General features: G+C 33.1%; 3 protein-coding genes and 3 long non-coding RNA genes across 7 annotated transcripts in view; 5 read left to right on the top strand and 1 right to left on the bottom strand.

The window, feature by feature from the left end:
- The first annotated feature begins 15,785 nt into the window (after positions 1-15,785).
- LOC117606852 (uncharacterized) lies at positions 15,786-21,218 on the top strand. Its single transcript, XM_034329815.2, has 6 exons — positions 15,786-16,214; positions 16,838-17,141; positions 17,644-17,872; positions 18,335-18,930; positions 19,225-19,627; positions 20,237-21,218. Exons 1-6 carry the CDS (start codon positions 16,026-16,028, stop codon positions 20,859-20,861), a joined length of 2,346 nt encoding a protein of 781 aa, XP_034185706.2. The 5' UTR covers positions 15,786-16,025; the 3' UTR covers positions 20,862-21,218.
- Positions 21,219-21,784: 566 nt separating this feature from the next.
- On the bottom strand, positions 21,785-46,084 carry wdp (Leucine rich repeat protein windpipe). 2 transcript variants are annotated; one of them, XM_034329816.2, is made up of 3 exons: positions 45,642-46,082; positions 28,427-28,477; positions 21,785-26,170 (listed from the first exon to the last, which is right to left on the bottom strand). In XM_034329816.2, exon 3 carries the CDS (start codon positions 26,151-26,153, stop codon positions 24,129-24,131), a length of 2,025 nt encoding a protein of 674 aa, XP_034185707.2. In that variant the 5' UTR covers positions 26,154-26,170; positions 28,427-28,477; positions 45,642-46,082; the 3' UTR covers positions 21,785-24,128. The 2 variants fall into 2 exon arrangements, with proteins under 2 accessions (XP_034185707.2, XP_034185708.2); XM_034329817.2 differs by lacking the exon at positions 28,427-28,477 and having other exon boundaries at positions 45,642-46,084.
- Positions 37,906-40,553, top strand: LOC117606854 (uncharacterized). The gene is made up of 2 exons (XM_034329819.2): positions 37,906-39,453; positions 39,534-40,553. Exons 1-2 carry the CDS (start codon positions 38,805-38,807, stop codon positions 39,566-39,568), a joined length of 684 nt encoding a protein of 227 aa, XP_034185710.2. The 5' UTR covers positions 37,906-38,804; the 3' UTR covers positions 39,569-40,553.
- Positions 46,085-50,946: 4,862 nt separating the features above from the next.
- On the top strand, positions 50,947-53,283 carry LOC117606941 (uncharacterized). The gene is made up of 4 exons (XR_004582097.2): positions 50,947-51,443; positions 51,514-51,618; positions 51,930-52,404; positions 52,462-53,283. It is a non-coding gene; the product is annotated as an uncharacterized LOC117606941 (long non-coding RNA).
- A 10,967-nt stretch (positions 53,284-64,250) lies between these two features.
- LOC143306037 (uncharacterized) lies at positions 64,251-65,932 on the top strand. The gene is made up of 3 exons (XR_013063355.1): positions 64,251-64,413; positions 65,496-65,671; positions 65,904-65,932. It is a non-coding gene; the product is annotated as an uncharacterized LOC143306037 (long non-coding RNA).
- Positions 65,933-67,449: 1,517 nt separating this feature from the next.
- Positions 67,450-68,237, top strand: part of LOC117606972 (uncharacterized) — a 1,000-nt gene continuing 212 nt past the window's right edge. The window contains exons 1-2 of the long non-coding RNA XR_004582109.2: positions 67,450-67,934; positions 68,127-68,192. This is a non-coding gene — a long non-coding RNA (uncharacterized LOC117606972). The remainder of the gene's footprint in view (positions 67,935-68,126; positions 68,193-68,237) is intronic.

Below are 68,237 nucleotides of genomic sequence, written 5' to 3'. Positions count from 1 at the left end.
GGGTGGCAAGGATTTAGGGTGGTTTCTCGGAAAATTGGGACTCTTTTGTTAATACCAGATGAATTAATACCAGCATCTCGAGACTTTGAAACTTATTTTTCATTCGATTCTAACTTTTTGACTGCTCATAATGGTACCAACAGTATTTTGTCATGTTTCTAAAATTAAACATTTGCATTGTTAAAAATAAAAGAACATTACTTCCTGAGTATTTTAAAAGGTATTGTATCGTCTGTTAATTGGTATTGCTTCACTTGTAACAATGATGTAAATTATTTAATAGCACTGTGTTGCATTTTGTAAATAATAATTCTGTCTTCCACTAATCGGATTTTGATGCTTTGAAATAAGGAATTGAAAGATGACAGACTTTAGTTTTACTTCTATCTTAAAGAGATATCAGAAATATAATTGAAGACATCATTAAAATTGATGGGATGTCAAATTTAATTATTTGACAAATTTACTTTAATTCAAACGTATATCGATAATAGAACAAATATTCTAAAATCCAAGTAAATTTAAAGATACTTAATTAGTTGTTTCTGTAAATATACAAAATTCGTGTTACAGTGTAAGATAATACTATAATCGTTGCAATTATAACTGTGAATCACAGGATGATACGGGCTACATTTAAAGAAAGTTTGATTTTAAAATAGAGTTAGGAATATCAAGTTAGTCTGACGGATAAGAAAATTGGGGTCGAAGGGTATGGAAAGAAGAGGGAAACGTAAGAAGTCGGTGGGGTGGCAGTCCGATGCCTTACGAAAATCTAAAAGTCAGCAGCTCTGAGGATCATCCCTCTATCTGATCTTAATTTGTCAGCCAGCATGGGAACAATTTAGACCACACCCTCGATAGTAAATCGTTATGAGAAACGTCACCTCCACCGAAGGTCTATCCCCTTTTCATCGTATTTCAACATTCAACATTATAGTAATTCAATAATTTACATTAAACTTCACAAATGGATAACAAGAATTTCCAATTTCAAAACATAGACTTCTAGTGCATGAATTTAAAGCTTAAAGCTTGAGAAGAATAGCTACGTATACATTTTATTATTATTCTTAAAACTAAGTAAATGGTTCTTCGCTGAAGCAAACAGTGGATGAACCAATTACTAAAAAAACTAATGTATGCTCCAAAATTACTAATTTTTAAATTATATTTACCACCTAATAAAAATAAATAAAAATTTACTTATTTATACCTAGGTATATAGAATCAGGTAAATATAAAATTTTGATAAATACAATGAAAGTAAAAATTTACTTATCAAAATTACAAATATATGGCGTTAGTCGTCGAAATGTTAAGATCCATTTATACCGTACCATTACCTTTCCGAAAGGACCTTTATCGATTAAACCTGTAACTTTTTGTTTCCTCTATAATCAAACGGTTAATCGATAGAACCGAGAGACCGAACGAACAGATCTACCTAAACAAACAGAATTTAGGGTTCCAAAGTGTGGGTCTACTCATTACGTAGTAAACTGTAGCCTCCGAGTGACGATTGTACGTACGTACATGTATGTACACGAGGAAAGTAACCGCGAGACGTGGGTATATGTCGTTCCAAAGGAGCATTGTGCACGCTTCGGCATTCAGAGGACGTTCTTATCTTCCTATCCGGAGAGCTGTCAGCAAAGTTCCTGAATAATAACGGTGAACAAGACAGAGGAGGCCGAGAGAAAGAGAAAACGGAGGAGAGCCACGATGTTCTCCTATCAGCCGCGGTTAGGATATGCCTAACTATTCTGTTTCCATGCAGCTGCCGGACGTTTCGTTATACATCATGCTGTCCGGGATGACTAGATCGTTGGATGCGATCAGTACAAGCAATAAAAGCGTCCTAATATTGTTATCTAACCATGCAACAGTGTAAGAAGTTCCGTGGAAACGTAACGGTTTAGAACAGAGATGGGCCGAGGTTTTATTGTTAGTTGCCCTTGGGCAGGACGTTGGGCAATACTCAAACGATAAAAGACATTAATAGGGGTGAGCGGGTACCCGAAGTTACGGCCTCGGAAAAATTTTAATGGATTCGAAAAAAAATAGAAGAAGCTCGGAAAAATTTGTGAGAGCTCTTCTTGCGAGGGGACTTCTTCCGGTCGAATCCGGATATATCGGGCTACCCGAGCCCACCTAAATTTTGTCGATGCGACCCGACTTTTCGGGTACCCGCACCCCTCTAGCCATTAACTCTTTCGATATGGTGTAATTAAAATTTTCGAAAAATATTTCTAAAAAAATTTATTTATGATAAGAAAAATTGCAATTTGATGTGAAATGTGAGGAAAATTTAAATTCGATTTTAGCCTTATTTAAATTGCATTACCAACATTTTTTTTTAATTGACCCAGTACCCATCATTCAATTCAACTACTACTAACTCGATCGTATCTCAGATGCAGCGCGTAAAAGCGGAAAGACAAAAAGAACAACGATGAAACGGCTGAAAGGGCGGTTAAGACGAAGTCACAGAATACTAAAGGGAGAATTCGAGAGCTCGCAAATTAGCCGCAGGATTGGTCTTATAATCCTTAAGGGATGGTAAGGTCGGCCACGCTATACTCTTTCTCTCTCAGCTGGTTATCCCCTATCTTACGGTTCTCTTTTTGGCTCGATGAAGTCGTATAAACGAAGTCTGACCCTCCTCCTCTCTTCTTCCTTATTCTTTAATCGCACCCCAACCTCATCAGTGGCTATGGTAAAAATTACGAGCTACGGGGAAAGGTTGAAGAGCAACGATTGAAAGTAATGAGCCGTGGAAGGAAGATCATCGAGAATGGTAGGCTGTATCCTCGACTCCATTTAATCCGAGGGTCGGATAATTAATCCCATTAATTTATCGCCACTCGCTCCACGCCTTGACCAGGAGTTACGGAAACAGCACAGATTTCTTAGAAACTTTTGCGGATGGAAGACATTTTTCTGACGTGTGTATAACATTTGTGGTTGAATTATAAATAAGTATGTGTAATATATCTGCTGATAAAATCGGAGAGTTATGAGTAAATTGTGGATGTTTATGCATTTATGTAAGATAGTCATTCGTGGTACTCTTTTGATAGAATTAATATATATGTATATAGAATTTTTCTTATCTTAGCAAAAAATAATATACGTTTTGACCAAGGCCGAATCAAGGGGATGTCTAAGGGAGGCTATAGCTCTGGACCTCATTTTCCAGGGAACCCTGTTCTAAGCCTTCTTTTCTTTAAAATTAAGTGTTATTTAATTTTAATCAGGATAAATTTGAATTTTTGACCTAAGTTGATCAATCAAGAAGGCTCGAGTCCCAGAAACCTTAATCCGGTTCTGATTTTAACAAAGATGACTTAAAAAAATAAAATACAATTGTAATGAGTATTATTAAATTAATTTTCATTATAATTTACTTTAAATTTAATTTAATATACCAAAAATGTTTTAATCTATGAATTTACATGCAACCATTAATGAATAACCATTGCCTACTGTATTTTCCATCAGAGACACATACCTAAATATTTAATAGAAACAAACAAGTGTGGCTGTCATTTAGGTACAAATTTTCAGTTCCTTGCGATATCTTGTTTGTACTCGAACAATTGTGTATAAAGGTAGACTAAGCTTAAGTAAGGTAATACCTCCTCTTAATTGATCTATAGTCGAATATTACACGATTGGACAGAGCATTAAGCCTCTAAAAGTGGCCGCTTAGTCGGCCATTGGCCAAGATCTATCGTAGAAGTAGAGTTACGAGGAGAGAAGATCATACCACTTAGCTCGGCCGGCAAAGAAGCTCTTTTCGCGATCGTAAATAAAAGAAATCCTTGTAATGGCTTTCGGCGGAGATCTTACTGGCCTCCCTTTCTCTCCCTCCCCCGCCCCGGTTCAACGTTTCACTTGCCCCTCACACAGGCTATTAAGTTCGTGGAAGCACCCTTGCACCGAGTCATATCAGAACCCTGTAGGCCCGCAACAGTCCAGCCAAGCAGCCACGGTTAATTCCTTAACCCTTATAGACTTGGAGAAAATTTAGGGACGCCGCGGAAGGGGGTGGTACTGCAGGAACGTATAAACTGCTATGGAGAAGGAGGGCTAAAGAAGGAGGCGGAGGAAGTCTTGGAGAAACCATGAGCCGAAGTAGGAATACCAGGTGCTCCTGGGATCTCGGAGGCATCTTACGCCCGGACGATACATAATTTATGTTGCGCTCTGGTAGGCTTAAGACAGTATTAAGATCGACCGAACACCAACATCCTACTCCTTACACCTCCTCTCTTTTCTCGCCACCCGCTCACCTGTCTATGTACCTATCGCCTCTCTTCCTCCTCCCCTTAGAGATAAATAACTGGTCAATACCTCGTATCATAAACGAAATAAAATTTTAATTTACTTATCCAGGTGTAATAAATCCTTTTCAAGATTTAAGAAGCTGTCTGATGATTTAACACCTGAGTAATTAGAGTCATGTGTTTCTAAGTTTAGATTTATAGATAATATAACAATTAGTAATTGCAATTCACAAATTAATAATTAATATTCTAATAATAAAACTAGGCTTGGTTACTTCTGTTGTAATTGAAATTCTATTTTGAAATAAAAATAAAAAAATGTTATATCAATAGATAAAATTATTTCTCATATTATTAACAAAATTTAACGATATAGTATAAAGAAAGGAATCAACATTCATTATGTTTTCAGTAAATTTAAGAAGGCTAATTAGTTCTTCTTTTATAAAGGATCAACGAGAATTCCATACAGCTTAGGTTCCACTCTACTAGAAGATCAGGATTCAACAGAGGGGTTGTTGATACGATACCAATGGCTTTTAGCCCTTTTATGATTGGCCAAACAGAATCTTTCCTCTCCTGCTTTACGAGCGTGTCCTCTTGATCCGATACACGTATCCTTGCCAGGAAGACCGAAACCAACAACGTAATCACGAACAAGCCACAGAAGGATCAAAATATCGTGAGCATATTTTCCCTACAGTTGGATAATGACAATTTTTCTTTTCCTCCATATTTATTCAATAATAAAAAAATGTCATAACTGATCGCTAAGCATTCGTTTGTAGATATTTCTTAAATAGGCAAACGGACAAGATAATCGACGGTCAAGAGCAGCTTGATCCCCCCTGGGACAGAACCGCAAGAAAGGAGAGAGGAGCCGGGGATCGATGGAAGGAGGAACGGAGAAAATAATTGAAAATTTTCGGATGGTCAGACCCGGTGGGTTGGGTAGAACGGCAACGATGTCTTGGCTGGGCGACTCGCGATAAAGCAAAGAGCCTGTGCTAAATACTTACATAAATCTGTATTGCCTCGCGCAGCACGGGAGAAGCTTATACTACTCCTACAGGGCTACGATCACGCGTACAGACTCACGTAAGCGAACGTAGAAACGCACAAGCGCTCTTGCAACACACAGACCAATCAGTAACTATCCAATAAATCCACGTTCATTCTGTGGAAACTATACACTGAATCATAAAAGTATTTGTTGATCTTTCGAATTTATATTTATATAAAAGGAAATTCATCTTTATGTGGATATATGTAGGTATATAGAGGGGTGCATAATTCTAACACCTTGATTTACCATTTAATGGCCCAGGTGCACTATTCTTTGTTCCATGGTCCATATGCACAACAATAAGAAAATAAAAATAAAATAAATAAAACAATTTGTATTATCCTAAGGAGACATTTTACAGTAAGGGGTTAACACCACCTATATACTCAGATGATTGAAATTTTTATGGTTGATTCACCATAGATCGTGGCTGATCTAAGGTAAGAAAGCGACTAAGAGAAACGTTTACATAGACTGTAAATCGAAAACCGTATACGTATAATGCCAAATATATAACGACAGTGGTAGCTTCGAAGCTCGCGTGTAATATACAGAGAGCCATAAATATCGAAATATAGACCCGTCGACGGCCTCTGCCAAGAAGCCAAATCTTGGAAGGGGTAGTTGTTAGGGTAGTTTCAGAAGAGAGACTCGACTGATAAACGAATAAAAGCGGAACCAGGCGGTTTCGTTTAGATAACAGAGCTAGTGGATCGTCTTTTATAATTAACCTAATTATCAATTATTTAAAAATTGTTCTTACTTGATGATTTAAATATTATTAGAATTTTCATAGAAATGCATAGAAAATTCTTTCATTTAAAATTATAAACAATAAAAATAACGAAATATTGTAAAAATACAATGTTGCTGAGGTTTTATAAAAAGTAGGTTGTGACTCATTCTGAATAATTAAAGAAGATATTAGTCTACAATTGTATCTATATTGAAGATTTACTTGTTGCAATCAAAGAAATATAAGAGTAAGAAAATCTAACCCCAGAAGAGAAGAGAAACGAAACAGTAGTATAGAACGAAAAGGAGAATGGAGGTGGAGGTGGTTGGTTTCAGGGCTTCGCTGAATCCACGGGTGTCGGAGCAATAAATCTGGCGAGTATATCTCAGCTCATGAATGTTATTAAGATACAACCCCCCGCGAGCTGAGCGGAGCATAGAGCGCGGGGTGTATACGTACCGTCGTAGGGAGATATAGGCAGAGCCGAAGAAGGAAAGGCGCTTTCGGTAGATCGCGAGACCGACCAAGAGAGGGCCAGTCAAACCTGCTGGAAACGACGAAGAAGAGAAAAGAGAAGCAACCCGGAGAAACGGTTATGAAGAAATACCGCCACCGGTAATCCTACCATAGATCACTAACGGCCGCCTCTGTATCTTCTCCTTCCTTCTTTCTATTCTTCCTCGACTTCTCTTCCTTCTTCTTCATCATCTTCCTCGTTCTTGGTCTTTGCAGTTTAATACCGTTGATTTAACCCATCCTTTAGTTTTCTGGTCAGCAAATGGCGTTCGATTTGACTGTAAGATTATGAAAACTTTTTAGTGATTAGAAAGTGAACGTCAGAATTCTTCTTTTAATAATCTATGTGCTATTAAAATTTATTTTTCTTACATTATTTATGTAAGTTAATAAATTTCAAAATGCATAAAAATTATATTCTTTATATAATATTGATAAATATGGAAAAAAAATCAGAGGTGAATCTAAAAATCTTGATTAAGAAGGGTGAAATGTGTCTTTCTATGCATCACTTAACATTTATGGTTTGCTTAAAAAAGACAATTTATATATTTAATATTACATAGTATCATTAAAAAATGAAAGAAATGCAAATACGTGTAATTTGAAAATTAAAGAGTTTTTCTTTTTTTTCTTTTTGTAAAATTGACAAAGTGAAATAAATAAAAATATGTTTTGTAAGAATGTAGATAATCGCGTATACGAAAGCACATGACTTAGGACAGTCTTGGAACTGTCGGACGTGCAAGTTCAGCCCTCTTCATCGGCGGATAATTAATTGGGCTTTCCAGTATGAAATGGACGGTGTTGTCGACATCAAAGTGAAGCTTTCGGTCTTCCGTTAGCCCCGAACTGTCTATCAAAGTGGCCTGCTTGCCAATTAATACCAGTCCCAGATATTTGTCCGTCGGTCTGCGACATGTTTTATCTAGTAATAATAAGTAAATAGAGAAATCTCTGAGATCACGAGGGTCCAGAAACTAGTAAATCCTTAACATCTATATTGTAACATCCCTTCTCAAAGTACACCATTATTTTATATTTTCCAAACGTATTAATTAAATAATAGATTTGCTATTAGTAATTTTTTCATTTGCCTCCAATGTAAAATGGTTTCTACTTCTTTCAAATTAATTTTTTAACACAATGCCTCAATTTTCTGTTTTACATCATTAGTGTAATTGTAACAAAATTCATAATTTTTTAATAATTTGCATAAACAAAATATCAGTTTCCAGAGCTTATCGTATTTTGTTAGGCATAAAATAGTTTACTATTCAAAAATGATATTCCCCCAAGGGTGAGCGTTGCAGAAAGTGTGCCGCGACCGAGGAGATAATGCAAAAGAAGAGAAGACCGGGCAACGAATGGGGAGATTTAAGACGGCGTGACGCCACGGTAAACAAAAGCCACGATAAATTTTATAAGTCGCCGAATTAATAAAAGATTACAGCACGGTTACTGCGGGTAGCTGTTAGATAAGAAGACACTCGGCGCGAGTACTCACGACGGAACGGCCTCGAGATCGTAGCTAAATCATCGGATATCTTGCCCCCGCGATACATAAACCACCCTTCAGGCTTACACGTATACATTCCCCACGTTCTATCTTCGCGAGAACAAGGATGCTGTCCTTAGCGATGCCTGAAAAAAGAGGATTCGGATGTCAGACTCGCAAGAAGATTTCAACCCTCTCTTGACCAACAGGACAAAGGGGATGATTGGAACCCTTCGTACAGTTCTTGGAATTTTGCTTGCCAATCTGTTTTAAATGCTTTTACTTTTACAAAATTATAAGTTCATTTCATTTTTAGCCATTTTACTTCGTTATTATGCTAATATGAATTAAAACCACCCAGTCCATTTAAACTGAATTTCTTTTTAACCCTCAAGGTAATTTAAATTATTAATTCAAAATGAAATTAAACAAGTATTTTGTTATATCTTTGTCCACCTCACAAATAAAATTTCCTGTAAAAAAATAATAATTCGTTGTTTATTTCAAAATTTCAACTTGAACAACTTTAATTTAAGTATAAAATATAAAACATTGATATTATCTGTAAAGGTATGTCAGATAAAAATCACAAGATGATCCTATCCCTTTTATCTCGTTTGAAATATAAAGGATTAGACGTATTTCGGAGGCGGTAGTTATTTTCAATTACCCTTCGACCCCCTTCAGTTGCATGCCCGTTCCGTTCGAGTATAACCGGCCCGCTCAGGGGCGTATAATGTATGCGAGATAAAGGCCGAAGAGGCGCCGTCGTAGACTAAGATATTACAGAGAAATGGTATAAGGTGTGGAAGGTGGTGGGTCGGTGGAGTTGGTTGTAGGGTGGTTGGGGCACAGTGGTGCGGGGAAAGGGGTACCCATAACTTATCGCAGATTTAAGGCTCTTAGACTTAAGGGACTCTAATAATAATATAGCGCCATTCCGCCACTGTTATATGGAATTCTGGTATATACCAGTACATAGACAGAATTTCTGTATACCTTAAAAAGTGTTTTCTATGTTTTAGGGTGACTGAATAAGAAAATGGTCAATGTTTAAATCAATAGCAGCCATATTTTTTGAAAACAAATAATTTGTTTACAATTTAACTGATATTTTCTGGGTTTTAAGTATTTTTTATATAAATTTCAAACCAAAAAAAAGTTAACATTAATATAAATATTTATTTTCAAAAAATTGTCTCATATATAAGGAGGTAAATATTAATCAAATTTCTAATGCAATATCTTTAGAGATCAATCTGTTATACCTAAAGTTGATGTAATTGCTTCATTTGCAAAATTTAGGTTCCAAGAAGATTGATGCAAACTAATACATAGTAGCACGGTTTCCGTTAAATGACAGGCAAAGTTGTTTACCTTATCTAGGGAAAAAGTTAGGCTCCTGCAAGAAGGTTTATAGGCAGAAGTGGATCAAAGTTTCCAACTTTTGAAGAACTGTCGAGCTTCTCTGTAACTTAAGTTTTGCGCCACTATGAACTTAATCGGTAAACGTCCTGATTGACTGGTTGTGATAAAGCATAATGTAAACGCATTTTATGCAATTTTGCATCAGACTAAACGAAATACTTTCCAAGATAAACTATAATACTCAATAAATTAATATTTCATTATGTTAACCTCTATGTTTGATTTAAATTCTTTTAAAGATGATTATAATGAATAAAATGTCATCATGTGACTTGTATTAAAAATTTACAAACATTTATTAAAAATATTTAAAAAAAAATAAAAATAAAATTATTGTAAGAATTCAGAGATTTTTTGAATTAACCCCTTAATTTTTTTTAAAAGTACACTTTTTTCCCCTGGTATCTCGAAGGAGGTATTTTCATTTCTGTCAAATCTAGAAGAGATTTACACTTAGTTGCCGGTACGTGTTAGATGGCGTAGAGGAGTGGAAACGTCCATTAAGGAGCGACACAGAAGTAAAGATTACATTCGTAACGTTTCATCGGATGTTTCCTTGTTAGGGGTGTGAGGAACAGACAGGATAGCCGCTTATCGTCGCAATAAAAAGCATCGAGAAAGATTGGCATGTTGCCTGCCGTTAGACCAGGCAATCTTTTCGACTCTTTAGGCATATTCGGATGTACACCGTTCTCAGATAGGGCTATGAAATATGCTCATCCTGCAGAAATATTACAGCGTAGCTGTTTCTTAATAAAAATCCAAACCGAGGAGAAATAGATTCAAAGAAATAATGAGAACTTGTGTCATTAAGAAAATCAACCCCCTGCTGAACGTTAATTCACTTCTTCTCCCCTTTAATCGTCATCCACGTGGAGACGAGTGTGTTTCAGGGTTACATCTTCGAATTTTCATCGTCTGAAAGCGAAGAGAAGACCTGGACAAAGATTAGACAATGCTCTGGAAACATCGTGGATGCTGAGGTTTCGTGAGTCCTCGTTACTCGACCTTCCTCTTTCTCCCGAGTTTGGGAGCATCAACAGATGTGCACGGTATCATGGACAGAATACGTATCCCCGTGAACGTGTACGTGCAACTGAACACTCGAACACACTGGTGTCTTCTAGTGTACGTTGCACCTCATCCTCACGAGGGTTCCGCGCCTCAATGTCTCTGATCTTGTTAAGGACGCAGTGAACCACAAATAGCCGGCATCCATTCAAATATCAGCGGGAAATCTATCTACTTAAGCGAGCTACTTGTACGGCAATAACACGTTAGGCAGTGGATAACGTGGAAATAAGAATTTTATGTGGAAAATTTTATGCATTTAATATTAATATATTATGGTAATTAACTCTTGAATATTTAGATTTCTAAATAAAAGACTTTTATATACTGGAAAAACAAAATTGCAAACTTAGGAAATCATTAAAGTCACATTATCACTATTTCAACAAATCTGAGAGTTAAGTATCCTATGAATGTCATTTTTTCATAATTTTAATAGCAGTGGAAATAGTTTAAATGCTGAATTTAAAATTAACATTCTGATTAATCTACAAGTAGTATAGGAATACTAAGCAACTCTGTCTACAGATACGCAGTAAGGTTATCTACTTTCAGGCGTACGTCTGATCATAATCAGAACATACTACTGAATTGATAAAGATACTTATGTATTGGGCACCCGTAATTTCCAACACGTAAAAGTTAGATTAAAAACCACTTTTGTTATTAAAACGTAAAAAATTGAAAATTTAATTAATAATTTCATCTCATCGTCAGATTCCCATCGAGGTATAAAACAAAGTACTATTATACCAAGCTGCAATTATTTCAACATAGTGGAAAACGAGGATATTGTGTACAATCCTCAAGGGAATGATAAAGAAAGAATATTTTCTGGAATAGTAAAGGAAAAGAAATCAGTGCAGAGAAAATAAAGATTTAACTTTAGAAAGGTGAAGCTTCCTAGGTGACCAATTAATTCTAATTTTAATTCCATTTTTTTTTTGCGATAATTTTTTTACCAGAATTAATTTCTTTAGAACTAATCTTAAAAATATAAGCGAAAATATACAATTTTTTGAAAATTTTCTAGATGACTGAAAAAACAATTTTCAATGTTTTCTAATTGGTGAGCTCGACAAGCATCCTTTAGTATTTCTGAGATTATTATTAACTCATTTTTGGACAAAAATATCTGTACTGAAACTATATTACACAAATAAACAAATTCACAATTCACCATTGGAATTTCACATTTCAATTGTGTATAACAGTGTATGTTCAACCAAAGCAAATGAATTGTCTGATAAAGCGAGATTCAGAATACTATATTGTAGATCAGTGCTTGCAACGGATATTCGACGATGCGGAAAGACCGCGACAAACCACTGGATTTAATTCAGATACATGCCACAGCAATTACGGGTGCACGTTCCGAAAGACGTCTTCTTTCACGCGACCCCTTACAAGGCATAAAAGGTGGTAGAAGGGTCGACCGGAGGAACAGAGTTTGGCTTTGTACAGAATCGCGGTGGCGTTGAAGCCGACAAAAGATAAGCTGTTATTTATAACCAAGCTTAGGCCACTGTTAGGCGGGGGTAACTTTAGGGAAAATAAAATCACATTGAAATCTCACAACTCGACTGTATAAACCTCCGAACAAACATCTCGTTCCGTTTCTAATACAAGTGATGATGATGAAGTAACTTACGAAAGTTCCTTCTAAAAAGATTAACGTTTTATGTGATTTTATGAAAGGAAGTGCTGGTTTATAGAACTGTAAGAAGTTTGTGATAAATTGCTTATGTTAATTATGAGATAATGAGCAACATAGTTATATGATAGATTTGTAGTTTATAAAGGAACAAAATATGAATTTCATTTTAATATATTACTTGTTATAATTACTCATGTTCTATTAAGAATATTAATATTGTTTGCGCATTTTTGTGAAACTTTTATGTCATGAAATCATGTCAGGATCCCCTCTGGAAATAGATTATAATTTCACTACACGCAATCTATTACTTGTTATAACTAAAAACAAACCATTTTGTGTTACAAATATTCATGAAACATTTGCATGATCATTTTCATTAAATTTCAACCTTCAAACTAATACTATCCAGGTATCATTTCACTATACTTTTATGTCATGAAATCATGCCAGACTTTTACTGCTACCAAATCATCATTTGATATGCAGAAAGCAAATATCTAATTAAGTAGCCAACGAAATATCTCTGGCAAATCCTGGAACGTTTTCTTAAAGGAAGACGGAAGAAGCGTACAAGCGACACCGATTGCAAACTCGTCCTCGTTTTATTTCCGAACAGCCTACTGGAGCGTAACCCGAAGATTCGAGCGGAGACGACGGAGATATCTAAAGATTCGTCTTCGATGGCTCGGTAGCCGGGTCGTAAGGGGGATGAAGGGGTGGGTTAGGGATGGGAGGCGGATGGGGGCGTCACGAGCGGCGCCGATACTCGTCGGTGAAGGTAAAATGGAGGGGGTAGGTGCAGGGGTCGAAGCTTCCAGTCTGCACCCCCACCCTCCAAAGGGTGGGTGGTACCGAGTCCTCGAACTGATCAATACCTGAAACACCGCGAGGTATCGTCCCGCTATTTCCGGTATCCCAGCGTGGCCGGAAATGAAGGCGTTAAAAATATATATACAGAGCGAGAGAGATGTACATGGGTAGACGTCCAACAACGGGAGTCTACCTTCTGCAGATAGTGGAAGCATTATATCTGTTACTCGAGCTATTTAGTACAGCTGGCCTCAATAGCGAGTTTATACGATGAATGTTCCTCCTTCGATAGACAATATCTTTATGAGAATGATTTTGATGGTTTTACGGTATTAAAGTACGTGTCCATTTGGAGGTACAATTATCGTATAGTTGAGTGTCATTGGAGTAAATAGGATTTTCGTTAAGAGTAGTTCAAGTTCTATATATTTATTAAAACTTTGATTGTCATGTAAAAATTGTTGAAAGTTTCATTAGATAATATTTGTATTTTTAATAAATATTACTTATTCATAATTCATTTTCTCATTTTCTACGTTTATTTATTCTGTGGCAATAAAGACCAAATTAAGTTAATATAAATAAACATAAGATCATTTTTCATCAGACTAATAAATTAATAACCACAAACTAAGAATTTTTCAATTCCATTAAAAGTGAACAATTTACGCAAATTACCCTTCAGTTCGTTGTTAAATATTATTTTATTCCTAAAACCGCTGTAACCTTTTATTCCACAAAATATATAACACGATTGACTTTTAATCATAACAACTCTCTACATTACCCACTGACTACGACTTAAAATCAACAATGGAAAATCGATACAGAGTTGTAATTAAACCCACGGAGAAACCTTTGAATAACCAGTAGCTCGATACCGTTCGCTCGAAAACCAGATATTTAAATTCTGTTTCTTAGTAATTCTATAACTAATAAAAATCTGTCTTGAATTTAATAGAATTAAGTGAACTTGATGCGATAAGAACTGTGAGTACAGGGCGTGACCATGCATTTGTTACGGAACATCGAATTTACAAAATCTCGTCGAAGGGGTTGGTTTAATATCAACAGGTAGAAGCAACGCGTCCTTGTCCCTACTGGATAAGCCGTTGGCTAAGCGCCGGCGCTAGCTAAACCGCTCGCACCCTCCCGAGGGTGTGACCTATCATCCCCATTGGCCCAACCGGACGTGTAAAAAAGAGAGAGAGACACAGTCCTGCGCGGATAAGGCTTTTTTAAATCTATTCTCAGGAAGGGAGGAGTTCTTATCAATTTCCACATCACACTTATGAGAAAATATTGATAAACCGTCGTTTTGATTAACTCATATGCATTGACGTAGAGTGGACTTGGGTTCCCCATAAATGTAAAGAGGCTCCCTCACTATTCTAAGATTCTCAAATTTTGATACTTAACAATTTTTTAATTTCTAAGAGACCTGGCCTACCCCCGAAAAAAATTTTAATTACACCATTACTTATATGTAGTACAGTGTACATTTGCGTGCAACGTAAGCTCCTTTTGGTCAAACCTAATTTATAAAACCTGTTAATGAATAACTTGAACTCCTTGATAACAGATTCATAATATAAAAATTATATAGATCATGTAACTATTTTATAGTATTCATTAATATCGAGGTTTTAAGAATCGTAAATATAATTCTGGTTTACAATAAATGTTCCATCCTATGGGAGAGCTTCGACAGCGACCTGGTGGATTTAGAAGACGATAAAAAAGGTTGTAATACAACGATAGTAATGGGGGAAAGGGGAAATATCCGCATGGGTCAGCCAAGAGCGACTTAAAACGAGGAGATGGCCGCCTCAATATCGGCTTTTCGGATACTTCACGTACTTATCTAATGTCTTATATTTTCCACTGGACTGCACCATTCAAATTTTAGTCGCCAGCATTTCGCATGGAAAACTGTATTTTCCCTACATGTTGCAAATGATTTCTTCAAATAAATAAAAGATTAAAAAAAGAATTACAAATATTATATCTTACTTTAGAATTTATAAATAATAAAAGAGTATAGAATGAATTATTTAAGATATCATATTCATGCTATAAAACATAAAATGTATACAAAAAGTCAGGATTGGATTAAGATTTCTGAGGCCTCGGGCTAACAAACTTTCCAAGGCCCCCTTGGAAGATAAACTTAATTCAAAAATTGAAATTATTTCCAAATAAAATTAAATAACACATAATTGTAAAGAAATAATAAAAAAACTTAATTCAATACTATTTGACATAATAAGGGGATGGTTTACCACAAAACTCCCAGGAAAGTGGGGCCTTGGTTTGGAACCTTCTTAGACCTCCCCTCAATGCAGCGCTGCAAAAAGTTGTTTATGCCTTTTCACATTTTCTATAAACTTACGGAGCAACTGAAAATATAGAAACTTTATTAAAAATAAAATTAATAATTTTTACTTTCGTAAAACAAATTTAAATAGATTTCATAAAACATATCAGCTCTAAAGATTTCTAATTTTATCCTTGTTGTATTTTCTCAGATATTTCATGAAATGAAACACCTGAATACAAATGGTGGTGCCAGTTTCTCGGCCACAGGTACAATTCTCGGCAGGTTTATTCAGTTTTTTTCATCTATCGCAGAGAATAATACCCTCACCTCATCGTACGCTCGACTTATCTTGCAGAGATATCATACGGCATATCCCACGTTACTTATCAAAGATAAGTACTCAGTAGTTTTCAGGACGGTTCGGTGTACTGTTGAGCCACTCATCGATCCACGAGTACCATATTTTTCTACAAATTGTCTTCCCTATAAAAAAGCACACAAAATGAATAAACAAAAATGTATTAAAAAAAGTACACAGTGGTTCTGTTGAGATTGATACTCATCTCTCTGCGTGGTAAAAATGTGATTTCTGTGGAATTCAACGCAATCACGTACGACATTTAAGATCATGAAATACCGGGTTATCACGCTTCGTGGTTCGCTATCATTCTTGACTTTATACTTGGGAATCATCTCCATTGCATTATGCCAAAATAATTGTCCTACAAGATGCTTGTGTTACCTCAGCCAATTACCAAGGAGTATAGTGTGTTCGAGGCAAGGCTTGGAAGTGTTTCCTGAAAATATCAGTGACGTGGTTAGTAAATGTATTCTATAGGACCCATTAATGATTACCGTCTGATAATAGTAATTTTCACAAGTTTGAACGTTCTTAGAGCTAACATTGTCTCTGCTTTATCACGTTGCTCGTTGAAAACGTAGCTAGGAATGAATCACCTGTATAAATGAACCGGTATTACGAAAAAAATGAAACGTATAACAGATATCTTAGACAATGTTATATTTATTTAGTACTCCTCAACAATGTGTAATTTTGTGTAATGAGCAATTTTAGAATAATTATTATCATTTTATATATTAATTGAGAAAGTTGCGTTTCTTCTTCTGTATTATTATCATCACTTATTTAGTATTATATATATTAAAAATAAATATTTATAATATTATAAGTGAAAAAGGAAAGAATCGGTCCCCCTGTGCTGCAAAGTTTAATAAGTGTTAATGACCCAGCACACGATATCGAAAAAGCGGAATTAATTATTTGTTTGTACATGTTTTGTTGATAATAGAAAAGTATTGTACTATCATGGAAATAATATATTTTCGATCTCCAAGAATTAGACATTTCATGATATTAATTTTATATTCATTTGTTTGTTATTTTGTTAAATAAATCATCTTTCTTATTTTTTTTTTTAGGTGGAGCAGTTAAACTTATCAAATAATTTGTTGACGAATGTCAGCAGTGACGTTAATCGACTGACAGAGTTGCAATATTTAAATTTAGCAAGGAATAAATTAAGTTCGTTACCTGATGATTTGAGTTCCTTAAGAAATTTACGGAGATTGGATTTAAGTGGCAATGAAATACACAGGATTCTTGATATTAGTTCTATAGAACAATTACCATCTTTAATGGTGGCATATTTGTCGAAAAATCCATTGTCTAGTTTGGAAGGTCTTAGAAGTAGTAGCCTTGAAGCTTTAGACGCTAGTCAGTGTGGTATGATGATAATATTTTACTAAAATTAATATTTTCATAATTTATAGGTGTTTCTTACTCCTTTCGCTTATTTATCACATTAAAATATTTATTATCCTAGTATTTTCTTAAAATTTTCAACAGTAGCTGCTATCCCTATAGCAAAAATACATTTCTTTAACATCTTAATCCTTAAGTACAGATTTAATTATACTTTTTCCATCCAAAAACAAGCATTAATTTATATTACTTAATGTTTCTCTTGTTGACAGAAAAGTTGTAAGAAATACTTTAATCAATACCTGAAACATCAAATTATAAAACAGTATTACTTATTACATTCTACATGTTATGTTTAAATTATGGTAGTTAAATGTTAAGTAGCATCTTTATACTTATCCAAATTCTTAATCCTAGTAATAAAGGATATGCCTTGCTTATGCAATTCAGTTCATCCTTGAAATTCAAAGGAAAAGATTTATTATAAATAAAAAATATTAATTTCATTATCTTCATTCAACAGGAATAAGAGAACTTAGTAATACATCATTAGACGGTTTACCAGAGCTGAGTACGTTAAGCCTAACTGGAAATCCTTTGAAACTCATTCAAAATCCATGGAATCCAAAATTACGATGGCTTGATGCATCTGACTGTCATCTGAATTACTTGAGGCCGGATACATTCGAAGGGTTCCCGGAACTTGAAGAATTAAAACTGGCCAATAATCCTACATTAGTTTACAGTATGAGGCAAGCAATTGAAACTCCAAATAGAAATCATTTTCCTTTTCTAAATATTAAAAATAATAATCTTGTCATAGCACACATTTAATTACAATGAAAACGAATGAATCACGGAATTAAGAAAAAATCTACTCTTGGTAATTCTAATATTTTGAATTGCAAATTTGTAAATATTCACTACTTAAAATAATTTGCAACTTATTGTTAGTATTTATTACATTATTGTTTACTACTCTTAGGTATTCAAAAGCTCTCAAACAATTTATAAATTACCATACATTCGAAAAGGAATGTTGTAATTTAACCCTCAAAGGGTGGAGCTAAGTCAATTATGATCCATATCTGTGGGTGTTCCAACTGAAATTAATACAATTAATAATTAATAAAATTAATAAAATTAAAAAAAAATTGTTAGTGTACAAAATTGCATATGACATTTACGTTAATAAATAAAATCGATATTTTCAGACACTCAACGCTACAGCATACAAAGCTAAAGAAACTCGACGTTTCAGGATGCAATTTAGACAGACCCGGACTTCACGGATTGCCGTTTTTGACCCACGCCCGATTATCCCGTAACAGGATTTGCATGTTACCCGGTCGAATTTTCGCTAAAAACAGAGAACTTGGATTTTTATATCTAAATTCGAACGGTATCGCAAGTCTGAATACGAGTACTTTCGATGGTCTAGTGAAGCTGCAAGTACTAGATTTGTCAGCAAACAGCATCGAAATGATTCATCCACTGACGTTTCACGAAAATGTAGAATTGAAATCGCTCAATTTATCTTTTAATAACTTATACGAATTGCCAAATTTTACGTCGTCTGTAACGTCGTTGGACGCGTCATCGAATGGCATCGTTAAGCTTGTTGATAATTTTTTATCGAATATGCCAAAAATAAGAAGTATCAATTTGAGTGATAACAGATTAGAGAGGATACCATCTACATTGAAATCCACAACCTTGAAGAATCTAGGATTACATGGAAATAGGATAATGGAAGTGGACAATGACACTTTTCTTCAGTTGCCTCAGCTTATAAGAATTGAGTTATCAGGTTTGATCTTTATTATTCTGTCGAAATATTGTTTATCAAAGGCTTAACCCTTTCAATAGTATGGCCAAATTACTTATTGTACCTTTATTTTTTATTATTATTATTTTTTCAAAATATTGAACTTTAAAATTCTTCTTATCTATCAGTCTCAGAAATGAAATGGCACCTATCGGCAGTAAAAATACTTTTGAAATTATTTAATGTTAGATGACTTCTGTAAATAGATGTTATACTTAACTATTTAAATTTAATAATGAGTCATTTTTAATTATAAAATGTTCGTTTAATTTTTAGGGAATCGTTTAACAGGAGCACTAGACCCAGATATGTTTCAAAACAATCCAAATTTAGATAGCATTAAATTGGAGGATAATCCATGGCGTTGCGATTGCAAGGAATTATTTATTATGTACAGTTTCTTAACGGAATCACCTGCTAAAACATCAGAAACGAGTTTAATCTGTCAGAGTCCAGCAAACGTGTCTGGTTATACTTGGAAAAGTGCTTGTTTCGATGATTGGAGTTCCCCTTTGTATCACAACGTTGACAGAACATGGGGATTTATAGTGGTCTCTGGTCTTACGGTCATCGTTTTGTTGGGTAGTTTTGTGTCCATTAGACACATAATGAGAGTTAAAAGAAGAGCCATGGAACAAAGACAGCAATTGGAAACATTGAGATTATTAAGACGAAGAAGGTAAAAAAAATATATTTTAATTTAAGAAGAATTTTTTAATAAATCTCTTGAATGGTAGATGATTTTTATTATGACTTTCTGTCAAAAAAAGTATGCAACATTTTAAGAGCATCAAACAATTCTAATGATTTTTCTCCATTTAGAACAATGATAAGAATACTTTTCATTTATTCTAGAAAAAATGCCCTAATTTTAATGATAATAAATACCTACAATTTGGATGATTATTAACAATGAATAATACAGAAATCTACTTTATCTTTATAGCATAACACTAAGCTAATTAAAATTATAACTCAAACTTTGTTTAAAATAATTTTTGAAATTTTTCAATTTTTGAATCCAAACAACAATTTCAAATTACTTGTGTATGTATTCGAAATTTTACAAAATTTTTATGAATTAATGAAATATTTTTTTCTAGATCTATTAATTTCAATTAACTCTATTGATCCAAATTCAATGATTCTAATGAATGATTTTTATTAAAAAGTAAAAAGATACTAAATATTTCATATTTCATTACTTTTTTATATTATTGTGATTTATCCAAATATTTTTTATTCTAGTTCATATTAAAATTTACTAAAACAAATACTTTTCAAACAGAATCCATCAAATTGTACAAGAAGAAGAACGGGTTGAGCGTGCTCCAGAGCCAAGAATCCATCCATTAGAATTAATAGGACCACCTAGTTACGAGGAAGCAGTGCAGATGCCAAGACTGGCACGTTCTTTGGATAATTTGGATGAAATCTCGGTAGATACATCAACGATACGTATGATGAGTTCAGCTGATAATATAAGGGTGAAGCAACGAAGATCCAGGAGACCAAAGAAAAGAATTCACAGTGAGGATGACTTGCTTCGAAGAGAAGAACGACGACAAGAAAGAATCAGAAGAGAAAGGAACAGCTCGATCGGTAACAGTGGAAGTGAACTACCATCGGGACAAAGGAATTTTAGATCATCTACGACTCGTACCAACAGAAGGCACAGCGTGATGAGCGATTCCAATGATACCGGAAACGGAAGAGTGCGACCCAGGCCGCAAACACCGAGCGCAAGAAAAAAGAAACGTAGACGAACGCTTTACGACGGACATTCGAGCGACGATGAAGACTCAGAGGTTGAACCAATCGGTTCAAGTAGGTCAATTGTCATTCGAGAACTTCGAAGAGAACCCAGAGGTGGTCGTAGAGAATCTACAGTAGAACGAGAGGATCCTGAATAACCGCTGGATGTGATTTTGACAAGAGTGTTGTTATATATTGACATTCCTAAGAATTCAGTCATCAACTTTGATCATGATTATTAAAAATTAATAACAACTGTCTGGTGAAATGTTTCCATGCAATAATAGCATTTGTTATACCTGAAAATTCAAATATTTATATTTTATTTTGTGGTGTTTATCATTTTAATATATGTATTTAATAAATTGTACATTGAAATCACTGCCACTGTGTATAGAAAGCTAGGAATTAAAAGATGAACAAAAATAGAATGCAATTAATTAAATATTTTTGGATATCAGTTTTGTAATTAATTTTAAATAAAAATGCTAAGTATTAAGGAATCTATAAATATGTTTCACCTATAATTTTAATTAATAAATAATATAAGTTTGAAACTTCTTAAGCTGAGTTAAATATTTATTATATTTCTATTTAAACGTATTAGTTCTTAGGATTCTTTTAATTACTCATCTCTCAGTTCTACAGACAGTACTAACAATTAGAATTGCAAATTGTTTTTGAAATTTATTTTTAAATTTTTATTTAATTTATATAAATCTAAATCTATATCTGTCACAAATAGTATAATTCATCAGAAGTACCTGATAACTATAAATATTGTTTCTGTTTACGAAATGTATTAATTGGAAGCAACGATCATTATCAATACATAATGTAACTTAATTATGTGAATAAGTTTAAACAATATTGTTCATGGCAAAAATAAAAATTTTAAAAAGTGATAAATATTTTAATATTCTAAAAGGCTTACAATTATTTATTCATTCAAAAATACTGAAATTTAAAAATTTGATGTGGACTTATGATTTTGTAAAGAGCTATATTATAAAGGAACAAAAACAAAAAAGGGGAAGTCCAGAAAAATTATAGGTACCTGTAGGGTAGGTAAACGTTCATCTGATAAACATTAATATTTTATTTCGTACTCATCCTATCGTATATACTCATAACAACGTATACTTTTTATTGAATGTCGCACGAACAACTTGTATATAAGAAACAAAGTGAATGGTGCGATAACGATGATATCACGTAGGATCAAACATTTCCCCTCTCAGTGCTGATCACAGTATCAGTGAGATAATTCTTTTTGTAACAGATTAAACGGCACTTTCCTAAGAAGTTATTTGCAGTTTCTTCGTGGAAAATCCGTAATGTAGAAATTATTTCACTTTGGAAGAACATTTTTACAAGGGGATTCACTTAAATACTATATGTAACGATAAATAGAAATATAATATATTAAGAAATTATTTTTTAAGATATTTTATCTTCGCTTTTTTCGTTTAGTTACAGAAACAAAATAAATAACGTTTTGAAAGAATATACATAACTAAACAATTTGAAAATAAATCTACTAATTTTTGTTTTTAACGAAATAATAATTGTAATATTAGATATTTATTGTTGTAGAAATTTTGTAAAAATAAAAGGTTATTTAATAATGGAAGAAGTTTCTAAGAAATTGCAAAGAATAATTTTCATGTGATTATTGATTATTTAGCATGAAATATTTCAAAATGCTAAAATCTTGCTCTAGTTCTTAAAAAACGATTATGGATACACCGTTGGTACTTATTTTACATTATATTATCTTATTTTCTATCAACATCTTTTTTTATTATCACTCAGATAATGGCATTATTAAATTATTAAATAGAGTGATTTAATTGGAATGCTTATCATAAACGTTTACGCTTTACATTTTCTCGTGTTTTTTAAATATATACTCAAAAACCTTCGTTTTATCGGCATATTATTATAGTACACGATTAAAATAATTTATTGCAAAATTTAATCCGTCTGTTAAATTAAATTGTTTATCTAATTTAAAAAATAGAAAAAGTACTAAAGTTAGAATCGTGTAATGATGTACGTATTTAGAGGTCAAAGGATTCTAATGAAACTAATGATTAATCGAATTCCATTGAAATTTGTATAAAAATGAAAATCCTCGACAGAACTGACTAGTGTGCTAATATTGAATACACATTATATAAAATGTATCAAATATTTTTCCATCCATGAATTTTATACAAACAATGAAACTTCATATATATATTATATGTTATATGTACATCTATACGTACAGTATTGGGCAAAGTAGGCATCTCTAGGGGAAATCATGTTACAATACTTCCTGTACATCGTCACTTTTCTCAAGAACGCCTATGGGGATACACAGGAACCCCTGGTAGTTAAGGGGAAGGATAGGGACCGGTAGAAGTCTATAGGTGGGAGGAGAAGTTTGGGACTTTGTCATTTTCCCCAGGGAAACCTACTCTACTCGATACTGTGCATAAATATGCACATATATGCACATATGTCTATTATTTGCAAGTATGTACAATTTTATTTCACAGAATCACTCATCTCTTCTATTACTATCTCTAAACAAATTATCCTTTGCAGAGCTGTCTCTAGAGTTTGCTGGGCCCGGGGCAAAGTCAATATTATTGCAAACAGATAATTTTAAAATCTATTCTAATAAAACTATAAACTACTAATACATAACTCCATGTATTCTATATTTGTCATTTGTTATGAAATGGCGTTAAAATATAAAAATTTGCGACTAATATAAGTCAAATTCATTTGTTGCATAATTATAGAAATTCCTATTATTCAGAAAACTGTAATTTCACAGTTTTAAAGATACGATTCAAGAATTGATAACTGGATTATTCGTATTCAATTTAATTAATTTTTACAAATTGCGAAAATTTGTATTGTTCACCGATCGCAAGAAGTCCCATGAGCGTAACGCAATCTGATTACCACAGCTTACACGTATTTTCGATCGTGACGTATGATTGGTCAAAGCGGCCACATCTACTAATTAGGCTCGTGTATAACTAGGGGGTCGATGTGTACGTAGTATCCCCTCTTGCCCTTGTGTCGTCCCATGGGACTTCTTGTGAGCGGTGGACAGTACGGGGCAAGTATCGTGCCCCGTTTGCGCGCTGCCAAGGGCGGCTCTGTTCCTTTTTGTCGTAACCTATGAAAATGAACTTTCATTGAAAACAGTCTTGATCCACATTTCATACACCTTGTTTTAGCAGTTCATCGCAATCAACGGCCATAAATGCATGGGCCTAGGAACACTGGCACTGCTACGAACCTCTTCTGAATTGAAACACAATCATAGTAGGTCCTCTCTTTATCATTCACAGATATGTTTCATTTGAAATGATTGAGTTCAAATATCGGGTCTCATCAACTTGTTACTATCGCAGTTTATTTCAGGGTGTTTTGACTAGATTCTCACCAGCCATCGTTCTTGTGATGAGTATGGGCGTCTTCGGCACGCTGTCAGGGTTTTCCTGCAAAGTAATCTTCACTCTTTGAGCACCAGGACTTAAAGGAGGTCCGTGGACTTCCGGTGATCCGTTCACCGGACAATTATCAATCACATCTACAGAACTTATCCTCGCGGAAGAAGAATCGTCGTTCAAAGAACTGGACTCATCAATCGTATCTTTGAGTCTTTGAACATTCTGCGAATTTCTAATAGGTTTCACCGGTTCCGTGCGTTCAGAAATGGTATTTGGAGGTTTAGATACGTCTATCATCGTCTGACGATCGTCGGAGGATTTTATTTCAACTTGGTCTGCATCCTGGACCAGAGGAGAGCTTTCCACGTTTCCATTCGAAGCCACTTTCGGCTGCGTCGAATTGCCCGTCTCTAACAAAGCTTTCTGCATGTCTTTCAGCTCGGTCCCGTGTTCAACGTCACCTCGTTTTCTCTTCTTCTTGCAGAAATCGCCTTTGTAAGCCGCGAATCCTATCAGAGTCGCCAGAATAGCCAGCAGAGCGGCAAGAACCACGTAAGAACCCATTCCTTTCTTCGATTGCTTCGCTTGGGACACTTCGGCTGACTCGTCGGTTAGCTCATCCCCGTCATCAACTTTAACGTTACCTAACTTCGACTTGTCGTGTAATTCAGTGTCGACTATTTCGACTCCATCGAGAGGAACCATCGTTCCATCCTTGATCCTCTCGGTGGTGCTCGACACTGCTTCGTCCAAATGGACCTTCCGGGTGACAGCTTCTACATTCATCGTAGTCACGTCGATGAATTGTTCCTCCTCCAAGTCAGGGTCTTTCTCAATGCTCGGAGCCTCCGTACTAGCCGAAATCCAGTTGAAAAACATATCAATCAATCCGTTGCTGGAAGATGAAGATTCCTCATCCTTCTCGCTAGTCCTCTCCACTTCCCCGACTCTTGTCCAGTCGCCGAAAATCTCACCCGTACCCGAACCCTCCCCAGAGCCTTCCTCGTCCCCGGAACCTTCAGCAGGATGAAACAAATGATCCACGTATTCCTTCTTCCTCTCGGTCGGTGCAACAGCTGTAGACGTTTTCTCCTCGGAGCCGAAGAAAATTTGCTCGTCTTTATCCACCGTTTCTATCAGCATCATCTGCGTCGTCGCTGCTGACTCAACGTTACTGGTCTGCAAGGATTCGCTGGTCTCCGGAAACGATGATTGGATGATCGAAGGGGTAGATACTTCAGGGTCGTTCGGAAATGGGGTTTCGATTTCTATTTCTTTGGGAGATTCGGAGGAGCCGTTTAAAATCTCCTCGAACTCTCCACTGTTCTCGTCTCCAGAACCGAATTCGTCCTCTGAGTCTTTGTACGATTGATCGTTCTGCATCTCACGATCCTGTTCCTCGAAACGACAAACGATCGTCGTGTCTACCTTGAAAAGCGAGGTTCCTTTCAGGTTACCTGGACCAACGCAAAGGACCTTCTTCATGATCTTCACGCCCCTCTTCAGGATTAGATCTCTTACTCTTAGCGTTGCACAGTTACATTGCAAAGGATTGCCTTGGATGTCTAGGTACTTGAGAATTTTCAGACGAGCCAATACTGGTGGCAATTGTTGGAAATTATTCTTACGAAGATCTAGCTTGTGAAGGTGATTCAGACCGTCTATGGAGCCTAGTTCTAAGGATTCCAGAAGATTTTCGGAGAGATCCAAACTATGTAGATTCTTCAATTGGCGAAATGTTTTTGATTCTATTCCCTCTATGCCGCTTTTAGATAGATCTAGGTGTCGAAGGCTGGTTAAATTGACGAAGAGACCTGGATGAAGGATTGGCTTTGACACGAAGGCTTTCAGCGATTCAAGGTCGTAAGTTTCGATGTATTTGACATCTTCAAGTTCGTGACAATGGGCCATGGTACCATTCACGAGATCGCACAGCCCATTCACCCATCCTGAGTAACTCAGGAGGATGAAGAATAACAGCGCTGACTGCATTTTTCGATCTGATTTACCTGTTAAAAACAAAAAACAAATGTTTAGAGTATTTTTGAATACTAACGAAGGTAAGTGTTGTACGCACAATTTACAAAATTATTTTTAATTTTAATAAGAATTTAGACATCAGAAATGCAAGGAGTTATATTTAGGAAAAGCGTATTTAAAATACTAACAATAGAAAAGTATGTATTAAGAATGATTAGAAATTAAGGTGAATGAACTGACATCTGTCTTAATTTTAAATTAATTACACAATAATTCATTTTTCAATAAATACACAATATTTAATATTTATTTTCTCATATGAAAAATATTCTAAGGAATTGATCTACTGAAAAAAATAGTAATTTGTTTAAAAAATCAAGTGACCACTTTTCCTGTGCTAAACAGTTGCATTAACAACAATTTTTATGTAGGTATTTTTCATTTTCGAAACATTTTTCTAACTATTTGAATTTTGAAATAATAATTAAAGCTGTTATTGTTACTAATATGCCATGTATAAAATTAAAAATAACGTGTAAGTAGCTTAGTAGAATAAGATAAACGTAAAAAATTATACTGTACTGCAACGTTAAAACCACGTAAGTTCAGCCTGTGAAGTTGCTAGTTTATTATCTTTAATATCTTTACTATAGGCGTAGTTATCTTGTGGAGTGTTGTTATCTCTGTGCTAATGATCTTCAATGTAGAACTAATGATAACAACCAACTTATTTCATACAACAAAATTGAATTTACTTAGATCGCATTATAAGATCGTATTACATTTGAACAAAAACTTATAAAAAATACAAATTTTAATTTAATATGTATTAAACCAAAATTTAATCAAATTCTACTGAAATACCTAAATAATTTTCTTACACAAGCTTATGTTAGGTTAATAATATTTTCAAACATAGATTACTCCCATTTTCTACTTCTCGTAAATTCAATGAAACGTTCCTTGCCTCTATAAATAATTTTTTCTTTTAATTTTGCTCTACTGATTTTATTATTCTCAATGAAAGTGTTGCTTATGACGTACTGTTATTGCAAATATTAAATTTCAAATGAAATTCCAAGCTGAAAAGATGTCAATGTCAATGTTAATAAAAATTAATGATCTACCATACACTTATCGTTTACTTGAACGAATGCAAGGTCAAACGGTTTCCTTTTGTAAAAAATAAGATCCAATACGCTGATGTATAAAAAAATGAAGTAAGTAAAGACAAAATAGTGATGACACTTTACATGTTGACACGCTTCATCAAACCGTTAAATGGACATTTTAGCTGTTCTATACGTGGATGGACGAAAGGGACCCGGATACCTTCGGTATATTATTTGCATTATTTTGTCTACCATCGGCATTGACGTCAATGGTAATTTCCATATACACACCGCAGCCTTCAAATAAGAGGAAGAAATGTAGTTATGATAATAAGCAAAGCTTACAGGAATATCCGAACACAGAAATTCATGTCTATAATTGTACAGTATCGAGCATAATAGGTTTTCTTAGGGAAAATGGCGATGTCCCGGACCTTTCTCCCTTCTAGGGAAGCCTGATGGCTTCTCTGGATTCCGTAGTCCTCGACTATCACCCTAGATTCCTCGAGTTTCCGGGTTCTAAGATTCCCGAGGAAAATGACGGTGTAGTTTTTTCTTTTTCTGAATTATTTTAATATTAATATCGTCGAATGTAGAATTCTGCGAATTCCTGTTTCTTCTATATCGTCATTTTTCCTTGGGAAGCCTACTTTGCTCGATACTGTACATACACAGGAACAATTTTTACATTTTATTGGGTTTCTATTCATGAAATATTTATTAACATAATAATTAAGATAATTTATTATAAAATTTGTATTATATATTCAGTAAGTGGTAAACAAAATTTTTGAAATTGAAAAGTTTAGGAAGATTATATCATTTATAATTTCATATCAGTTATTATTATAAAATAAATCTTGTGCACTATTGTGCATATAAAAATATTTCTTTCTATTGTAACTTCGTTGATGTAAAATGTAAATAAAGCGTTTTGCCAATTGTTGTACGCCTCTTACAGCTTCTGCTTCTAATTTACAAACAGACGGAACGGTTAATAGAACTTAAGTAGCTATGGAGTGTGCAAAGCAGTCTCCGAGTGTTTTCTTTCATGCAACTCGCGTAGGTGGAGATAGGTCATGGCCAATAAATTCAACAGATTTTAATTAGCTTATCATACCCATAGACTCAAAATTATTATTAACTGAAACAGTTGTAATTAAAGATACTCACGAATTATTTAATCAGACGTGGCCTTTAGCAGTATCGCAATTTCGGAAACATCTATAACATAAAAAAATATCTTTGTCATTATGGATAATAGTATTATTGATATTTTCATTCTAATTACCTTTTTTTTACAATTTGCCCATTTGGACATTTGATAAATTCTTTTAATAACTAATTCATTAGCACGTGAATGACTGTACCCTGTGGAATGTTATCTTAAAATAAAATATGAAAATAAAATAATTCCAATGTACAGAAATGTACTAATACTTTTCATTCGATTTTCAGTAGGTATACATACACAGGTACATATCTTGTAAATATGCTTCACTAGAAGCTTTGAATTGCAAATAAGTTTTCTTGTTGAATTGACATCTGATGATCGAGACAGCTAATCAATCCTCATAATGTTATTTTTCATCTTCCAGTCAATAACTTCTTTTACATCACTTTTCAAATGATTTTCTATAAACACGCATTTGGTCTTAAACTTATATGGAAGCAAAAGACATTCATAATGAAGAACACAAAACCAAAGAAACATTCTTATATTATATTATAAAAAGAATTCATAATGTTCGGTCCCTTTTCATAAATAAAAATTATGTATTAAGGAACTAAATACAATTTTTGTGTCCAAAAGGCACTCAACATTTTCAATTCTCTTTATACATATTAAGAAATAATAATAAAATAAATTTTAAATAAAAATTAATGAATCATAATTAGCTATTATTCAATAGCAATAATTCTCTGTTATTATTAATTATTTATTAATCAATTCTTTAACTTAAATTCCTTTTTAATATATGTTTTATTCGTACACGAATATCTTCTCTAAGAAACGGTGTTTTATCATCACATTACTGAGGTCCACATTTTTGTTCTGAACAAATAGGTTTGGGTCCTCTATAAAGATAAGGTGAAATACCGCTTTAACTCAGATGGCGAATCACTGAGATTACTGATAATTTAAATTAAAAAATTAAATTCTTTATTACTTGCAATTTTTAAACATTGAACTATTTTTTTAGATATTATTTTTCTAATATATCAAAGTCTTTGGTTAAAAAAATTTGAGCATCTAATTTTAATCATAACAGTTTTGTATGTATTTCGTTGCTCTGGGTCAAGACTGACCCTGTATCGGCCACTCGACGTTTAAATCAGGGTATCCCCAGCAAAGTTGAACAATGCCTTCTTTCATCGTAAATGTACCTCCTTTTCGATATCGACCAGGCGAATTATCAATGGTTTTGTGTCCTTCAACTCTAACACTATCATCTTGTGAAGTAAAATAAATGAAACATTAATCATTAATCTTGAACGTTTAGCACTAGAACAACGAATTCATCAAAATGACAGACTTCGAATGTTTTATTTTAACACTTTGAGAGCTGCACATTTTGTCGAACCTGTAATTGTACCCTGTAATTTTATATTTTCATCTGTATCAGGGCAGAAGTTATTCAGAAGATTATGTTTACGAGCGTTTATACGGGTAGATGTTCACTTGAGAGTAAAACTCTCGCAAGAAACTGTAGATATAGCATATAATGATCATTACATGGAACTCGTTTAATGATTTTACGAGTTTGTAAATAAAAAATGTACGTACTCGATAGTAGGCATTTTCAACCGTGAAACTGGTAGATTATAAGTTTTTTGAATCACGTTATCTTTGATTCGTATATTAAATAGCATACAGATTCTTTCCCAATGGCATAATTTATCATGCGTAAAAACATTCAGTTCGTAGAAAAATGATAAGTGAGAAATGATGAGAGCGAAAAAAAATGAATAACAGGATCACACTGAACTTTGTACCGAAAAAAATATGTCTTCCTTCAACATCGCGTGATTCTCAGTTGTTCTTTCAGTTTTTCCAGTCACTTTGCCATTGTATCATAGGCAAAGTTAATCATAAAATACAATTAATAAAATTAAAAGTTTCCTAAAATTAGCAAATTTAGAAATTTACGGTTAAAAATGAAAAATTTATGATTTTATAAAATTATTACTTCTTGGGTATCAAACACACCAGACACCGGTTTAACAATTTCTTCATGGTGTAATAAATATATTAGGTGTACAAATTAACTCGGTGACTTTTCTTCTTCTAATTGAACATTTATTCTTCAAAAGTTATAATAACTCCAATTAATAAATTTATTTTTATCGTTATCATATTCTCGCGCCACTTTTCAAATTCACAAAAGTGCGGGAAAATGTTCAAATTTAAAATAACTAAAAAAATGTGATGTTAGGAGGACCGAATTAATTTGTACACCTAATACTTATAGGTATTGCATAGAAATAATTTTAGAACAAACGGCTGCATATTTTATGAAAAGAAGGGGTCTTATTGTTGATTATTAGACTTCTTTTCTTGATTACACGCTGTTGAAGTTCGACCCGAACCTTTTCGAACGCCATGTATAGATTTCGTTGCAGGATACAAATACGAGAGTTGACAATTCGCTGGAAGCAAAGCGAAGCAGGAAATTGGAAGTCGTAAGGAACGCGGCAGCGGGCATACATACCCGCTTTGGTCAGAGCCCGGCTTTTTTGCCGGTTGCGCGCTTAACGGTACATTCACGGCCTCGTGGTCCAGTTCACCACGTGCTTCCATGAGAAACAACAATTCTAGAAGTCGTTTCCGGAAGTCGTGTACCTTTCGATACGTGGAAGATGAAAGTGTTTGTGAGCGTGAATTGAAAGTAGAAAAAAAAATGAAAATTATTAAGCGTTTTTTTTCTTCCTAAATCGATAACATTTGACTTTTACCGAATAATGATCTTGATCATGAAGAACTCTTTAATCTTTTAGACAAACCGCGTTTATACATTCCGTTGCACTTTGACCTCTGACGCAAAAGCTTACAACTTTGATGGAAAGAAAATAACGAATGAGTGAAAGGATTACGGTGATTTATGTTCCAATTTTAATAACTCTATAGATTTTAAAAAAGGTGTTAAAAAATAGTAGCATTAATTATGATAATGAAAATGGACATTTTTAGTTCATTTTAAAATTAATAATAATATCGTACAAAACACGTAACACGTTTAACAATAAAGCTGAAACTATTAAATGTCCCATTAATTAGGATAAATAACGAAATTGTGAAATGATGAATCTAACTTATTGACGTCAAACGAATGAAAAAGGCTGCTTCAATTATATTTTCCGACGTTATTAATAGAACACAATAGAAATCTATCGATGTTTCGTGAAATCAATTGCAGCTTGATGCAACGAAGTGGAACCGCGAGACAATAGAAAATAATTAGCAACAAACGTAACATGCATATAATTATTAATACAAGGATGTTAGGCGTGTAACGTAAACGCGGATGCACTATCGTTCAGCGATATCCATTTACAGTGATCCATCAAGGTGTTCAGCAAGAACTGGAAGAGTACTGTAAGGAACAGTAGAGGAGGAGGAAAAAGGAAAATAGAGCTAGGGAATGTGGACTGGAATAAGTCAAGGGAAAAAGACGAATGGAAAAGAAAGCGAAAAAGAGATACACACAGGCCACACGGGGAGAGTGTCTCAACCACACAAGTATCGATGGCAGCCGGTCGTGCGAAACGATTAGCAAACCGTAACGCACCAAAAATCAGCCTCCAGTGCATACACGTCGGAACAGGTCAATCAACTCGAAGCGATCGCTAATACAACAAGTCATATTCGCTTTCCTAACGCGGTTGCTCGCCGATCCGATTCAAACAGAATGATTAACAACGCGTCTCATCGGAAAAACTAGCGACGCTTTTTCATTGAATGACGCGCGAAGAAAATTGTTAAGACTCGTTGGTATACGTTATTAATGCAACGGAAAGAAACTGCTTAAGTTTATTTTCATTCTTTTTGTCTCGCGACACGTGTAGCCGTATAAAAATACAATATGATATATTACAAAACACTGATTTCTAATTACCATTGAATGATGCTTGCAAATAAGCATAGATAATTTTCTAACTAGCAGTCTCGATCAATACAAGAAACTGTATAAAAACTAGAGGAAAATTAGTGCTCTAATGATTATACCGCGATAAATATTGTTTGCTTTATTTAACGTTGATTGATAAGATTAAATATAAATGATATATTTCGCATGAAAAATTTCAGTACACTGTCCTCCATAATTATTAGAACGCTTGTAACGAATTTTGGAAAGCATTAAGACTGTAATGTCCTTATTCAATTTTTTTTTTGTTATCCTAAAATCCAATTTTCTATTAAGTTCAATTTTCAAAAATAAAGGAATAGATAGTCTCGTAATTTTCTAATATGTCACTTTAAAATATTGTATCAAAGCCCTGCAACTTCGTGATGATATTTCACAGTTGTACGACTGCATTTAAATCTATTCCAACAGCTCGAATCACATTGGTCAATGCTTCTAAAATAATACTTATTGACAACCAATGGAAGCAATTAAGAACCATATCTGGCCGCTGACACACATTTCGTGGCGAAACAAAAGGCACAAATGCCGCGCACGTCACTCGTGAAGGAGATCAAGAAATGTCTCAGGCACTCATCTTGATCTGCTGGTTATGAATATAAACGACACAAAATTCGAATGTATAAAGTGGTCCTTCGCAACAGTTTAAATTTATACTAACAAATTTTGCTATCTGAATTATTGTTAATAAAAATATCATTTTCAGAAACACTTTTCATATCACTATGTCACAAAAACATTATGTATCTGACGATGAGATACTTCAGTGATAATTTAAATTACCTGAATATAAAATAAATAAATTACTTCAATATTTATTTTTGTTGAAAAATGAAAATTCAAATCATACTAGAAATTTCAATGTAATATATAAATAAACTTTTCATTTTTTTTATTCACATGCCTATAAATTTTGCTTTTGAAATTATATTGCATGCAAAAATAATATTTCTTTCTTTCCTTCAGAAAATAGTAAGAGATATGGGTCAGAATATTTCTTGCGACAGATACATGGTCAACCTGATTTGCATGTCACGAAATTTGCAATTTAAGGACAATGTCCTCAAAACGAGCCGGTTATCCTTCTGATGACTACTTCATTTTGAGATCATCGCACGATTACGTTCAATCAACCAGTTGACCTTGACCCTCTAAATGGTTTCATCAAAGAAAAAGGAACAAATGTGTTTGCTTAAATATTAACTCCAAAACTTTTTGAAACAAACAGCTGATGATAAATAAAATAAGTTATATTAATTATTGTTATTCTGAGGACAGAAAATTTCCACATCTTAGGGGAGGGACCAGTCCAGATTTGTTTTTGTTGGGGGGCTGCCTAGTTACGTCAATGTGATAACAAAACTAAAAATATAATTTATGTAAAAGTGTTATCAAAAGGAAAAGTATATTTATACTGTTAGATACTACTCTAAAGAACTTCTATTTTTCAATTCTCTTTTATATAAAATTACACGTACATACTTTGTACATTACATTAATTATCATACTATCAATCTCTGCAACGATCACAATTCGTTTCAGAATACCTGTTCTGAATAAAATATGCCATGTTTTTCATTGAATTCGTTGTATAAAAAGAAGCTCGTCACTTATTTCAGGAGAATTTTCGCATTCATAGAATATCTTTGTTCGAAATTCCAATCTCAAGTCTCAGGCATGTGTCACGGTATGTCAGATAATCTATCTGGCGTTTTTCTAACATTCTTCGTTTAATCTAAAATACTGGCGAAGTCTTAAATTCTACGAAGTGACGTGTCGTTATAACCGATTCTTGCAACGCAACAAGAAATGTATAAAATCATGTAATCGTGATGCTTTTAGTTTGTTCGACCATTATCCGTGACCTGTACAGAAAAAGATTCATTGACCCCGTTGAAATCAGACCTCGAAACGTTATTATAGCATTTTGTTCGTTTTTCAGCTTGGTATTCGGAATTAATTTACATATACTGAAAGTATGACAAAATATAATCAAGAATATACGTATTATTAATAATCAAACAGTTGCCTGGAGAGGGGAGGATTTTTTATGCCTTATTAGTATCATAAAAATATTAAGACTAATTTTCCTAATTTTTGTTTATTAGCGAAGTTTTCTGAAAGTTCTATAATTATTCCGATAATAATAAAAAAAAAGGTTTTAATTCCTTCATATGGGGATCTACTGACCCTTCTGACCGTCCTAGTTGCGGTACTAAATCAGGTAAAGCAAAGGATTTCTAATAATATTGATGACGGATTCCAATGGAAATTAAAACGCCACCCACAGATGGGTGACGTGGCAATCAACGTGATGTCAACATGGAAATGGGAAGCCAGTTAACGACACAAGGGTTAAAATTAGAAAGGACATTGAAGTATTCCTGTAAAGCTGAAAATAGGCAGCAATTAAAAAGGAGAAAAAGAAAAGAAATAAACGAAGGTGATACGCGTGTGTCAGGATCGTTGCGAGACTCACAGCTTGCGCAACCCATCCTCGTATCGCAATATTACATCAGAATTTCACCGTACACGGGGCCGTCCGCAATAACGGTCGTTTTCGTTGTCCACCATCGGTTTCGTAGACCACGACTGTAACATGTATCGTGCCACTAACTACATGGAACAACAAGTGTAGAAACAGAGGAGGAAGTACGAAACAGTGACCGAAATACGATGGAACACAGTTTGTAACGTATACATACAGTATACCAAGATATCTTTGTAATAACATGAAAATTACCGATGGGGATAATTACCAGCAGGGGTCATAATACCGCTCTTTCCTCTAGAATTTACTTATTTTTGTAAAATTACTTATTTTTGCCTGGTAGTTTATTGTATTTTAAGAGATCTCAAATATTGCTCATTAATACAGCATCCTCTAGGAAAAATGGCAAAATCCCGGGCTATCCCCATCCCCCGTAGGCTTCACCGGGTTTCCGGTCCTCAACGGAGGTCCCCTTCTCCGAACCCCATAGGCGTTTTCGAGAAAAGTGACAACCGTCGATCTCTCACTCTCACTCTCATAGTGGACACTTCGAACCCTATTTCTAACAGTTACAAATAAAATTCTTGTAAATTATTTGCAAAATTCTACATAACTGAACGAAGAAAAGCTTTATCCATAGTTGGGTGACAGGGCCTCTACGTATCCACAGCCGTCACCCAGATTTGGGTGCCGCAGCGATCAACGTCTTAACGTCGTCAAAATTAAGATTTTGCTCGATACTATACATTCTAAATATTTGTAACGTCATCACATTGCCGATGTTTCTCTTAAAATAAGAAAGATACACACTGTTGTGCAACAGAACGTAACCGTGTAGAGTTCATGGATTATTTTTGTCGTTTCCTGTATCAGCATTGCTAATGCTTGTACAGTAGTGTCTTTTTCTATTTTAACACCCGGTTGGATAAGAAGTGACACGCAACATTGAACGTTTCCTTTAGCGCTAACAATAAGTTGCGTAAATATTGCACCATGATAACGAGCTGAATGGGAATAAGTTTTGGAACGAACAGAAGGAGATGAAGAAGCAGAGAATTCGTGGGGGAAACGATGCAGTATCTTTTGATAAAATATCAAAAATCGAGGAAGATGAAGACGATATTAGATTACTGTTACAGTGGAAATGTTCTCTGACGAATAAGCCAGAACAATTAAATAAATAAGTTTTTGTGTAAGTGGTTACACTTTATACGTTTCGAGGAACATTTCGAACCTATTTGTCTGAACAATTGAATAAATAAATTCTTACGTGAATGGTTACACTGCGCACGTTTCGAAGAACATTTTGAGTCTATTCGAATCTGTAAATATTTAAGGCAAATGCGTTTGCAAAATTCGAAGAATTGAATGATTTATGGGATAGTATTTTTCATGTAATCTGTTTTTTATTCTTTGCTAATTATAAGTTATTATGAAATTTTATAGAATTTTTTAGATTTTAATTGGCTTCAGGATTGAAAACCTTTTAAGTTTCTCTATTCAGTAAAGAAAATTGAAGAAATATTTTTGTTTCTAATGAATGTTAAATACATCTATATTTTTATGTAAAAATTGAGTGTGTAACTTTAAATAATTTGTATGTAAAACAAAAGATCATATTATTTCTTGTATTTATTTGAAAATCCAAGATTAACAATTCGATATATTTTAATATGATAAAGACATTAAATATAAGAAACAAAAGATTATTTACAAAAATTTGTGAATTAGAAAAGTAACAAAATTGCACAACTTTCGTAGAATCTCATTTATTCTTTGATAAAAAAGAAATATATAATTTATTCTGTGAACAATACCTTCATAAAACGTTTTTTATAAAACATTCTTATTGTACGTATCTTGACGTGCCTCTTGAATTTTTATAACGGTCAACATACTTTCTAAAATGTACAGATTTATAGATAAAAAAAAGAAATTCAACTGGATTCATTCTCACGTTTCATAATTAAATTTTCCTTTATCCATAACACGTATGTACGTCACTAAAATAATGTTTAAGAAACTTGTTTAACGTGAGAATAGAAATCGTTATTTAACGTTATCGCACATTAATAAATTCATGATAAAAGGTACGTAAAATGTATAGCAACTTTTATCCTACTCGAATGGTGATAATTGAACATGATATCATGTAAAGATAAAAATACGTTCTTTGGAAAATTTTCAAATTACAACGTGCAATGATACAATTTTATAATTTATTCTATTACACGCACAATTAATTAACCTAATAAATATTGTTTTTAATTTGAAATTTTTTTGTTATTTAAAATTTTACCTTTTCACAAATAAGATTACAAATAAAATAAAACTGTTATTATAACGTTATCTTCTTTCGTGCAATTGCGAAATTTAGTATCTTCGATATTTTTATCGTAAAAATTAAACAGTTATGCTATTTTCGTTAGAGGTTTTTACTAAGAAGACACGAAAATAAAAAGAGATAGGACGTGAAATTATATTAGAGTGATTGTAACTGTATCACGTGGAGATAAAAATTTTATTTATAACGCTACGTAAGTGTAAAATAAGATTTCAATTTTTTTCTTTTTTAGCTTTAATTTGATTTCATTAGAAAGTAATTTTTCTTTTCTATAATAATCTCACGTTAAATTAAAAATTCTGTTATTTCTGCTTTAACATTAAATTAATATGTGTTATTTAGAAATACAGGTGGCATTCATATTACTTTCATTTTCTACAATTTACACTACATTCTTCTTCAACTCACCGATTTATTTACGTTATCAGTATTCCTTAAGTAAATTATAAAACATCTAGCAGTTTCATTCAATATGCATTTTTAAACGGTTTGAAAAGAACATGAATTATTAAAAATGATCACGTCCAATCAATTATCAAAAGTGTGATAAGAAGAACCAATCGCATTAGCCTTTTCCGTAATGATGAAATCATTGATAATCTATTACCACAATTTACCACGAGAACTACATATTTCTTCTCCCGTTGTAATCAGGAAATAACAACACCAGTTTCACATCGCCATTCGAACAGTTCAGACCTATTCAAAGTATCTCACAAGTATTCACAATCAACGAGGCAATCCAATACAATGTTTGTAGGTTCCCCCCAGAACGGATAATCATCAATACAATTAAAATTCAATATCTGTGAGTTTCAGTCAGAATGGATCATGTAATGACTAACAGTGTAAGCTTGTTATTTTATTGGCGGTTATTTCGTGGTAACCTAATCGCGGTAACCTAACAAAATACGCTAAAAATGCGCACTTTTAAATACATATAACATTTGAACGGATGGATTTCTAGAATTAAAATTTGTAATTTTGAATCTTTCTTGTGTACCCTGAGTGAAGTTCAGCCCCTAAACTATTACCTCTTGGACGGTGAACAATGGAGAGAGGCCCAACTTTAATTTACTTTTGCATTTCATTTTTTACATTTCACACTGCATTCTTCTTCAACTCACCGATTTCCATATGTTACAAAAGCCATCAGTATTCCTTAAATAAATTATAAAATATACTAAACTACCAGTTCCTTCCAATATGCATTTTTAAACGTTCTGAAAAGAATATGTATTATTAAAAAAATGTTCTCGTCCAATCAGTTACAGCAACAATTTTCTGAAAGCGTGATAAGAGGAGATAATTCTATCACTTCAATCCGTAATGAGGAAATCATCGATAAACTATCGTCACTATTTATGACGTGAATCATTGTGTCTCGCATTATAACGAGGAAATGGCAATAACAGTTTCACATTGCCATTCAATCAGTTCAGATCTATTCAAAGTGTCCCACAAGTGTTTACAATCAACAAGGCGACCGAATACAATATTTGTGGGTTCCCCCCGGAACGGATAATCATCACTACAATTCAAATTCAATATCTGTGAGTTTCAGTCAGAATGGATCTAGTGACTAACAGTGCAAGAATGACGGATGAGAATGTTCCTAAACTCAATCAAGCAATAATTTTAGAAGTAAAAGATAACATTGATATTGAAGAATACCTAAATGCAGTAGGTAAAATAATAAATCCCAGAGAGATAATATTTGCATCACAACAATCTAAGTTCATCTGTATATTCCTATCAAGCCCGGAATTAGTAGATACTCTTGTATTCGTACACAATCAAATTGATATTAAAGGCCATAAGTTAAAAATTAAATCTCTTGAAATTACAATCATTGCGTTGGAAAACGTATTCCCTACAATTCCTAATGATCTAATTAAACAAAAATTTCAACAATATAATATCAAAATAAGTGAGTTTCGATGTGGAATGCTATATAACAAAACGCATCCTAATTATTCACATATTCGTAACTTCACAAGATACATAATTGTAAATTCACACGTTCCTGATCTACCGCCTATCTTAGAAATTGTGCATGGAGGTCGGAGCTATGCCATTAAAGTAGCCATATTGAAATTTTGCTCTGCATGTTACAAAATAGGCCACATCGCAACATACTGCAATTTTGTCAACTCTAATCCTGAACAAAATTCTCAGAATCTTTCGATAAAGATGGAACCTGGCACTTCTGGGCAAAGTATGGCTGTAAATGAAATGTCATCAACAATTAAGAAAAGCAAAAAAGTCAAAATACACAATTAATTTGATTTCCCTCAGATTTAAATGAAGAACAAAACGAAGAGAACACATAATGACACAAAGTGAACAATCCTATAGAACCTCATTCGAATTCTAGAAATCCACGGAACATAGTTGCTCAGAAAGAAATCTACATATCCTCCTACTACCGATCGCTAAATCACAGTAGTAGAAACAACGGTGCCCGTAACAAGTCCGACAGCACTCAGGCGCCCGCACGGGCAATTTGAGCATACTTGCTTCAGAGTTCACATGGAACGAAATATTAGACACAAGGACACTGTACCAGAACATCAATTCAAATATGGAATACAGATTGAAGAAATGCAAGATTTAATTTTACATACTGACAATGAGTCAGAAGAAACTCTCTATGACACCACTTCAGCGCTTCTTACGAACCGAAAGTATTGTGCCTTCATTACCACCATTATTTACAGTATGTGCAATATGAGAAATTTCATTAAGTGCAGCATAGAAAACAACCTCAAAAATGCGAAATCGAAAAGTCACAGCAAGAGCGAATTAAGATTTCTTGGGCCCTAGGCTACCAAATCTTCGACGGCCCTCTTTGTTGATAAACTTGATTAAAAAAAAATAACAATTTTAGATAATAATGGAATAAAATATAAAATTAAGAAAACAGAAACAGAAACGCAGAAACCCAAGGAACGTAGATAGAGAATCTATTATTTATTTTTATTAACGTTAAGTTGGATAACACGAGAAAACGCATTTACTAAGGCTCAAATCTTTAAATAAGTTTTACTCTAGCTCTGGCGAATTTCATTTCGCCTGACAACGAGGTATATATTTAAAAAATAAGCATCGGTACAATAATAAAATTTGTATAGAAAACTGTTTCTATTTATTATTTCAAAGTCGTAGCAAGGATAAGTAGTAAGAAATATCGGAAACAAGAATAAAAGAAGAATGTAAAGGTTAAATAAAGGTTAAATTGTAAAAATTGTTAAAATGTTTTTTTACGTACTAATGTAATTTCCATCAATCATAAGTATACGTTTAATATAATTTACTTTACTTTAACAAGGAACAAGATAAGCATGAAAATATTACAAATCTATACAACTGAAGCTATTTTTGTTAATCAGTCATTGAAACAGTGAAGCAATTGAAAATAATAGAAAAAAAAAATAAAAGTTGTTTCTAGAATCGGTCAAGTTGATGAATGTGGTAAAATTAGATATACATTCGACATTGGGTGGTTTAGTGTTAATGCCACATATTGGAAAGAGGTGACTAAAATGGTAAAGGTGGGTTTGATGATGATCGCGTGGTCGTAAACACCTGGCAACTCGTTATCATGGTGTTGCACCAACTACATTTTTATTTACAAATAATTCTCATGCGAGCCTTATAAAAAATTGCGAAAGAAATCATTTCTATTTCTCAATTAAATTTTCTTGAATTAATAATATCACCTTATATGTTCAATAAATTAGAGTAATTTATACGATTAAAACGACGGTACAGCACAACTTTGTTGGAATTTTTCGAATACACGTTTAGAATTTATTGGAATATAAATTTACAGTTGTAAAATTCGCACTCAGAAATGTTAACAAGCCATGGACACGCCCATCAGTACTTTGGACTTGAAAAAAGATACTACACACGCAGGTATACTGTTGTCACAGGTAACTGTACACTCAGAAATAAGTACACGATAAGACACGATAATAACGATATCGTGATATAAGTATTATTTGAATCAAGGTTCTTTCCACATTTAAATGAAGGATGAATTCTAGAGAAGAATTAGAAATTTTCTTAAATACAAGAACTTCAAAGATATATTATAAATTAATTCATAAAACTGATATTTGAAAAGTGTTCAAAATCATTTGGTTACATTGAAGTACATCGTTACGATAACAATTTTGCAACTATTGTTTTCCTTTACCGTCTTTGATTATATTTTCTGCTTATGATAAAACAAAAAATAAGTTTATTTCGTTAAAGAGGTAAAAAGAAAGCTGTTGTAGAATATTTAAATATAGCTTCTACCTTTTGCAAAATGGAGATTCAGTAAGTGGGGTAAATTTTATTTCGTGGATTAATAATAGTTAAAAATATTTGTCTATACATTAATATTTTTGAAAATTGACTATCAAATGAATAGTCTTATGTATTTCGTAGTAACGTTACTTAGGAGTAAGAACACACAAGAGTACCTGTACGGCCTTAGGTACATACCATCTTTGCCGCGACCTGAATGGTTCTTGCGCAACGAGACGTTAATCAGAAGTAGCGTATAATCCCGGGTCTATCTATGACAAATCCAACGTTGTCGTGTTCTCACTTAAGAAAATGAAGAGTTTTAAGATGTTTGCCCTTGAAGTAGTTCATTTCGTGCTCTCACAGTGGACCAATTTAGAATGAAAATAACTCAGAAAACTACTACAGACAGGATGGCATTCGAAACGTCTAATAATAATCGAGGTGCCTTGAATAATACTAGTTTTATACCTACACAAGTTAAGACCATTAAATGAAATGCTTGTTATTTTATTGGCGGTTATTTCGTGGTAACCTAATCGCGGTAACTTAACAAAATACGCTAAGAACGCGCACTTTTAAATACACATAACATTTGAACGGATGGATTCCTAGAATTAAAATTTGTAATTTTGAATCTTTTTGTCAAATACGGTTAGAATATATAAAAAAGTCAGTAATTTTGTGTACCCAGAGTGAAGTTCAGCCCCTAACTTATTACCTCTTGGACGGCGAACCATGGAGAGAAGCCCAACTTTAATTTAATTTTGCATTTCATTTTTTACATTTCACACTGCATTCTTCTTCAACTCACCGATTTACATATGTTACAAAAGCCATCGGTATTCCTTAAATAAATTATAAAATATACTAAACTACCAGTTCTGAAAAGCATTTTTAAACGTTCTGAAAAGAATATGTATTATTTAAAAAATGTTCTCGTCCAATCAGTTACCGCAACAATTTTCTGAAGAGGAGATAATTCTATCACTTCTTTCCGTAATGTGGAAATCATCGATAAACTATTATCACTATTTATGACGTGAATCATTTTCTCTCGCATTATAACGAGAAAATGGCGATAACAGTTTCACATTGCCATTCTAACAGTTCAGACCTATTCAAATTGTGCCACAAGTGTTAGCAATTAACGAGGCGACCGAATACAATATTTGTGGGTTCCCCCCGGAACGGATAATCATCAATACAATTCAAATTCAATATCTGTGAGTTTCAGTCAGAGGATCATCTAGTGACTAACAATATAGGCGAGATGACTACGTATGTTCCTGATCTCAGTCAAGGAATAATTTTAAAAGTAATAGATAACATTGGCATTGAAGAATACCTAAATGCAGTTGGTAAAATAATAAATCCGAAAGACATAATATCTGCATCACAAGAATCTGAATTCATCTGTATATTCCTATCAAGCTCGCAATTAGCAGATACCCTCATGATCAAACACAAAAAAATTAATATTAAAGGCCATAAGTTGAAAATTGAACCTCTTCTAGTTACAATCATTGTGTTGGATAATGTATACCCTACAATTCCTAATGATCTAATTAAACAAAAAATTCAACAATATAATATCAACATACATGGGTTTCGACTTGGAACACATCGCATAACGAATCCTGAGTATTCACATGTTGCTCCCTTCAGGAAATGGGGATGGGCAAATGGAAATGATTTTCACATACCGGGCACCTTAAGAATTGATCACGAAGGTATTACCTATCTAATTAAAGTAAGCATAGCAAAAGTCTGTTTTACATGTCACAAAATTGGCCACGTCACAACACAGTGTCATTTTTTCAAATCTAATTCTGAACAAAATTCAGAAATTACGTTTGATGCCGAAAATAATACAGCAGATACTTATCAGGTTCTTTCGTCAAAGCCAGAACTTGGTCCTTCTTGGCAAAGTTATCCTGTGAATGAAACGTCATTAATAATTAATAAGGAAGGCAAAAAACGATCTTCACGTCGTACAATTCAGGTTCTCTCAGATTTAGATGAAGAACAAAACGAAGAGAACACAAAAAGATGCAAAGTGAACAATCCTATGGAACCTCATTCGAATTCTAGAAATCCACAGGACATAGTTGCTCAGAAAAAAAGCTAGCTAATTTTATTTGAAATAGAATTAAATAACATTCAATCACAAAGAAATGTGACGATCTAAGAATAAATAATATCGAAGGATAAACATCAAAATGATACATATTTTAATAATTTGATGATTTAAAAAGGTTAGAAGGAGAGGATTTATTTTTGGCAATGGCAATTTGGTCGAAAATTTACAAAATTATAGTGGATTCCATACTTTGGAACCTTTTGACATAATAAATGGAAGGCACAATACGTGATCTGTCTGGAAAGTGGAGACTGGCACTGTAGTCTCCCTTAGATTCCCCTTGATCGTGTATTCGATCATGGGATATGATGTTCTAATAATTATATACTGATAATGTAATAATTAATAATTTATTATTAAGATGTACGTAGATGTATGACACCTATGAAGATATATCTAATCTTAAAAATCAAATTTTATAAATTTTTAACTAATGTCCAAAAATGTACCTCGTCCATATTATTATTAAACACGTTAAAAAATAAATAGATATTTTGAAAAATAATATTTAATGTATCATTCTTGTGAATCCTACCTAAAATGGAAAGTGTCGATGATTTGTGCAGTGCAAAAATTAATATTACTCTACTTCCAGAAAAAGCATTGTCTGTTAGAAGTTTCATAGATTAATTTCTTTAATATCTATTCCTCGTGATAAAAAGCAACTGTGCAATAAAGATTATCGGGATTTATCGCGGATCAAAACAAGACTGACGTGCACCCCATTGTTCGACCCTGACTGTCTCGAGGTTGCCTTCCTCGGTATCTAATATTTTGTTATAATTTTAGAAAAAACACGAGCCAACCGCTGACGTAGAATGAATAATGTTACAGATGTTACAGATGTTACGTATACAAAATCGAAATCGAAGTTGCATAGGACGGAGAACAATTCTTTCCACCTGTTTGTATTTGGCTCTTTCTTTTTATTCCTTGTGAGAAACTTACGAAATTCTAAAATTCCAAATTATGAAAATTCTAGATGTTTGAAGTTGCAGATTTCAGAACTCCAAAACTACAGATTTTTCAAATTTCAAAATTCCAAAATTTCAGGTTTCCAAAATTCTATAATTCCAAAATTACTAATCAATTTGGCCCACCCCAGAAAAAGGTCCAAGTTATATCAATGAATTTCATAAGAGAATAAATTTTTAAAACAGATTGAGACCAGTATCAAAACGATGAAAATCATTCGATTCATCGTGTCTGTCACGACAGATCTGCAGAAAAGTTTATTTCTCTTTTTTACTAATTCACTTATTCAGCAAACTCTTACTTTTATCAAATTTCATATCCACGAACACAATATAAATTACGAAATATTGAAAATGATGTTTGCTCATTAAATAACAATTTCGCGTTTATGAATGAAAATTCATCAAAGTTACACGTTTTACTGTTGCAACGTGATTTATATTACACATTATCGCCGAAAAGTCGAGTCGTAGAAACTGAATTTATCAAGACGAATTTTAATCCCAAATTGATCGAATGACTCGATCCAATTGAGTGTATCAGCTCCGATTTATGTTCGTTTTTTTCAACTCATTCGCAAACACCCGAGACCAAGTTTCTCACACTTTCAATCATTGTGCATCGTTCAAATTTTTATTACCCTTTATTATTATTTAGTTCAGTTAAAAATTTTAAAGCACTTTTCGCATTTTATTAGAAACATTCCATTTACACATTAAAATATATAAAATATAATTTTATTAAAATAGAATAGAATGTAATTTAAAATAACATTATTTTTCTATTTTATTATTAATTTATTGAAGATAGCAATAAGTAAATTGCTTAAATTCCAAGCAAATGCTTTTAAATGATTAGGATCTAATTGAGGAACTCTATAACGCTTCATTTTTATACAATATTAAAATCAAATTGAATTACAGTTTTCAATGAATTTAATCTGAACAATGCATCAAGATAAAAAGATTTATCAAACCACGTGCCATTACCTCTTGCTATCCTGTCTCTTAGTATGTGGTCCTGTAACGATAAACAAGCATCCTTGAATCCTTGTATTCATCAACACTGGAAACAACCGAGAAGCAACTATTTTAAGGAACAACTGTTGTGGTACGTAAACGCGAGAAAGTCAACGGTAAATTTCACCGAAATCCGAGATCTTTTAATCATAAGAAGCAAGAGCGACGCGTGCGAGACGAATTCGCGGCAAGATCGAACCGACGAGACACGACCTATCGTAGCCTGAGGCCGAGTTAGAACTGTGGGCTCTGACAGTCTCCGAGTGAAAGAACGTAGCCAGCCGACAGGCTTACCAATTCCCCGCTCGATTTCGCGGCCCCACCACGGTTGGTAGCGATAGGTGTGAGCGATTTGTCTCGCGGTACCGGTGAAATCGTTTTCAGAAACGCTCTTCCGTTCGTCTTCGATGAAAATACGATTGTACAGGAACTGGACGGAAAACGAGCTACTGACGAACTGCTGACGTTGAAGAACCGGACAATGGTCATATTAAAGGACGGTAAACAAAGTGGATGCGTTCTCGAGTGAATGAATAACAGACTGTAAACATGTGTCTGTTCATTATCAGACTTGAATGTTATTATGTTATTGAATAATACGTTATTTCTATAAGTACAAATTTGCACATCGTACAGCACTTTTATACAGCATCTTTTATAAAATAATATAATTTCAAAGTAATTAATTATACGTTATATGGCAGGTGAAAAATGTTCTCGAATTCGGTTTCCATAAGAAATTTATAAATTAAAAATTAAAATAGTGATTAGTATTATTATTGGGTAAAAAACTTCGGTTTACAAAATTTTATCAAAGATTGCAAGGTGCTGGTGAAGGATAAAGATTTGAATGACCAGAGCTAAATTAAAATTTCTGGAGCCTGAAACTATCAAGCTTTCGAGGGCTCCCTCGGTTCATAAACTTGGTTGAAACATTGAAGTTTATTCTAAATAAAATAACATTTAATCGTAAAGAAAGAGTACAGCAGTACAAAGAAGTTTCATTTCATATTTTTTGATATAATAAATGGAAAGCTTATAACGGGTCCTCTGGAAATTGGAACCCGGAGATGTGGACCCCCTTAGCGCACGTAACAGTCAAGCTATTCAACGTCATTATTAGAAATCATGAATCTAGCAATCATTTTTACATTCCAGTTTCTCTTTTTCAAACTCCAGAAATATTAATTGGCTCTCAATCGTGCCTTAGTAAAAATATTATTTTTTAAAAAGGCATTAAAAGTTAATGATTATATACAAGGCTCTATATTTCCAAGGTTAATATAGGGAAGAAGAAAAAATTCTGAATGACCTATTAATAATAGTAGCGCTAATTAACCTGTCTTTAAAATGATGCATAATCGTAGCAATTTGAACAAATGTTTTGGTAAATGTGTTAGGTTAATTATAAAGATTGAACTTGTTTAAAAGTGGCACATCAATAATAATTTCGATTCACCAGGTGTCTGTAAATAATCGTTTATAATAACCGCGACCAATCGATAGACGTTTAATCATTTACTTAGCAACCCACGTCACTTGCGAGATTAAGATTGCATAACTCGAAATCAAAGTGATTAAAGCATTACATTCACTATTTTCTTACACCGTTACATTTCATCATAACCTCAGACGTACACATTCTTTTGGTGAGTTAATAGTTTTACGCAACAACTAAAACATATTTTACCGTACTTAAAAGAAACATGCCCCGACAGGAAATTACTTGCATCGGGTATGTTGGTAGTATTTCCGGATGTACACCGGATTTGACTCGTCATTAAAGGTGAATAACCCTGTAAGACATTTGCATAGACTTTAGGTGAAAACGTACTATTCGAGGTAATGAATAACAAAGTCTCACACTATGGTATTCACATGATTATATGTAATTCATGTTAAATTTAAATTGTAGATTTTTTTTATTACACAACTGACCACATTTAAGCATTTTTTAGAAAGAAAAGAAAAAATAAATAGTAAGAAAATAATAGTAACTTTTTAAATTTAGAAAAATTCAAATTGTAATACACACTTTTTGAGCCTTAAAAATAAAAATGAATGATATCCTGAAAATTGATTATCTACCCTAAGTAGATAATTACACTAGAATAGAGGCGTTCATTCTAATCTTTTGCCTTCTTATCCATTTTTGTCAGAAAAGGTCGTAATATTAATAAAAGGCAATTAAATTTTATTGCAGCTATTTGATCATAGGAAAGAAGATTACAATATATTTAATCGGGTACTTTTGATCAAAATGGATACTTTTTAAGTTACTATAATTTTCATTTTACAATTTTAGAATTACACTTGCAATCTCTGAAAATGTGGAAAGTCTAAAGTATCGTTGAAAAAGTATTTTATATGCCTATAGCAACAAATGAAATTCTTACCTTTTTCAAGCTGATAAGATAAAGCGGATAAGCATGCATAAAACATAATTTACAATCGACGAATCGTAATGAAGGAAACAGTTTTACAATCGAAAACAGAAAATACGTTAATCTTGTAGATTATCTATCTTTGAGGTGTTCGATTATGTATTTGAACTTCATTCAAAGGAACTTTTTATAAACTGCTATACATTGAATGAAAATAATTTGAATTGTTAATTTAATGAATATAAAAAGCACCTATCAAATGGTAGAAATCCCAAAATAAGAATTTAGGTAAAATTACTTGAACAGTGTTATCGATTACCACTTATTCGTGTCTCCTATCATCTCGACCAGTGCATTGGTATAGCTAAGAGAATTCTTCGAGGTGGCTTCGAGTCTATGACTTATTGTTAGTCATATCGACCGACACTCGTCGTATATTTTCTGACCCAGAAAGAGAAGGAGAGTCGAGAGGCAAGTAATGAATCGACAGTCGAGTTAAACGACTAACACGTCTACTGGGAGACTGCTGGTAAGCATATTACCAATCGACGATTAGAGTAATATTGCAAGTCAAGTCATCGTTGTACAATCCATAATCGATGTCAAACATTTTTTTAATAGTATAAAATCTGTTACACAAGATCTGTTCATAATGGTTCATTAATTTTTTCTCTTGAACCATTTCATTTTCAATTTTTAATTTTTTTTTTCATTCTTTCTAATAATAATTAATTTGGAAATATTAATACTATACTTTTTGTTTAATTTATTATTTTCTACAAATTGTAGGTATATATTTAATAGTTAATATTCAGGTTCGTGATGTTCCTGTGTATAGTTTTTGTTGAATCAATTCAGATTGCAAATTAGTTTATTTCGGATTAATCATTTTCGAAATCTCATTAGTCATGAATCAATGAGAATAATTCTACATCATGAACGATTGCTTATGCCGTTTTGCACTGCAACCTTGATATGCAAGGCAAGTCACACAGGTGTTAGAATATCATTTCATGTAGCATTGAAGCCTATGTTTAATTTGTAGAGACGTTAATTACAGTTCATTTAAAATAATTTTAATAAAACTGATATTAACATTCTAACAAGATAAAAGTACACATAAATGGATATAAAATTGGACAAAAAGTTATACTTGTTTATTCGTTATATTCGTTAGTACGTATTAAAAAATTTTATAATTTATTCTATGAATAATTTTGAATTATAAAATGTAATTATATTTTCTTAGAATGAGACAATTACTGTCTCATAACCAACGTTTTCCTTTATAAACTACTATACTTATTATACTTTTGATTGTTCATTAAAAGTATATTATAGGAATATGAATAAATGTATCCTAATAACAGGCAGTTTACAAAAAGAAAAAAAAAATCATGAATTTCAGCAACCTACTTTTTACCTCTACATTGATATTTATTTATAATTTAACCACTTGTATCAGTACTTGGACAGATTGCCTAGGTAAGAGGGAAATCATTCCGAGCACACTTTTAACGTAGTGTCTTGGAGAGAGAGGAACCATTTAGGTAGAGGCACAGTAACTCTATAACATAAGCGTGCCAGTTGGTAGCAAATTTGCGGATGCGTGCAATTGGCATTGCCTATGTACCCTGTGGTATACCTATATGTTGGCAATGGCAAACCGACTGTCCAATCGGCAGCTATGAAGTAGTTAACTTAATATAGGAGCACTCGGAATATGTGCCATCGACGACCTCGAGGCCTTCCCTAGGTCAGTGCTAATTCTCCAGAACCGACCACCTCTTCCTAATTTCCGGTCAGCCTTCAAGACGTTGCCGACACATCGATGTGTATTCCCTTAACCGATGTCTCTTGGAAACGTACAAATGGAAAGTTCTGATTAATCACCGTTCATTCTATGAATCGATTTCCTATTAACGAAATTCTCAATAAAATACAAGTACGTCACCGCTTGTATAAATCTTTTTCCTGAAAAACATATCGTAAAAGTCCACTTTATGGAAATATTGATAATGTTAATTATTGCAGTAATTTATACTGTTGTATTTTCCCATCACTTTCCAAATAACAAGAATCTTTAAAAGAACCTTTATTGATGATTGACTACAAAGCACACTTGAATGTTACAACCAGCACAATTTTGTACGTGTTTCTCGAAGCATTATCTGTTTCGAAGAATCAGTAACAGAATCGTGTACTGTTACAAAAATGATTTTGTATATTTCTGCGGTCTGCCGTTCGTTGATTTTCACTTTCACTCGAATATTTCTTCACCATAACCGATTCGCAATCCGCACGCAGAGCATGATATCCGTGATATTTCAATCGTCCGATATTATCAACCACTGTACAGTTTGATTTAATGCGAACATCGCCTCCTAGAAATCTATCTTTCCCTCGTTGCGTCAAAAAGTCGCGTTGTTTAGTTCCAAGAATAATTCGCATTTGCTTAAGACCATTGTTGATATCGTTGTTATCAGAAAAGAAGTAACGTGAGCAATATCCGTTTGCAAGGAATTCAGTTCAGTAATTCGATTAACCCCTGTGCACCGTTTAAATTTTTATTACATTCGTATCGCAAAACAAGCAGACAAATAATATTTAACTCGATAAATATATCGGTCAAGCCTCTTTAATAAAAGTCAGTGGAATTCATATAAATAGAATGTTTTGTGAAGATAATAAATATTGAATTATTAATAAATGTACAAATTAACTCTGCGCCCTGTTTTCTTTTAATTGAAGATTTGTTTATAAAAAGTGATAATAATTCCAAATACTGAAATAATTGTTACCGTGTATGTATAAATATATATTCAAATTTGAAATAGTAATTAAATGAGTGATTATAATAGTAATTAGAGATAATACTAAAGGCACTGAATTAATTTGTACACCTAAAAAATGTCTTCATGAAACGATCGAAGTGATCGTGCATTCTTGCACACACGTATTCATACGTACACACGCACGAATGTAACGACAAAGTACGAAGTCGGTGCAAATTCATTACTTCAGATCGTTACCATGTGTTCTACCTTATCTGTCTGTAACTGTTTCTTGACACTTGGACGGTATTCTAATTCTTAATAATTAAAATTTTTAATATGTCTCATTTACAGTGAACGTGTTAACAGAAAAATTTGTAAAATACTACTAACCTACCAACGTTTACCCTATTTTAGCATGTTGTTCGAAAATGAATAACATAAATAGTTGTACCTATGCACAATATCATTATTAATGTGAATCAAGTTTTATGCGGTGTAACATTCCATCAACAGAAATTGCGGTCTTCAATTGCGGACACGTGTGTCGTTTCAACGCGGAACGTTCCTCGGCAAATGATCTAATTACGTAGCTGCTGAATTAAAACTGACCGGTAACGAATCACGTCACTAGTTAATGCGTTAATTAAATTTGATCAACAGCGATTTTGGTTTTTTTTTAAGGCAGCAATGAATGTAGTAACCATGAAGGGGAAAGATTGATAAAATTGCATCAATTGTTCATGATCGCATTAATATTCAAACGTCACGATATTTAACCATCAGGAGGTGAGTCCTTGGAGCAACGATAATTTAAGTTCAATTATAGACTCTATTTCGTTAACATTTTCTAATTTTAGTGTCTGATTTTAGTCGCAACATTGTTAAAGTCATGATTGACTTAGCTTCATTATTCGAGGGTTAAACAAATACTAGTTCAAAAGATAATTATTCAAAACGGTACTATTATTTCAAAATGCTTATTGCTCCAAAAACAATTCTGAATGTACTTGTTATTTTTAAAATTTATATGTATTACAGTGTGGTGATATTTACTATGGGAATGGTAGGATTATTAATCTTTATTTTTCCACTTCCAGATGATCTAATCATTGGCGTACCAAGGATTCTTTTGCAGGGGGAAGGGGCAGGTTCTTTAGAAATTTTGAAGTTTTAGAATCTTTGAATTTTGAAATTTTGGAAACATGAAATTTTTAAAGGCTAAGGATCTTGGAACTTTTAAATTTTCAAATTCTCAAATGATGAAGGTACCAGCCTTCAGTTTTTGGAGAACTAGAACCCCTCCGTCCCTACCCAGTTGCTTAAAAGTTATCTTCCATTGTTGTACCATTTGGTACGCTTATAAGTTCGATCTTCTAGACACGGTATTGGATTAACCTGAATTAATGAAATTGCCTCATCGGTCAGTGTCTACTTGGAAATTCCAAGTAGATCCTGAATGATTCAATGACGCTACAAAAACTTCATTAGTTATGATATTACCATAGTCATAAATTTGGATGAATCAACAAATTTCCTTACAATCAGGAAATAACATGTGTAATAGGACTAATTGTAAGTTTTGCTGCTGAAGTACGTAATTTTAAAATATGTAAGTACACTCTTTTGCAGGCGTCTTGAAAGTGAAAATATTTCGTTTGGTAAAAAGTTTTCAAGGACTTCGACTTTCGCTTTACTGATTTCATGTGACACATTTAATCATATCAATACAGCCGAAAATTCGAAGGTCTACTATAATATCGAAATGCTTCAGCTGTACGTAAATGGCAATGGAGAGTTAATTTTGGTCATTCAGATCGGAATTACCACGGAATACATTATAAGACCATTATCGCTCCTATATTATGAAGTGACACGTTTATCAGAAAAAGAAGACGTGTGTTTATTACAGTTTTCAATATTAAAATATCTTATCGATAATTAATCATTTTTTTCTACCATTCTCGGTAAAATAACCTTAAGAGAACATACGCCTACTAAGAGACTTAAAAATTTTTCATTTTCACTCAAAATGGTCTAATTCCTTAAATAGGAAAAAGAATGAAATATATTGGTAGAATATTTTTTAATTTGAACTTGAATTATTAATGCAATACTAATGCCATCCAAAAATCGTTGTTTTCTTCTTTACTACAATTATTAAGAATATAAATTAATTCGCTGCCTCTAGTATTACGCCTTCTTAATTACCAATTTAAATTTGAATATATTCCTGCGTTCGGTGTACTTGAAAAGTGGCGCGAAAACATGATGACGATAAAAATAACTTCAATAATTGAAGTTACCATGACTTTTTAAAAATAAGAAGAGGCACAGAATTAATTTGTGCACCTAATATTCGCGGCGTTGGTTATTGATGATCACCATATGGAAGTAAACGTGTTAATGATGGATTCCAAAATTTGATGATATCGATGGATTTTATAGATTATGTTGCGTAACAATTTTCAATGAATATTACCGGGTTAACTGGTTACAATTAGAAATATGTATGCGCGACCCGATGAAACAGTCCACGCGAAGGTATTACGTTACGCCTACGTAATAAACGGCGTTAACGCGAGAATGTTAAGAGTTAATGGGCCAACTTCCCGGACACGACGAGTTTCAACGGCTGTAGCGAATCCTCTGGCAATGACATTGCTGTCTGCCATGTCGACGACGCTGAACAATTTCTCTTTTTCATCTACAAGTATCGGTTATTTACTGTGAGTCACTAAAGTATTCGTATTTAACAATTTTTAACTAGACGTAATTGAAACCTCTTTAAAAAGAAATCTTTGTTTTTTCTATAGCCACTGGACATCGAACTAGAACCATTTAATTTTTTTCAATATTTTTCACGTTTTTCAATCAAATTGAAAAATTTGAAATTTATCAAATTGTAGTCCTTCTGATTTGTATTGCGTTAAAAATAAAAACATCGTTTGAAAAATTGCGATTCATTCTTAATTAATGAAAAATCTACAATTAATTAACTTCCGGTAAAACTTGATGCAATCATTTTTATGAATTCGTCAGAAATGATAATTAGTTATACCAGTTTTTAAATGAATATAGGAAAGAAGTACTAAACCCAATCGATAATTCAGCATAAGTATGCGGTCTTCCACATCACACGGTGAGGCAATATTTTTACGATTACCGTACCTCTAAGGCAGTTTCCATGGAATTCTTGTTCAAATAATTACAGCTGTTAAACGTCATTTACACGTACAGGTACACTCGTAATCAAATCAGGCTTCCTTCGGAAAAATGATGTCCGAAGTTCTCGTCTTTTATTTATCCTCTTTATTATCCCTTAATATTTATTTATCCCTCATATTTCTGATATATATTAAATTGTATAATATTTAATACTTAAAAATTATATTATTCTTTTTCTAAATTATTTTAATATAATATTAATATCATCAAAATAAAAATTTTAAAGATCTTGCTTTCCCTATATCGCCATTTTCCCTACGGAAATCTAATTTAATCGTGAGTGTACATATCTACAGTACTAATTTTATTATGTGTTTGCACCGTATTAGCAGTCCTAACATAAAGATATCAAATGATAAAATCTCGTTTCCACGGAGACTAGGTTCTGAATCATATTAAGATTATTGAACTTTGCTTTCCTATGTTCGCAAATAGCATTTAAATATAGTATCCATAGTTCATTGACGGTTTCGCCGTCTTGTAACCAAAAACGACTCATTCTTCTATTACGAAGAAAAGCTTATCAGGATAACAGACAATCTACTTTTCACAATAACTTACAATCTATATTATCTCTTACTTATTGACTGAGTGAAAATTTTTTAAACAATCTGCGGCAGGAACGAATTTTTAATCCTTGCCCAGCTAAAACCGGGTCAGTTTTGACCCAAAATAATATTTCATACATAATGATGAAATGAAAAAGACAGTTATTATATCAGCGAAATAAAAGGACATAAAAACATGATAACATTCAATAAATTTTTTTATACTCGTTGAATGAAGGTATTACTTCATTTGCAGATAAGAAATCTGATTTACAAGATTCTAAAAAACAGTCAAGATATAAGGCTGACTCATATAAAATTTCCAGTTACGAATGTTCGATTGCCTTTTATACTTAATTTAATCCAAATTTCATATTTTCATTACATCATTTATATTTTAAATTGCATTTAATTTATATGTAAAGTATAAGTTATAGTAAATTATTTACTATAATTTATATATAGAATTATATTTTAAATCATTTTAAATAATTTAATTGTTCGATTAATTATTACGGATCATTGATAACCTATATGAATTGAATTTATAGCATAACTAAACGCCTCTAAGTAAATGTGACCTCGTGATTAATTTAATTACACCTAGTTTATGGTATACGGTTACAGGAAACGGATAAGTTATCCTACTTTCTGACGACATTGAGGGACAAGCAGAGTTAGCAAAGAATCTGTAAAGACAGTTGAGTCAAAGTTGATTTGACAGTAAACGGAGCCCTTGGTAGAACTTGTCACATCAAATTACGCTTTAGACCTATGAATATCGATGACAACCGAGGAACTAGCTTAAATAATGCTCGCACAGCAAACGATGATTTGCGAATAAATACTGTAACGTATCCATTCGTAAAAACTGTAAGCGGTGTTGCTGTGCTGTTGTAAGCCGATCCACCATACTTGTAACCACTGTCTGAGAGCAGCTGTTTGTAAATAATCCTTTCTGATTATAAAAATACATTGGAGTAATTAAGACACGAGTAATTAACACACTAATGATCGATAATATTTTCGAATTTCTTTTAATACTAAATAAAACTGAATTTTTTAAATTAAACTTTCAATTTCACGCCTCACATTATTAATATAATATTTCTCATCGAAATATATTGAATTTGAAATACAACGATAATCATCATAACATTCAAGTTAAATTTCCAACGCGATGTATTTTCAGCGGATGATTCCGTTTTCATCGTCAAAAACATGCATTCGATTGCAAATACAAATATCAGTTTCGTTATCTGACAAGAATCCAGATAACGTGTATAAACTAGATAAAATCATTTCCTACTCGCCGTTGATATTGCGAAAGAACACCACGGATGATTTCAAGAATATCATTGCAGGCAATTTTTTTTTAGACATAAAAATATAACTATTAGAACTAACTGATAAAATTATTGTTCTGGATCTTTAGTATTAAATGGTTGTTACAGAATCAAACGAAATTTCTTCCATTTAAAAAGGATTTCATATTGTAAATAAATTTAATCCAACAATTACGTAACAATCAGTAATGTTTTAAAGTCGAAATAAAAAATGATGGGATTTTGATTATTTATTTGAATTGGATATTGAAGATTCTAAGACAACCACTTGCGACATCTAATGGTGAGCAGAGAAATGAACCCAATAAAGAATTATCTATTTTCCGGGAAATTAACATGAGAGACTATTGAGCACTACAATTTACACTTTTACTGCACACTCGAAAAAAAAGTAGTCTCTCGTCGATGTATCAACCGATGGGAGTTGGAGCCGAACGTTCTGAATTACCGACGTAACTTAAAACTTTATTTTCGCCAGTTGCCTTGTTGCGCACTCTACGATGGAACTATACTGACTGACTGAGTAAGACGACCGGGAATAATTAGATACTACATAAATGCCGCAAATGTGAACGACGAAATTGCATTTACATATATAAAACTCGCAGCCATTTGCTCATATTGTTCATAATAAAATAATTAATAAATTATACGATGATACCTTGCTTACATATAAAGCCACGAATAACTAAACGTCTATAAATGATTAGTAATTACATTATGATCAATATGATTGCCCAGGTCTCACCACGTGGAGGTTGCCGCGACTGAAGACCCGCCCGATCCGCACCCATCCGCCCTTCCTTTTGCAAATAAAAGAATATACTATAATACAACCAAATGTACTATAATACATTTTTTCAGTATTATTCCATTTGTTGTACAGTTACACAACGTACGACCCATGTACGTTCTGTAAATGTTACACAAATGGATATATCAGCTAGCCTACCCGGAAACGGTACTAATTTTGAACAGACCTCAGCATGAATCTTGAAAACATACAAAACTATTATGGTACTGATAAAAGGATCCCATAATAGAAACAATATGCAAAACCATTATGATACTGATAAAAAGTATCCATAATGGAAACAACACACAAATCCCATCGGTGAGAAAATCAGAACAAATCCATCGATGATTAACATTTTACCTTCAAATTCAGAGAAAATGAACCATATATTCCAGTCACGTGACCGAACCTACCTAACTAAAAAGCTAAAGATACAAATCAATAATTCCGAACCTTCATTCAATGTACATTGAATCCTCCCTAACTAGAAGCTAAACCATTTTCAACAATCGTTTCCACATTGCAACCTACCTACATAACAAGCTAAGATATAACCTCAGTGCAATAATAATGCACTTTTATCCATTTCAGAATTTCGTACATACCATTGTTCTTTACAGTTTAAATCCTCCCTAACTAGAAACTAAGAAATGATTCCAACGTTGTTATTCAACAATACTTTCTTGGCACAGCCAATAACGAATGCAACACCACCAAACGAAACGACAAAGACAATACAAGAGACAAGAAAAACAAGAGCAAAACAAGAACCAATAAACTCTTCGTGTACACGATCATCCGCGTCCGAAATTTTTCTAATCTGAAACAAACACACGCACATATATATGTTAATAATATGCGGAAATACCATACATCTGAACTCCTGAAACACACACAAATAAGTATTAAAAAAGGAGAAAAATAAAAAAACTGAAATAAAATTGAAATAGATACTTCTTTTTTATGCCACTGCCACTGTCTCCTGTGCTGCCATTGATGATTCTGCAACGTCCACTTGTTCTGCTACGTTCTCTTCAGCTGCATTCGCTTCTGTTCTGCAGCCTCCTCTGTTGTTCCGCAGCTTCCTCTTCCGTTCTGTAGCGTCCACTTATATTCTGCAATATCCCCGCTTCCTTCGCTGACCCTAAAACAGATCTCAAAAATAAATCTCCATTAAAGACTATAACCTGCCATCGACTATCTTCGCTGCTGCGTCCTATGCCTCCTTTACAGCTGTAGCATTTTTACAGCTTATCCTATTCCTCTAGCTGCCGCTGTTACGTCCGGTGAATCCGCTACTGCTTCCGGTGCTTCCATTGCTGCCTTCTCTATTCTTCTATAGCGTCCCTCCTCGTCTCTTCTTTCATTTTTCTTCCCCTTACTTTTCAAATTTTTGCTTTACTTCTGTTTCACCGCCTTCTCTTCTCCTATAAAACTTCACCTTTTCTTCCCTCTTCTGCCGTGTTCTCTTCCATATTGTAGCATTTTTCTTCTTCTCTATCTCCTGCTTTACTCTTTCAGAGCGTACTCTCCTCTCCTGCAGCGTCCTAACCACGTCTGTTTTCTCCGTTTGTCTTCCATCTTCACCTCTTTTCTTCTCAAGCCGTCGCCTTTTTTCTGCTTTGCCACTTTCTCTTCTCCTATGAAGCTTCTCCTCTTCTTTCCTCTTCTTTCCTCTTTTGCCGTGTTCTCTTCCATATTGCAGCATTTTTCTTCTCTGTCTCCTGCTTCACTCTTTCAGAGCGTCCTCTTCTCTACTGCAGCGTCCTAACCACTTCTGCCTTCTCCGTTTGTCTGCTATCTTCACCTCTTCTCTTCTGAAGCCGCCGCCTTTTTTTTGCTTTGCCACCTTCTCTTCTCCTATGAAGCTTCTCCTCTTCTACCTTCTTCAGCCGTGTTCTCTTCCATATTGTAGCATTTTTCTTCTTCTCTGTCTCCTGCTTCAATCTTTCAGAGCGTACTCTTCTCTACAGCAGCGTCCTAACCACTTCTGTCTTCTCCGTTGTCTGCTATCTTCACCTCTTCTCTTCTGAAGCCGCCGCCTTTTTCTGTTTTGCCACCTTCTCTTCTCCTATGAAGCTTCTCCTCTTCTACCCTCTTCTGCCGTGTTCTCTTCCATATTGTAGCATTTTTCTTCTTCTCTGTCTCCTGCTTCACTCTTTCAAAGCGTACTCTTCTCTACTGCAGCGTCCTAACTGTCAATCCACTTCTGTCTTCTCCGTTTGTCTTCTATCTCTACCTCTTCTCTTCTGAAGCCGCTGCCTTTTTTCTGCTTTGCCGCTTCCTCTTCTTCTTGGGACATCCTGCTCTTTCCTCTTCTGGGACAATCTCTTTTCTTCTTCAGTCTTTCCGACTATTCTGTAGCGTTTTTCTTTTCTTCTGGGTCTCCTTCGCTGATCTAGAACCTAGAGCATTCTCTTCTCTTCCACATCGTCCTTCTTTTCGTTGCAAACTCTAATTTTCTTCTGCACCGTGCAACCTAACCTAACGATTGCGAATGTGCCACCGTCTTCAATAACAAATACCGATGGAACCCGAATAATGAAATCTCAGTGCTGAAAACCGCGTGAGACATATCAATTTCCCGACACGACGCGTTGGCTCTCTAATTACAAATTATCATCACCACACTCGGTAAGCGTGGAACATGATTGTCATTAAATATCGCTATAGACGATCGCAATCATAACCGCGAATATAATTTGTCCATCGTCGACATTCGCGAATAAATCACGCGAGCCTTATCAATTTCCGGCCGCGACCCGTTGGCTCTCTGTTTCGGAATCTCGTCATCACACACGGTAAGTGTGACATACGATCGTTATGAAATTTCAGCGGTACCGCAACTGCAAATTTTCGCAAAACAGTTCGAATGCCTTGATCAAAATTAGAAATATGAAATTAAAATTGACTAACGGTGGCACAGACGCGTCCTTTTAGTCGCCTTTTACGACAAGCAGGGATACTATGGGCGTACTCTACTTCCCCCAGCCCATAGGGGGTGATTCGAGACGATAACAAATACAACACAAATGATACAATACAAATGTACAATACAATACCGATAAAATACGATAAACTGAATTTTTTTATTGTTTTTAGATAATATCATTTTTTTTATTGATGTACAAGAAATGATCAGGGTTGGGTTGTTATAAGAAATTAGTCGTCCATGTAGCTACATTTTGTTTTGTTATTGTTAAGATTTACCCGAATGCAATAATTTTAAGAATTAAGTAAAAAGGAAGCTAATAAAAAATGATAAAAAGGATAACGATAAAAATTAATTGAAAAAAAAAGAAACGCGTGACTTTACTTGTTAACGAAGCAATCAATTTGATTTAAATTAATTAATTGAATTTAAATGGAAAACAACATATAATGTCAATTCACAATGACGTAGTTATAATTGATGACGTCATTTGTAGACAAAATGTGATATAATTTGTAATTTAACATGTTCGCTACCAGAGTCACATATATCTATCATAATATTTTGTATCATATGTTTTAAAACACCTGCAATTCAGAGTCTGACAAAAAATCTATAAAATAATATAATATAATAATATGCATAGTCTATAGTAATATTGCTTTGTTTTATGTCATTTCATAATATAAGAAAAGAAATAATCTATGATGGACGAATTCCTAATTAAATACTATTACTGAACATGTTAAATTGACAACAGACATCTAGTGAGCATAGTGACTGTAAAATGTAGTGAAAAAGATATTAATATCTACTTAGACCAGAATTTAAGGATGATTTTCCATAAAAAGATGGAAAAACATCCTTTGATGATGTGCGATGATGTCCCACGATGTCCCACGACGATCTTATTTCTTCGACTACTCAATGAATCAGCTCAAAGATTCCATAAAAATGAGAAATATATTGAAAATGAGTGTCACACACAACGACCAACTATTAAATAGAATAGCTGTCCGAAGCATGCAACAAAAAAAAGGAATTTTTGAGCGGATTTCATTGAAGTAGTCCTTTTTCGTCCGGGCCTAGAGCCGCGGGCGAGCTTACATACTAGGTATAGACCAAGATTTAATCAAAATCAATTAACTCAAAAGTAATTGATTCCAGTTATACTAACCCAGGTGCAGACCTTTCACCGGACCTATAAGCCTACCCGAAAGAGAAATGTGATCGGTCTGCTTTCCTGGCCCTTCCTACTTACATCTAAATCACACACACCAGAAGTAAGCTACCTGCCTGCCTATCCCTATATTTAAAAAAGCAAAATTCATTCATTCCAACACACACACTCCACGGTACTCACACAACACCCGGGTGCAAGCCTACCCTAGAGAGAACGTCCCGGGACGCCTCCGTCACCCAAGCTTGTAACACACACATTTATACTTTATGTACGTACCATTTGCTGTAATCGACTGACAACGTAGCGTATATTGCGTTATTATTAATATAATATTAATGTATTGTGTCATATAAAACTCTTATTGGAATGTAAAATTATTTATGCTGTAATGCTGACTTTGAGTCATTCTGTTCTTTATAAAACTAAGTACAGTAATAATTAGTATTTCATTGATTTAAAAAAAGAATATGGTATTCAAATGGTATATTTTCTTCATATATTGTAAAATATTATTATGATTTTTATACATGAAATATTCTCAAACAAGTATCCATTCAATGTAATATGATTGTATGATATTATACATACAGTATGTAATATGGAAAATATTGATTAGATATGTAACATTTATTCTGTATGTATTTATATAAACTATTTTAGTTGAATAATAAAATCGACGTACATTCCACTAATTTAAACACACACACACACATGTGAAACGTACATCGTCCACGATACGCTAATACGTTTGTCAATCGCTGTAATATTCCTTAATTCTAAAACCGTACCCACCGCCCTTACCCAACAACGCACACCTGGGTTCGTTGATGAGCTCAGGCTAATAAGTAATGAATACGGGCAAAGAAATAATACACCTACCGTGTGAAGCTGAAAATCCTAAGCTAAAATGATAGATTAATACATAGTAAAGCTAACGGGCTAATGAACATTTTAAATTTGAAAATAAATTATTATGCAAAACATTCTTACGTTGGAACTATGTTTTCTTTGAACTGATGAGATTGAAATTGATTAGAAGAATAAAACATTAAAAAATTATTCTATTTGTAATACAAGACTCCGATTATTAAAAATTAGAATAAAAAGTTGGAATTGAATGAAATAATAAGTAAAATAATTTTATTAAAATAATTAAATTGTATTTAATCATAGCTAAAGAAAAAAAATGTGTAAAAAAAAATCACTCTACTTTAAGCAAAAACTTGAAATATCTGTTAAATGGTTGGAAATGCAATTTAATAATTAATATACATGTAATACATCCTCGGTTGATTGCATGTCGAAGTAAATTGTCTAAGTTACATCAAATGTACATTTGAAAATGTTACTTTGACGTTAGAATCTAACCGTCGCGAAATGTCTTCTTGTTCATAAAACATATTTAAATCAACAATATAATAATATACTGCATTGAAATATTATAGTATAATCAATGTATTGTAGCAAATGTACGTAATATTTACTGCATATAAAATATACAAATTTTGTATACATTATTAAAATTTAAGTATCTTTTAATTAAAAAAATATTTTAAAAGTTGTATTTTATTTGTGAAATCGGAGGGTCATCCGACTTCTATTCTACAAACTATTTTTTAAAAAGAGACAAGAAGACCCTAGCCTGAACTAAGAAATACAACAATATAAAAATGAGAAAAGATATGAAAAATATGTAATATATTTCCATGAGTATACATCCACTCATGGGTCACTATGCTCACTTAAAATAAGAATAAAATTGGTAACTCTTGGGACTCACCGAACTGGTGAGTGGCTGTTGAAAAGTAGCTGGAAGAAAGCACCCGGCGGATGGTCTCCTAAGTAGATTGATGTAGTAGGTAGGGTGTTGACATACAGGCACTGATTGATAATTCGGTAATTAAAAGAACAATAATATTACATTTGTGCCATTTTAAATTTACCATAATAATTTACTGCAACTACTTAATAATAAAACTTACCTTTAATTTGACGAAGATTCATTTAATGGTTCCATATCAAGCTTTTGATGTTTTATTCGAATGTACCTCTGCAACAAAAGAAAACACATTTTTTCACATATATGCATATATCAGTGGTACATCAGGTATATTCAACCAATTAATATTTCAAAAAATGTCCATATCCACAAAACATAAATTTTTGAATAAATATTTTGTAATTCTTTAACATTAATCAAATTTGCATGCCTATTATATTATTAAACGTGTCTATCACCGTATAAAAGTTAATTCTGAATTGTGAGAATGTGATAATCAACAAATACGAAAGCTTGAACAATGGCTGGAATAAGTGAGACATTTGAATTTCCCGCTATAAAGTATCGAAGATTATCGACGCCATGTTGAAATAAAATCAAGATTACTTTTCTCAACTTTAAACTCCAAAATATAAGAAACAAAGTAGAAAAATATAAGATATTGACGGGATTTAAGAAATTGTCGATATAAAAGCAGAATAAATGAAGGAAATATTTTTTTAATTCGTATCTATATCGGCAGAATAGTCAAAAACTGTAAAATCAAGTATCACGATTTATAACAGTAAATTATGAGAAATATGTATTGAAAACATGAAAAAATGCAATAATGTTAAAGAAATTATTGATATAAAGGGAAAATAATTCAGATTCTGTTCTTCCAACTTCACAGTCAATTCACGGCAAGAGCAAAAAGTTTTACTTCGCGTATTTTTGAAGATAATGTCGAATTAATGTCAAAAAACAAAGAGCTAGACTTCTTTTCGGCTATTCTTTCTCTTTTTTGTATTTTCAACACCTAAAAGACAATTTAATTTAATGTTTGAAGATAATTTAATCTTACCTGTTGCAGACACGTGCATAACGGACGAAGTTTCGAAGAGAAATGCTGCACTGCGTCACAAATCAAAGCATTCGCTCACACAACGACGTGCCTGATTGGTCGAAATGAGAGGACGCCAACATGCCGCGACCAACCACAGCCATTGGTAGAAGTTTCGAAACTGTAATACTAATCGTAATGGAAACGTTCATACAATAAATATCAACGAAAAAATCGAATAATGTACTTTTTTTAGCAACACCCGTCTTGTATTATATTTTGTATTATTGTAATTATGTAATAAATAAAGGGAAATATTACTTTAATAACACTTTCCTATGGTGTGATTTTGATAAGAAATATTTAAGAATATATTATTTCAGATATAAATTTTGACACTTATGTGCAATGTATGCACAAAAATTATGTAGAAAAATTATAATCAATCAAAAAAGCATAGAATTCTCACCAGGTAGTGAAAACATTGTGGGAAATACTGATCGAAGATAAAGAAGAATTCAATCCCCATAATAGTGAGTGGGGATTTTAGCTCACAAATCGATAACCACAATCAAGTATAGAAGAAATAGTAAAAGAAAAAACAAATGTAACACAACAGAAAAGCAGAAGATGTTGTACTAAATTGTACAGGAAGATGCTATGGCAAACAATGGAATAAATTGACTTGATAATACTAGATAGATATAATCACGTTTCAAGAAAAAGCAGGTATTTAAATAAGATTAATGAAAATTTCATTTATCAATAAAAATCAAATGGAAAATCAATAAAGTGAAGGACAACGCAGAAGATGAAGTTGAGATAGTGAATGGAAGACTCATTTGGAATAACATAAAATCTAATGAATATCTAAACATGTTAGCAACCTCAGTAACAGCGACTAAAGTACCAATGAATACTTTCTATAACAATATAATTGCAAAAATAAAAGTAGAAGCAAACAGATCTGTTGATTAGGGATAATAATGCATAAAAAAAGCAGATCAAAAAACATGGTTTGATTAAAAATGATACGATTCTTGTAGGAAGATGAAGGTTAAATCAAAATTAACAACACTCTGTGTACACAAATAGCAAATGGAAGAAGCTTCTCCTTACAATTAATCAACAAAATATAACATTGTCTTACCATGTTTCTCTCTAGTATCAAACTTATATTTAATACTATGGTATTAATACTATTGTATTAAATATAACATAGATTTAGAGGAAGATAGGAAAGCTTGATATACTCTTGTATTATCTGCTTAATGTACAATAGAAAACTGTATGTTATTTTATCAAATGCTCTCAATCGATATGAACAAATGAGTGATTATTTTGATTTTGTTTGGCTGTGTAACACAGGAAACTTTTTTTGCCTAAAATGCTGCTTTTTTTTAATTATTAAAGCAACAACACTGCATTTACATTGGCAAGGATTCATTTAATAGTGTTTTATTTCTTATCCAAATATAATTCTGTAAAATAAGAGTACATATTTTTGCAAACATGTGTTTCAATGATACATCATGTGTAATCAACTAATTAATATTTCAAAAAAAACTACTCATACTTAAAAGAATTTTTTAATAATTTTTTTTAAATCATTAATATTAATCAAATTTCCATGATTATTATGTTATTATACATGTTATTCATTGTATAATTTTGAATTGAGATCATCAATAATCAACAAATACAAAAGCTTAAATATTGGTTAGAATAAATGAGATATTTGGATTTCTAGCTAACAAGTATAGAAGGTTATCAACGTCATATTGAGCTAAAGTTAAGACTACTTTTTTTAGCATAAAACATAAAAATGTCCAAAGTGGGCAGTATGTCCAAACAGAGACCATAATAATATTGAGACCATAATGATAAGTGTATCAGATATCAAAGTTACAAAAAATACAAGACAAAGTTGAAGAGAAGACCGGAGTCATGACTTCTGACATCATTTCCACATTGTCTTCAGAAATGCGTAAGCTGAAAATTTATACCCTATTTTGTTGATACCTACACGAATTAAAATAACATATTTCACTTTTATTCTGCTTTTATGGTGATAATTTATTAAATACCATTAATATCCTATGTATTTTTCTATCTTTTTTCTTATTTTGGTGCTTTAAAGTGAAAAAGGTAATCTTGACCTTATTTCAATATGGTGTTGATAATTTTCAACGAATCTTTCCGTTCTTTTAATGTTAAAGTTTCAAAGCAATTCGAAGTTTCTACCAATGCCTGTGATTGGTCGTTCCATTATGGCGTCCTCATATTTAAACCAATCAGATTCATTGTTGAATGGTGTGTGGCGCGGAGTGTGGTGGAGTGCAACAGTCCTCATCGAAGCTTCGTCCGTTTGGCACGTGTCTGCAACAAGTAAGATTAAATTATCTTCAAATATTAAATTAAATTGCCGATCGGGTGTTAACAGCACAAAAAACAGAAAGAAACATCGAAGTGAAGTCTGAATTCTTAATCTTTAACATTAATTCGGCGTTTTCTTCAAAAATACGCGAGTTGAAAATTTTTGCTCTCGCCACGAATGCGTAATAAGAGTGGAACAGCAGAATCTGAATTATTTTCTCTTTTATATCGTTAAGTTCCTAACCATTATTGAATGTTTTTAGTGCTGTTTTACACAATTTGCTGTTTTTAATTTAATAACGTTCTTTCTTGAGCATCGTAATATTATTCCTGTTTAGACCTGTTCGTGTACTTGCTTAGGTATCGGCCAATAGCAGAATATACCGAACATTGCCGAGTGTTGTCGAAGTGCCGACCGGTCTACGATGGGAAGGAAGGTCTCGCCATTGCTCTCTCGAGCGTCGAAGTGAGAAGACGAGTTTAGGTCGCGCTCCCGCATAAGCAATACAAAAGTACGCATAGTCTATTTATTTAAATAATTTGCATAAATTATCGACTTCGATCGTTTGTTTATTTGTTGGTTAAATTTAATTTGCATAAATTTTTATTTTTTATTTGTTACAGATATTTATTTGACTTCAAAAAGGCGCCATGGGATACGACGCCATTGATATTGGTTCGAAATATAATTTTGTAAAGGGTATATAATATAATTGGTAACGTTTTAATTTATTATAATCAATTATTAATGCTTTTTTTGAATCGTTGTTAAGTGTAAGCATGTTTGATAATTAATTGGTATCAAGGTCAAGGAAAAAAAGATTAAAGAAATTTTCTTTTGATCAATTAATAGAAAAAGAATAATTAATTTTTCATTTTATTAAATAATTTCAACTAATAATTTAATACGTGTGTTTTAAATTAGAACAAAATTGAAACAACGTGTATTCTACTGCAGATGATTGCTTTTCTTCAACAATTATTTAATTATATTTTCATTATTTTAAACAATTTGTTTTTATTAAATCATAGTAATTATATTATAATATACAGCTTTTGATGCAAGTTTAAATTAAAACAGAATCACGTTATTAAATCACATGCTGTTTAAGCATGATTAATTATTGGACTTTACTTATTGAAAAGAATTAGATAATTTATAAATCATGCCGTAACAGAATTTCCAATAATTTGTAATATGCTTACAATCTTAACAACAAAAATCCTCTGCTTTAATACAATAGTCTATTATCTTTATTACAAAATGATTTTCTATCGATCTAATATTCATTGAAATAATTATCAACAATTATTCAAAACATTTCATTTCAATCTAGGATCAATATTCAGCTTTAACAATATTTGTGCTCGTCCAATATATTTCACGAACATAGATATTTTCATATACAAGTCATTAATAACAGTATTTCCGTTACGAATGTTCAATAAGAAGAATGTTGTTTTGTATATTTCCACCCAGCCCATTCCTGTTCACTAAGTTTTTCTTTCAGGAATTGTTGTGGCCGCGCGCAATGCGGTCGGTAGAGTCAGTGTTTGTACGTACATATTTCCAATGTTTTGATTTTTTCAAGGGTGAACTGGCCCTGAATAGAGTTGCGCTTGTACAGTTAGGAATCACGCGAAAGTAGAGTCAGTGTTTACTGCGTATAATAAAATATTTTCTAGAGCATCGCGGCTCTGATTTTCCTTTTTCCATCGTGAAAGTAGAGTCTTTACAATTGTTCGCCGGAAATTATTCACGGTCGCGTTACTATTTTTATTTTTAATTTTTTTTTAATTGCTCGATATATTCGGGATTAGAGTCAAAGCACCACTGAAGAGGAGTTTTGGGCGTTGCTCCATAAGGAAAGAGTGTAAGTATCTTATTACTTTATTTAATTAATTTTAATTGAAATAGAATAATTTACAATTTCAATACTTGATAATTGAAAGTTCTTAATTGCTATTGCTAATATTTTATAAAATTCAATTTCATATATAATTTTATTAGAATAAAAATTGATAATTTGCAAAATTAACCGTAATTCTTTTTTGTTTTGTTACAGATGAATTTTTTGATTGCCGAGTTCCTGGATATCCTGATGATGGCTTTCTTCACGACTTCCGTCTTGGTACGTTACTTAATTGCTTTTTATTAAAATAGAATAATTTACAAT

This window comes from Osmia lignaria, chromosome 2, assembly GCF_051020975.1.
Source record: "Osmia lignaria lignaria isolate PbOS001 chromosome 2, iyOsmLign1, whole genome shotgun sequence".
NCBI lineage: Eukaryota > Metazoa > Arthropoda > Insecta > Hymenoptera > Megachilidae > Osmia > Osmia lignaria.
The sequence above is the reverse complement of the archived record's forward strand: the minus strand, read 5'-3'. Positions and strand labels throughout refer to the sequence as shown.

Coding starts and splice junctions, on each gene's coding strand:
- LOC117606852 (XM_034329815.2), top strand. CDS start 16,026: ATGAAATACCGGGTTATCACGCTTCGTGGTTCGCTATCATTCTTGACT. Junction 17,142..17,643: donor TTTAGACGCTAGTCAGTGTG/GTATGATGATAA, acceptor TTCATTCAACAG/GAATAAGAGAACTTAGTAAT. Junction 19,628..20,236: donor AGATTATTAAGACGAAGAAG/GTAAAAAAAATA, acceptor CTTTTCAAACAG/AATCCATCAAATTGTACAAG.
- wdp (XM_034329817.2), bottom strand. CDS start 26,153: ATGCAGTCAGCGCTGTTATTCTTCATCCTCCTGAGTTACTCAGGATGG.
- LOC117606854 (XM_034329819.2), top strand. CDS start 38,805: ATGGATCTAGTGACTAACAGTGCAAGAATGACGGATGAGAATGTTCCT. Junction 39,454..39,533: donor ACCTGGCACTTCTGGGCAAA/GTATGGCTGTAA, acceptor GATTTCCCTCAG/ATTTAAATGAAGAACAAAAC.